The 72089-nt window shown below is 46.5% G+C and overlaps 1 protein-coding gene across 2 annotated transcripts; it reads right to left on the bottom strand.

The window, feature by feature from the left end:
- Positions 1-15026: 15026 nt before the first annotated feature.
- Positions 15027-70660, bottom strand: Prag1 (PEAK1 related, kinase-activating pseudokinase 1). Of its 2 annotated transcripts, none has more exons than XM_075986532.1 (6): positions 70333-70660; positions 65430-65847; positions 60908-62706; positions 33233-33390; positions 22352-23109; positions 15027-16311 (listed from the first exon to the last, which is right to left on the bottom strand). In XM_075986532.1, the coding sequence occupies exons 2-6, from the start codon at positions 65718-65720 to the stop codon at positions 15181-15183; spliced, it is 4137 nt and encodes a 1378-aa protein (XP_075842647.1). In that variant the 5' UTR covers positions 65721-65847; positions 70333-70660; the 3' UTR covers positions 15027-15180. The 2 variants fall into 2 exon arrangements, with proteins under 2 accessions (XP_075842647.1, XP_075842649.1); XM_075986534.1 differs by having other exon boundaries at positions 65592-65847.
- Between the last annotated feature and the right edge of the window lie 1429 nt (positions 70661-72089).

Genomic DNA, 72089 nt, shown 5'->3' with positions numbered 1-72089 from the left:
TTTGCTCTTATACATTTTCCGTGCACACAGAAGCATCTCCATATAGCATACATGAATGTTCATGTTCGTAGCTCTTCTTCATGTCACCATTTCTATTGTTATTTCCATCACCATTAAGGTTCTAACAAAGGTTTGTGATATAAAAAGCACCCTGAAGATTGCCTGGCCAGCACCTTAAGCTGACTATGAAGTCAGCATACAAATGCTTCTAAAATGTAACAGATAACTTGGCAAACTCAGTCTTATAGAGAGAGAGATGAAAAGGGTCATATGGAAACCTATTACTATAGAAGCTTCTTAAAACACATACATAGATGAAAGAAATATAAATGAAATCACCAAATAATGGGGAAGACAATGCCCCAACTGGACATCTTATGGTAATAAATGAAACTTCTGGTGCCAGGAATGGGTTACATCTAATTGAGTTGTTGGCCTAAGGAGGCCCATGGAACCCCCCCCCCCGCCCCCACACATACACACACTTCCAAACAACTCAGGCTATTGCCAAGGCTCACTGTCCTTTTTGGAGTTGTCCTCCAAAACCTGATAGTAAGGTCATAATGCTGAAGACAATACTAACATACCTCATTGAGCACAGAGAAGTCATGCTGGTGCTTGACTGGAGGCTTCACCCCTGCTGACTAACATTCATGCTCTTGAAAGGTACTCTTCATACTACCAGAAGGGAAAGGTTAACACCAAGCCATCTACAAACCTTTTGATCTACAATGTCGTTCTGTCTGTGTGATACACTGGTGCCCTAGTGGTACAAACCCTGCAGGAGTAACCAACCACTATCGGATTAGATTTAAGGCCCACTCCGTGAGATGAAACCTTTGTCTGATACTACTCAGACAGCTGGGAATCTGGATCTAATTAGGACATAAACCCAGGGGAAAATCAAATACTGTTGTTCTGCTAAAGAAATGCAAGAGCATAATGACTCCTAATGACATCCTGCTATATCCATGATTCGTGTATTGTTCAGGCATCATCAGAGAGGCTTCTGCTTGCAGTCACAAATACAACGGCCCACACTGGACAACGCACAGAGAGTAAGAGATCTTGGAACACCTAATCCTAAAGAGAATGTCCTCACCAAAATGTTCCCCTCGAAGATTAGAGAGCTATGGGAAAGAAGAGGCAGAAAGACTGAGATAAGAGACAGAGAGGATGGCAAGAAGCAGTGTCTTCCAGACATGAGCTCACAGAGGCTGTGGCAGCTTGCATAGGGCCTGCACAGGATCAAGCCAAATGAAGGGGGGGAGGTGGGAATCCAATGCTAAGAGGGAAAAATGAACATGATCTCCTACCCTTAACCAAGAAGCTATCTCTAATTGAGAAAAGCTTGGAAAGGAAAAATTATTTTTCTTTAATGACATCTCATTGGATATATAAATCACACTTAGAGACAGGTTCTCCCACGCCCAGCAGTACTTGGCCAACACACACATACACAATCACAATGGCGTTTTTCAAATTTTTGTTTCATATTGCTTTGTAAGAGCATCTTTTATCTTAGTGATCTTTTGCCTAAATATTAAGTTTTTCAATTTTGTATTTTCATGGGTTCTGTTTTTATGTGTGTTTTCTGTGCTCTTTCATTGCCTTCCTTCCTTCCTTCCTTCCTTCCTTCCTTCCTTCCTTCCTTCCTTCCTTCCTTCCTTCCATCCTTCCTTCCGTCTGTCTTTTTTTTTGGTTCATTTGTTTGTTTATTTACCTGTTTGTTTTCTAAAAAGAGAGAGAAAGAGAAGATGTGGAGTAAATGGTTGGAGAGATGGGGAGGATTTAGGAGGAGATGGGATAAGGAAACCATGATCAGACATACTGTATGGATTTTCAATAAAAATAACAATAAAACATGTCACATAAATGTGCACAGCAATTGTAATCATTTTGCCAAATCCAAATATTCATCAGCTGGTGGGTGGCCAATGCATTTTCTACTAAAAATGTTGAAGTCATACGGTATACAACTGAAAGTATCTTAGAGGTGACAAAGGGATTTGAGATAACTTACCAAAATTATTATAAAGTAACATAGCTCCAATTTCTATCCACCAAAAAAGCGGTGGCTGCTAAGACCTCAGAGAATATCAAACAATGATTTCATCACAGTGCTTGGATTGACAAAGGAAAGACATGACATACTCCTGGATTTCAATTTATGACATGTTCCACAAATGTTTGAGTGGAGACAAATTTCCTTGGGAGTCTTCTGATGCAAGAACTAGTTAAATTGTTAAGATTTACGTTTTTTATCTCTTGAGTGTCTTTTTTTCTTTTGAAATAATTTCAGGGTTCGGGAGATGGCCTATATACCAGAGTTCAGTCCTTACAACTTACCTAAAAGGTTGGCTGTAATCCCATCCCTCCTACATCCATAAGGGAGATGCAAACAAAAGACTCACCCAGAGGCTTTGAACCAGCCAGGAGTACCCTGCTGCATGGCAGACACAAGACCTTGCCTTGGAAAAGTAGGCAGGCATGGGCTCCTCACAAATTGGCCTCTGACCTCCAGCTGTGTACCCTGGAACAAATGCACCTGTGTGCACACACATTGATATGTCTATTCTAATTAAAAGATAATGTAGATCTCTATCAAGACCTCAGAGTTTGCCAAGCTTTGGGTGTTGCTAGCTACACTCCAGAGATAAGGTCTGAGGCCTTCTCACTCAGCAGGTTCTGATTGCTGGTCTCCAGTTCCTGGTGGTATATGCGTGTGTGTCTCTCTCTCTGCATGTCTCTGCGTCTCTGTCTCTCTGTCTTTGTCTCTCTCCCTCGTGTGTGTGTGTGTGTGTGTGTGTGTGTGTGTGTCTGTGTGTGTGTGTGTGTATGAGCTGGGGAAGCCTGCCTTTTATTGTCTTCAGTTCCTCTGGCCTTTCTGGATGATGGCAGCTGGGAGGAGCCAGTAGCTGCAAGCTTACTCTGCTACAGCCAGCAAGAGTCATTGCAGCCAGCTTCCACCCCCAGACCCCACCCCCAGCCCCCACTCCGGATGCAGAGAATATTGTCATTCTCAGCCAAAACAAACACTTTCCCATCTGGGAAGCCCACTGAGTGACAAGCTTTTGATGTAGACATCACTGCCCCAGAGAGCTATTTATTTGGAAGCAGGAAAAGGAGGAAGGAGCTTGTGTGCAGGGACCTGAGCTATCATATCCGCACTTCCGACAGCACGATCTTCAGGGCCCAGGACCAGAGGAGATTAATTCCCCTGGCACCTGCAAAAGTAGTTTCTGAAGCCACGTTCTTCCTGCCATAGCTCTGACATGGCTTAAGGAGGACACGTGAAATTATTTGCTTGGGGTTTAGTTTATTTTGACAGACCTTCAGACCAGAAATGGGAGCAGAATCAGGCAAAGTCTGAATCCACCAAGCGCAGTGCAAGGGTACTGGGGCAGCTTCATCAGACTCCTGAGTCCCAGGAGGCCAGGGAAATTACTTAGGAAAACCAAATTTTTGTTGTAAAAACAGAACAGTGGGAGGCAGCTCCGAATACAAGCACCACGAGCCACTGCCAAGAAATAGAAGTGTATCTTTTAATGCAAATCCACATTTGGGGAAATTCATCAATGAATTTTTTTTTCTTTTCTGGAGTGGGGACAGTATTCCTTTATAATGACAATATTTAAAGGTTTTATCTCTGTGACTCTAAGCATAGAGTTGTGTATTCTGAGCCAGCTTAAGGCTTAGTGGCACCGGAATAGTTTTATTTAGGAGTGCCTGGGACAGTCTTAGTTAACATAAAATGATCACTTAACATGTTGGCCTTGTAATAACACAAAGATTTCTAAACAGATCACAACAACACAAAGGTTTCTAGAGCACAAAGGAAGCAGCTAAGGAAACCCAGAGACTCTTGCTCCCTCTCTGTCCAGGTAGCCCATTTGGTAGGCAGGAAAGCTGGGGATTTTATACATGCCTGGCAAAGACACCACAGGGTCTCTCATCAAGTTGGAGTTGAACACTGAGAAATCTAATGGGCAGATACCTCGGGAACTTGACAATAACATCCCAGTAGTTCGAATGCAGGTTTGCTGCCAGGGGTGTGAGAAATATAGAAGCCAGGTGCAGCAGGTTGGTATGGGCTGAACTAGGTAGGTACCTCACCCATCTCACAAGGACATACAAGGTCTCAGGACAAGAAGCTGGCATTTGGAGCAGAGCATGGGCTTAGATGGAGGAGTTGATCCAAGAGAGAATTGCCATCCTTCAAGATACGAGAGGGAACATCACCAATGCAATTAGGATCATTCAACGGAAACTGGTTCTAATAATAGTAGCGTGTGGACTGGACATGGTAGAACATTTCTGTGTTCTCATTGTGTAGAAGCCGAGGCAGGAGATGATGGGTCCCAGGCTAGCCTGGGCTATATAGCAAGACTTTGTCCTTCAAAAAGAAGCTTTTTCTGATATGTTATCTCTCTCTTCGTCTCGTTGCTACCCGCTCTAGAAGGCAGACAGTATTGCATGGCATGCCTAACGAAGCACAAAATGCTCCTTGAGCTTAATAGTTTGTTGTCGCTTTGAGATAGGGCCTTCTTTTATTGTCTAGACTGGCTTTGAACTCATGGTAACCCTCCTGCCTCAACTCTCCAAATGCTAGATTACAGGTGTGTGCCATCACACCTGGCCGACTTTAATGCTAATGGAGTACTATGCTGTCACCCTTGTGGTGGAAGCTGCCTAAGACAAGAAAAAAGAATTATCAGCTTTAGCATGAAGGGCAGAGGTCTGTGGGGTTTGGGGCAGTGGCCTGCCTGCCTTTTCCAGAAACAAAGATGACACTCTACTGTGAGGATAAGAACACTGGCTCTGACTATAGAAGACCTCCACCTGGCTGCGCCCTGCCTCTTCTGAGGCATAGGACCCTCCGGCAACTCAATCTCTCTCAGGCTCATAGGGATGCTGTGTGACCCTAGAGAGCTGTAGGGAGAAAGAGCAGGTGAAAGCATTCTCCCTACTACGAACCTGGCGCAGCTTGTGGAGAATCATTGGTTTGTCAATCATCACCTGTAGCCAAGCAACTATCAGAGATGTCATTGAAAGACCCTACAGACCCCCTCCTCAAAACCCGCGGCTAGCATGCTCCCGGGGGAACGTCCTGTTTATTTTAAACAAATCTCCGGATCAGCAGCCAGCCTGCTCCCGTTAGAACATCCCAGGTGCCTGAGAGAACAGGAGGTAGAGATAGGAAGACTGCAAGGCAAGATGTCAATAAGATAGGATGTCAACAAAGCAGGTTAGCTATAAGATAGGAACAGGATGATTGTGCCAGGCATCCATGCTGAGAGAGGAAACCATTCATGCCCCCGCCTCATTCCGGTCAACCGATAACCACGCTTTTGCTTCTGTAAGCTTGCTTTTTGCTCTTCCCTATAAAAAGCCCGCCCTCCAGTTGGCAGGTGCGCAAGTCCTCCGAAAGACTTGCTGCCCGCAGGTACCTGTGTTTACTCAATAAACCTCTTGCTAATTGCATCCTGTGGCCTGGTCTCAGAGTGTCCTGGTTCTGGGGTCTTCATCAGAGAGGAAAGGTCCTCTCTGAGGGTCTTTCAGTCATAACGCATTTGTTACGGTTTGAATCTGAATCTCCTTCTCGGGCTGAAGTTTTGAGTTCTTGGTCCTCAACTGTTGTTACACATTTACAGACTGTGGGGTTTTAGAAGGTACAACCAGGCTGGTGGAAGTGAGTCACTAGGGAACCTGACGTTGTTTCTGGGGCTGGTGGATTCTGCAGCTACGGCAGGAGCGGCTGCAGCCCCCATGCCTCTCTTTCATGACACGCTGAAACTTCTAGGAAACAGAAATCTTTTCCCCCCTCTAAATCGTTTCTGTCACAGTAGTGAAAAAAGTGACATTGGCTTAATACTTACTGTATACAATACCAGAGACTGGGGAGATGAGGAGGTGTCTGGGACATTGTCAGCGCTGTCAAATGGCTTACGAGGTCTACTTAATGAAAAAGAATGTGCTTATGATGAAACAAAAGGATAGATCTCCCAGATCAAGGATGATCTGGAAGTGAAATGGGTTCAGAGAGAAAAAGAAGCATTACTGTGTTGAGCCAGGATGACTTGAACTGAATGTTGAAGGAATGCCAAAATGCTGAAGACTCTCTCTCTCTCTCTGAATTAGACATTTAATAACCCATAAGGTACATAGGTGCTTAGCTTAGCAGAGAGAGCAAGGCACCTTGGTCAGACTCTAGTCATAGATACACCCTTCTTTCATGTATATAAACATTAAGCTTCTGTTAAACTCTGGCTCACCTGTCCAGATCTCCCCATAAAGCCGAGAAATATTGTAAGGAGGTAGACTAATATTTCAAATATTAAGACTCGCTTAAGTCTTCTCGAATAATGAAGGCAGGTATACAAAGAGACCATTATTGCACCATTCATAATTTTCCAGTATTTACAACAGACACCACACTAAACCCTCTTCTCATGCAACCATAATACATTACCGGTATTAATGTATAACTGTCTTGCCCCACAGACCACAGGGGTACTTGAGTGAAAGCTAGACAGAAGACTTGAATGTCCGGCCAGTTTCTTGTCACCAAAGGGACGCAGAGACACCACACAGAGCCCAGTAGTAGCATTCTTTCCCAGGGCTCCCTGCATGCTCTCAGCAACATCACTCTTTTGGAATATTAAGTGTCTTTCTCTACCTCCTTTTTTTCCCTCTTCAGAGAATTGTCCACAAAAGAGAAATTCCAGACCTCACAGGGCCTGTCCCCTGGAATGTGATAATACCCCCCCCCCAGTGGAGCAACACCCACCCCCAGGCCTGAGTCCCAGTATAAAGCTTCTTTGTAGGGACACTTATGAGCTGGGTGTTGCTTAGAAATGGTTATCCTACCAAAAGGACACAAATGGCCTCCGTCTCCACGGAACAATGCCCTTGGTTTTTGTCATTCCAATGCTGTCCCCAGTGGGCTATTATTGCCTTTTCAGGATTGAAACAAAAGGGACTGGGGGGTGATAAGCCAGAACCCAGCAGCTGGCCCGGGTCTTGGCTGCTATCAAATGTGTGATTCATAGCTGGGAGGAGCCTGCCAAGCCCAGCTGCAGGGGCTCAGAGAATGCCACTGCCGCCGCTCTGTGCCCTTTGCTGTGGGTGCCCTCACGTCCCTCTGAAGCTTGTCCCCACAGGGAACGGTTCCCATTGGTTCACACCCAGCCAGCTTCCTTCTGCCCATGTTCCATCAGGTGCTCGAAACAGTCAGTGACTCACAGATGGAGTCAGCCAAAACTAATGACACCAGACCTTTTTTTTTTGGTCCAAATTCCATAAATGATTCTGATGAGTGGGGCCCTTCTTGCTGCATACATTGACGCGCTCTAAAGTCATGGAAAGAGATGACCACAGTGGAGTCACCAAAAAGCCAGGGCACAGGGTCACACAGCCTCATTCTTCCTTAGACACCCGTCTGGAATTTTAGGCTCAAGTGCTTTCCCCTGGGTTTTTCCTGGGTTTGCTGCGAAAGATCAAAGCCATGTTTTTGAAGTCGAGGTTCAAATGCAAACACTAGCAGTGTTGCTCTGGGCACTAACATGGACGTCCGGTTGAATTTTATCATTGAATTTAGGAGTCCGCTGCCAATGCCAACTGTGGGTTAGGGTACACCGGAAGATTTCCGTATGGGAAGAAATCAATCTTTAATTTCCCAAGGGAACTGAACCCAAGAGGCAAGACCAGATGACATACTTAAATTTGCTGAGTTGGGACTGTCCAAGCCTACAAAGGATGGTGGCAGACGGGACTTATTCTGACAGAATGGCGAGATGGCGAGGCTTGCTTTTTCAGGACTATTCCTATTGAGGCACTGTGATAGGAGGAAAGTCAAATGCGTCCACCTGCCTACTGTGTTAATTCAGCCTAAGAAAGAAGCATACGATTATCCCTCCATGGTCCTGAGGACCCCCCCACCCCACCCCGGCCTATGAACACCCAGCACTTTGGATACTCAAGCCCTTTATATAATAAAGCAGAATCATATTTGCATATAGCTTATGCAATCCTCCTTTATACTTTAAATAGTATTAGACTGCCTATGATGCCTAATACAATGTTGTTACACAGTACTGCTTAGGGAATAATGAGAAGAAAAAAATGTCTTTGGTTGTTCAGCACAGGTGCAAGTTTTTTCATGAATATTCATAATCTCTGGTTGGGTGCTTCTCCATGCACAGAAGCCATTGGTGTCTGGCTTGGCTGTGCAAATGAAACACAGGGAGGCTAAGGCAGGGACTGGGGCAGTTTGGCTACTCTAAAAAGTGGCTAAGGAGCGGAAGGAAGAAGGGAGGAATAAGAACAGGCTGGAAACATGGGGGAAAGTTATTTCTCTGGGTTTACTGTTTGGAAAATCTTTAACTTTTTATTGCTCTCTATTATTTAGTTAACAAACAAACAAAAACCCAATGAGGTGAGGGGAGAGAACCCCATTGCTCATTTAGGAGAGCAGTCTTGTTTCCGTCATCACGGTGACAGGAAGTGTCAGCTGTGGACACAACACAAGTGACACCACCTGTAGGCCGAGGGGTAGCGCAGGGCTAGCTGAGCATGCCCAATCCTGAATTTTAGTTTCTGTGCCACAGAGGGGCAGACTCTTAGTCTTTTAATCTTTAAGGAATCTAGGACTGCCAGTTTGGAAACTGAACTCCCCACAATCTAGAAAAGGGAAATCAGGCACAGCTTCCTCCTTCCTGCAGATGTGTAAGAAGAACACAGACAAACAAGTGTCTTTATGATCCCAGTAAATGGCAGGCAGACACAAATGGCCTTCTAGGGTTGCTGGGACAGTCACAGGGTTGGAGGTAAGCATGTGGCCTGTCTTGTCATCTTGGGCTCTCATTTTATTCTTTCTCCTCCACGTTCAACTTTCCCACCTATCTCTATCCCAGGTTATCATTGAGAAGGCAGAACAATGTCTAGGAAGGGCCTTTTAAGAAATGACCATAGGGTTGGCAGTGGTGGTGCACACCTTTAATCCTAGCACTTGGGAGGCAGAGGCAGGCAGATCTCTGTGAGTTCAAGGTCAGCCTCGTCTACGGAGCAAGTTCCAGGATAGCCAGGGCTTTACAGAGTAATCCTGGTGATATGGATGTCCTTCTGTATATGTGTTGCTCTTATTGGTTAATGAATAAAGCTTCTTTGGCCTATGGCAAGGCAGAATATAACCAAGCTAGAAGAGATATGGTGAGAGAGTAGGCAGAGTCGGGAGATGTCATGTAGTTACAGAAGGAAACAGACACCCAGAACCTTACCCGGTAAGCCATAGCCTCATGGCAATACACAAATTAACAGAAATGGGTTAAGATATAAGAGCTAGCTAGAAATATGCTTGAGCCATTGACCAAACAGTGTTTGTAACATTAGGGCCTGCTTTGTTGAGGGTTTCTGTCCTCCCACCAGGTCCCACAGCTGACAAACCCCAAAGAAATCACACAGAGAATCTGCCTTAGATATAAACTGATTGGCCCATTAGTTCAGGTTTCTTGTTAGCTCTTGTAGCTTATATTAACCCATTATTCTTATCTATGTTAGTCACATGGCTCAGTACCTCTTTCAGCGAGGCAGGTCACGTCCTGTCCTGCTTCTGCGGTGATCTGGGCAGGAGTTGGGGGAATGAGCTTCCTCCTTCCTAGAATTCTCCTGTTCTCATAGCTCCACCTCTACTTCCTGTTTGGTTGACCCGCCTATACTTCCTGCCTGGCCAATCAGCGTTTATTTAAAACATGATTGACAGAATACAGACAATTCTCCCGCACCAGGTGTTGTAATTGATATAGTTTTTGTGTGATTTGTTGGGTCAAGGTGACTGGGAAATGAACCAGCAGTCTCCACTACATAATGGGGGCAACTATAACCACATAAAACCTAAGAGAGCTTGGGAAGGAATTTTAGACACAAAAGAGCAAAGTTAAGTACAGCTTCTTGGTAGCAGCATTTCCTTGGGTAGGCTCTGTTTGTTAGAGGCAAGCAGAGGTACAATTCCTTTAAGAGAAGGCTTCCTGACTCAGCTTTAGCAGCAAAAACTGTGCGGCTCCTTTAAGATCCAGCTTCCTGGTTTGTATTGATCCTGTTCCCAAGCCCTTAAATGAGGTCTGTGAGCAGCATTTTACAAATTGCTTAATGGCAACATAGACCCTGCTGCATCCCTGGAGCCAGGGCGGCGAGCATGTCTTTCAGAGTCAGTGAATATGTCTCTACCATGTTGGACAAAGCGGAGCCAACAGACACGGCTGCAGAGTTGGCCCTAGCCATGGCTGCTTAACATTTTAAAAGAAAAAAAAAAGGTGTTTTTAGTCAGAAATGATTATAGATATTCAATAAAGACAGATTCAGACAAAAAAAAAAACCTCTGAATGGGTCATAGTGTGTTTTAAAAATGTACATAGGCTTAGGTGAGAGAAGAAAAAGAGTTTAGACAGTTATAAAAAGAGATAGTTTTAAAAAAATAAAACAAAGTCTTTATAAAAGACAGAAAGAGTAATATAAAAGAGTACAAAGAGTCATAGATGAAAGGAAAATAAAGAAAAATAAGCCATATAACGATGAAATATACACAGGGAGTCTGGATTATGTATATTATTGTGTTTTCTTTGATTTTTTTTTTTTTTGGCTGCAAAGAGACATTTGATTCTGAGGGGTGCTAAGTTAAAGCAACATAAAGATATCTTGACTTCAAAATTTGGGTCTAAGTTACACCCTGGTTCCAAAAGAAAAACTAATAAACAAAGAAACCCGACAAGAAATGACCATAATTATTTTCCGGGGTAAAGAGCTGGTGACTTCATGACTTCACACCAGCATTAAGATATGCAACCAGTGTGTATGCTCAAGTTCTCATTGTGATAAAATGGAACAAACCGAAGTTGATTTGACTTTGGTCCCCTGAATCCTTCAAGTTGGGATAAATAAGGTCCTGGGAGTTGGGGACAGAGAAGGCTGAATCCCCCAGATCTGGTAAGGATTCATTGACTAATGGCCCAATCTCATCTTTACCTGAATTGATGAGATTATTTATAATTTAATGTGGACATGTTTTCCCGGGACCATGAAACCCAGCAAGCTACCTCCCCTTTTTCTGGGCTATAAGTTCTGTTTCTAGGACAATCATTTGTTACACACTAGCTGCCCCTTTCCTATATTAATTTGTATTGGAACAAAGGAGAGAAGCTTGGCTTGGCATTCATCCTCAGCACCTGAAATAAATATTTTATTTTTGTAAAGCAATAACATAAACTAGGTTGCAATTTAAGTTTTTATGAGTGTGTGCATGTGCATGTGAGCATGTGAGTGTGAGTATGTGTACCTGTTAGAGTAAGTAGAAGCCAGGGGTCAACTTAAGTCATCATTCCTCTATGCTACCCACCTTGTAAACTTGAGACACAGCTTCTCGTTAACCTGTAATTTATCAAGTTGTGCAGAAAGCTTCAAGGATCTGCATGTCTTCATAGCTCTTGCACTGAGAATATATAGTGTGTCATCATGTCTGACTTTTAGTTTTTTTGCAATAATATTAATTGAGAATCTCCTGCAATGTATTTTATCAGATTTATTCTCCTCCCCTAACTCCTTGGGATTGGCTTATTTCGCCCCACCAAACACTGGGGTTAGCAATGTGTACTGGCCTGGCTGGCTTTTACTCTGTTGGTAGAGACCCAAATTCAGGTTTTAATGTTCTCATAGTGAGCACTTCATCCACTGAGCCACCTCCCCCGCCCCATTGGCAAAGCTGATACAGCACAGATTTCAGAGAAGTCATTGGAGTAACATGTATGTGCGCTCTTCCAAATGTTCACAATATTTTGTGTGCATGTGTACATCACACGGGTTTTCTCCAACCCTTGGCTCTTGGAAACCAGTAAGTGTTATAGAAAGTGGTGACTGGAGCTCTCTACAGAGCTGGGCTTTTTAGAGCTGAGCCATGTGTTATGATAAACAAACAACCCCCCAAGTGCCTGTCTTGCTTTTGGCAGGGGTGTTTGGGATTCAGCTGTGAGGCGGCAGAACTCCTACAGAAAGAATTTGGGTAAAGAGAAAACGATTCCACGCCTTAGCACAAAACTAGGAAAGGCCCACAAACAACAAAAATTGCATATGTGCAAAGGATATGGGGGCGACCTGACTCAGAACTCGAGAAGAAAAATACCAGTAGTTAAGTTCTCAAGCCAAGAGGAACGAGGGAGGTGAGCTCACAGTAGAAGTGGTTTTTAAAATCTTTGGTTCACTGTATTGAAAAAAAAATTTTTTTTTCATGATGGTGAGTGAACCAAGGGCCCCATAATACTTAAGCTTGTCCTCTTGCACCAAGAACCAAGCTCCACCCTCAGCCCCAGAGGAAGTGTTAACCAGCCAGGTGCTGTACCAAGTCCTCATACCCTGGGTATTTCTGTTCTATAGCCCTACGACAAAAAACTGTTGCTTCTGGTTGGGTTTAGAGCGGGAGCTTCAGGCAGGACGAAGCAGCACACCCAGGTGAATTCAGAATGAACAAGACCGTTTTTTATTTTTATTTATCGACCCTCTGAATGTAGCATGCCTGAAGCTATTTGCCAAACCGCTCTTTGTAGCTGGATGTCATAGTGACTCCAGGGACTTGCCTTGATGGGAAGAGGCTTGAACCCCACACACTTAGACTTTGGCCATGGTGGTTATAAGAAATTGCCCTGTTTTAGAAAAATGCCTTTTCTTTCTTTCTTTCCCTTTCAAAACAGCTACTAGGATATTAATTATTCCATGTCTTCAAATGAAGGATCCTAGACAAATTCCCTCTAGAACTAAGGACTGGGCAAAGGTTCACTCCCCCTGGTGAATAGTTCCTTAAAATTACACGAGACAGAATTCTGCCAGAGGGGTTTTTTTCTAGGCGAGGCTGGTGAGCGATCCAAAAGTAAGTTTAACTGGTCTCATTCCTCTCAACTAGAATTTGTTGCCACTGTTTCTTCTTTCACACCCTCCCCTTCCCTCTTTATTTGGTTACTAAAATCATTTTCACAAATTCAGCTCTTTTCTTTGCCTAAGGTGGGTGGCACATTAAAAAGGTCCAATTAACTCAGAGATTTGAAACATGCCTCCAAAACGTTTGTGCTTCCAGCCGACCCTATAGCTCCCAGGGCAGAATGCTCCTTTCTTCCCTCTCCATTGTTTACTTATTTCAAGAGAGAAAGGACCAGAAAACAAAAGACAGCATCAAGGATTTAGGTTTTGCCTGGAAAAATTCCCAGCAACGAACCACAGCAGGCAAACAGGGCTCCATCCATTTAGACAGATCCTGCTGAGAATCACGGTTTCCGTGTCCTAACTTCCAAGACCTTCCATGGACATAGTGAGAGCTGGTTTGAGCCAGTTCTTTCCTCAATGAAAAAATATAAAGATGCCCCCGGTGCTTCTTCCATCGCTGGTGGGAGGGGAAAATGGATGTGTTTACCTGGTGTCAGAGGATGGAGCTGCCAAGGCAGCGAAGTAAAAGTGTAAAAAGGGACAGGCTGCTGGGCTGCTAATCACACCCCCAGATCTCCCAGACATCTATACTATTAAGGTCTTTATGTGTACTTAAAAACTGTCAGAGACATTAACAAGAAGCAGGAAACGAGTGGGTTTGGTAGCTGGAAGATGATCCTCAGGCAGAAACACAAGGGCCTGGGAGATACTTCTCCTGAAGTCATCAGTGTGTGCATCTGGTTTTAGGAAAGACCTAACTCTCCTAATTAGATTCTAATTCTCTTAATTAGATCTACTGCCTCTTAACTCTGTGCATTAAAAAAAAAACACATACCAATAATATTAGCTTCAGTACATAACAAGCACTGATGCATGTTAAATGAGTTTGATGAGTTTTGTTTCTGTAGACAGGCCTTCACTAGGTAGCCCAGGCTTACCTGGAATTTGCTATGTAGATCAGGCTGGCCTCCAGCTCAAGGAGATCCAACTACCTCTGCCTTTCAAGTTCTGGGATTACTGTGGTCAACTGTTCAATGATTTTTTTTTCTTCTAAAGCAAAATATTCACAAGTGGGTTTAGAATGGAGATCTCCCGCTGGCAGCTAGACCCCAGATTACATCCTTGCACTGGCCTTGTCTGGCAGGGAAGTATGCTGCTTGCCACTTGGCACCCTTTTCCTTCTTCCTGCCTGGGCAGACGGGCGCTGTTAGTGGCATCATCCAAGCTCCCTGGCGGTCAGATGAGCCTGGGGATGGCAGGAAGGAAAAAGATGCACCAGGAAATTCTACCCTTCCATCTCAGCTTGCAGAAGCCCCACAGCAAACACCTCCAGTGCACGTCCTGTGTCCTGTGCTTGCTTTTGTTTGTTCTTTTCTAAGAAAGAACACTTTCTAAGACTGTAAGGGTCTTTCCTTTGAACTTGCCTGGTGGATTTTGTTTGCAGCCAGGTCTCTCAGAGATACAATGTTGACGGATTTGGCAAACCGCAGATGGGTTTGGAGCAGCAGTAGGGTTAAATTTCAAACACCTGGGATCCCACCCAAGTTTTCTTCCTCACAGCCTGCTGGGTGGGAAGAGAAACGAGGAACACTGACCCACACCAGCACACCCAGATTTCTATGGATTGCTGAATGCTATACCTGGTGAGAGATGCAAGACAGGGGCGGTGCCAGCCAGTTCACTCCTCTGCCGCCTCTGAGTGAATAAGAGATTCTACTCATCAACGAGTATAATGCACTCAGCCATTCGGAGGTAAAAGGGCTTTGCTTGTGACTCAATCTAAAATACAACTACTACTATTACTACTAATAATAATTCTGTAAGACTTTTTCTTTCTTTCTTTTTTATTGTGGAGGTTGTTTTTTAAATAACAATTTGCAAAAGAGAGAGGAGACTCTGTAATGGGGTATTGAGGCAGGAATCTAAGCTTCATTCTGTCAGTGGAACAGTCCTCAAGACCTTGCACAAAGCTAGAACTGTACATAATTACAGAGGTGGTGGTGGAGGAGGGATGGAGGTTCTGTGAGGAGAGGGGGCTGGCGTTAAGTGAAATGACATCCTCGATCTTTCATATTTATATTATATATGTATATGTATATAAAAATATTACATCCAAGGGCGACAGTCATTTGTACCATTTCCCAGGGTAACCCGGACGCAGGCAAGGAAAGGGCATGGGGCGGCCGTGGAAGGTGGCAGTGGAAGCCCCTGACTGGAAGCTCAGAGAAGCTGCAGGAGCTTCAGGGACTGTAGGAGGGCCCCCGGCTCTGCCGAGGCCAGGTACTGGCAGCAGAGCCAGTCCTCCAGCTCCACACCCCGCCTCCGGTCCACCGCCTTCTCTGCAAACTTCATCATCATCAGGGCTCGCTTCATGTCGATCCAGTTGTGCAGAGTGCTACACAACACCTCCTCCGAGGTGCACGGCTGCTCCACCAGCTCCCGCCGGGGCCCCCACAGCAGACATTGCAGCACCCGTTTAGCCTCACCTATGCGGATGCGCTTGATGGGGTCGGCCTCTAGCAGCAGGTGAGCCAGCTGCTGCAGGCCGGGAGAGTAGAGGGACAGTGTGGGTAGGGGGGGTAGGTCCTCCCGCCGGTAATCGCGCTCCCGCAGCTGGGCCCGCACCTCGAATGGGTTGGGCTGGTGGAGCAGCTCATAGATGAGGATGCCTGTCTGGAACTCATCAAACTTGCGGTACTGGGAGGCAGACACGATCTCGGGGGCCAGGCGGGCCTGGCTCTTCTTCTGTTGCAGGTTGGTGGTGCCGCCTGGCTTCTGCTTGGCCTTCAGGAAGTTGCTGATGATGAGTCGGGGCAGGTGCTTCTCACCAGGTCCTCCCTGGCATGCAGTGGTGGCTGTTGGCGTGGCCGAGGAGCACCGGGATGTGGTGGTGGTGGTGGCGGTGGGCGCCGTGGGAGTGGCAGAGGGTCCCGGGGAACCCTGCGGGCTGCAGTGTGCCAGCAGCAGGTTCTCCAAACACAGATCCCGGTGGATGATCCCGTGCTCCTTCAGATGCTCCAGCCCATTGCAGAGCTGCAGAAGCAGGAAGCACACCCGCCGCTCGTAAACCTCAGGCTCTGCCCGATGGCTGGCCGTAGAGTCCCGCACAAAGTCGGAGGCCGTCTGGTGCGGCACCTCCCGGGTGATGACAACCACGCAGTCCTGTTCCTGGGCAGGGGAATGCGAGGGTGCAGCAGGCACAGCAGGGTCCTTGATGGATGTGTCAGGGGAAGCCAGCATGCTGGAGGGCACAGAGGCCACAAAGTGGCCGCAGTCTTGTTGGATGTTGAAGTGCACGGGCACAGACGGGCTACAGTATGATGCTGATTTGGGTTCTGGGGTTTTGCAGATCTGTGGAGAGATGGAAAAGATGAGGTGAGGAATGGGATCCATGGTTCTCTGAAACAAATGCCAGGCTATTCAGTATCGTACCAAGAGGCGGACAACTCCTTACCTCATATCATACATTAAAAAAATCACTCAAAGGGCTCACCGAGACTTAAGAGTTAGTTCGAAAGCATTCAAATTTTAGAAAAATATGGAAGAAATATATGACAGCATTTCTGAGACTTCAATTTAAGCAGCATTTTCTTTCCTTCTCTCTCTCTCTCTCTTTCTCCCCTCCTTTTCTCCCTCCCCCCTTCCTCTTTCTTCTATTTCTTTCTGCCACACTGGAAGTGTGGTCTAGAGAAGAAAATAATCCAACCCCGTGTTGCTTCAGCAGCACTGTGGAACAAGCGAAAGATGGCTCTCGTCCACGGAGATGGAGCCTCAACAAAGCAGAGCAGTTTCCACAGAACTCAGGCTGATTCCCCATCCTTTCCTGTGAAAGCAGGGTGGGGCTATGAGGGGATTTCAGCAACCAGGGTATTCCCGCACCTTTAGGACTTGGCCTTGTTCTCCAAGTCGCCTTGCTTCCTAGATCTAGGTAGATACGCAAAGCCTGCTCTCTGAAAGGACTCAAGGGCTGACTGGGTTGCTGCTGTGCAAGAAGCTGGACTCTGCCCCAAGCCATAGCCAGCAGGTGAGGGCTGATCACAATGGTGTTTATGAACTGACACAGGACTTCCTGAAGTTCTGCTGCACAGACCTCTCATGCCATTTATTTCTATTGCAGCCACATAAACCATACAGCATGGAACTCTGAATCAAAGAGTTCATTCAGTCTCTGAATAAAGTTTTTTTTTTTCTTTTACAAAGCTACCCAGGGAGTGGGTACCACATTAATGCACGAATCTCTTCATTGTGGAGGAAGACTTGCAATAAAAGGGAAGTATGTCTACCCAGACATTGTTCCCTATTATACTAATAAAACCGATTTGGAATCCACATAAAGGAGTTTGCCTCGGGATCTTATTGCAACATACCCAGCCATACCGCTTTTAAATGACATTCCCCTGGAATCCTTTTATTTATTAAGTGCAACGCTATTTATCATTTTTATTATGAAGATGATATGTGTGTGCAAGGAGAGGGGGACGATGTATGTGATTGTTAGCCGTGGAGTGTGGGAGAGGTGGAGGGTATCAAGGGACAACGTCCCCTGATTGGTTCCCTCCTACCACAGTGGGTTCTGGGGCTCAGACTCACGTTGAGGCTTGCACGGCAAATGGTTCCACTGGCTGAGTCAGCTCTTTGGCCTTGGAATGCTTTTAAATGAACAGAAATTGGTGGGGACAGGTCCCTGAGAAAGCCTTGCCTATAACACTCAGTGACTGCCCAGCCACAGTCTGTCAAGCTCTCGGAGGACAGGTAGAGGATGTCACTCTGCGTCCACAGCAGATACACACTGGACCCTTGCATGTGCTGGGCACGGCGTCACCCATGCGGCTCTCAAGAGATGTCTCCTTAAATCCCGCAAAGCTCATAGCAGTAGGTGCTCCAACAGAGGGGAAACCGCGGCTTTGGGAGTTGAAACTACTTGACCAGGCCCCTGGGAAGCGTTCTCTAAGTCAAATGCCCAAGCTTTGGGAAGAAGGAGAGGTGGGTTTAAATGTCAACTCGGCAACCTTCGACAAGTCACAGGCGATTCTTTTCTGAAGCGGTTGTGGTCAATTGAGAAGCTTCAAATACGGAATCGAAAAATATGGAACAACGCAGGCTCTAATAAATACAGGGCAAGGTTTCAGTGATTCTTGTCACTGATGGCTATGTGATTGTCTTGTGCACATTTCTGTTTAAGAGTGGCCCTATTTAATCTATATTGTCAACAGTGAATGAGCAGCTAACACACTACGTAACTCCTATCTTCTCAGTAAGTCCCATCATGGGCTCCCTGTGTAGGAACACTAACAATCCCTTAGCATTACACTCGAGGGGGAGGGGGTTAAATATCAAACTCATGAACAACACCAGCAATGCAAAGTATAAAAATAGTGAAAAGGGAGGCGCGGAGTATACTCAAAAAAGAACACATGCTTTTGGTTGGAGCAGCGAGCAGATGCTGAGTGTGTTCTAAAGCCCCATCAGCTGGAAACACGCACACTGGGCCATCCCCCATTTTCTTCTGCCCTGCACATGTCCCCAAGGGATGGGAAAATGCTTTGAGTATTGATCTGTGGGTTACAAAATGAATTTCAATGGGCAGATTATGCTACATATATGGAAGCAACAATGCTGAGAATCGGCGACATTTATCTCTCATTCTGTTTTCTTTGTGCTTTTAACTGGGACAGTGGAGGCTCCTGAGGATTAGCTTAAATGATACAGGTATGGCTTTGGGCACCAAGTCTGGCCCATGGTGAGCCTGAAATGAAAGGGTTGCTATGGTGACCGCTCCTGCCATTATGTCTGTAGCCATGTGGTGGAGCAGAGCTATCCAGAGCTGGTTTGCAAGTTCTCTACAACCCTTAACTGAGCAGCTGCCAGGGCCTGGGACAGGCTTCCAAAGCCCTCTTTCCTTCAGGGTATAAAAGGCTCCAGCCCAGCACATGCAGGGGCCTGGAGCCCCAGCTGAGCCACTGATATTTTGCACAGAGATGTAAATGAAGGAGCAGGGTAAATAGTAACTGGCTGGATGCCTTACAAAATCAGCGAGCAGGGCCTCAAGAAAAGCCCACACCACAACCCCCCCTCCATTGGAGTGAGTTGCTCTAGGAAGAGCTAAACAGGGTGCCCTCCCAGCCCTGGGTGGGGCATCCTACAGCGTGAGATGAAGACTGAGAAATGGAGAAGTAATGGCGATCTTCATCCCTTCCTCCTCTGCCACCCGACTCATCCAGGGGACCCTGTCCTTGGCTTTAGCTCTGGAACTTTCCAAAGACCTTGGGATCGGCTCAGGTTGCAAACTTTGTTGTGCCTTAAGCTTTGGGCCTCATTGATGGGTGAAAATCCGGACTAGTTCAGGTCTGTTAAACACTATATAAATAAATAAAAAGAAATAAAAGAAAAAAAGATCCAAAGCCTCATTGGTCCCTACTGTTGAACTGTATCTCTACATGGCTGAGAAACAGCTTCAACCCCCAACTCCAAAGAACTTGTGATTTTTTTTCTTCTCTCTGCCACATATTCAGGGAGTCAGGCTCAAAGAGCCGGTTTATGTCTTGATGTTGCAGGTCAATGAGCCTGTGATTGGAGGTTCCAGAGTCAGGTGCAAGCAGCAGGTGCCTGTGTGCCATTGTTCACCAGGATTCAGGAGCGATGCTGCATTTGATTTCGGTGTCAGCTCCCTGCTTGACATGCATAGATGAACTGAGCTCAGGGACGCGCGCACGCACGCACACACAGGCGGCGGCTGGGAAGGAGCCCAGCTCCCCCTCCCCTGGGCTCTCAGATGACTGTATTCCGTCTAGACTGCAGAGCTAATGAAGTGGAACAGCTGCACGTGCCAAATGATGCTTGCAGCTCCCTGCCCCCCACCGCCACACCAGGCACACTTACAAAGTCATAATGCCTTTCCCAATTACAGGATCCCAAATACAGGATGCGTATGTGATACTGTTCTCTGAACTTTGTTTTACAGGTGGTTCAATGAACAACCACTTCTCCAGGACAGTCAAAATAGGAACCCTCTGGGACCCTATCCCCATTGGAGATGAAGGCTAATCTTCAAGATTCCTCCAGGTTTAAACTCCTAATACAATAGGGGTAACACTTGCTTCTGCCATCCTCTGGGGAGGCTGAACTTTTTGCTATGTATTGGGGAACATTGGCTGTAGATTTCAATATACTTGGCACAATCACTCATAGGTAGGGAAAGAGTCTCTGCCCAAGGTTTGAACTTGGTGCTAGCCCCTCCCTTGGTTCTTGCCCGTGTAATCCCATCACTTTCTTTGAATTAAAAACTTTCTTCAAGACTGCATGAGACTGATGTGGGATGCCCTTTTGTATGCTATGAATATGTTTTATTACCATTGGTTAATAAAGAATCTGCTTTGGCCTATGACAGGGCAGAATATAGCTAGGCAGAAAACTAAACTGAATGCAGGGAGAAAGAAGGCAGAGTCAGGCAGATGCCATGTAGCTGCCAAAGGAGAAGGACACCAGAACCTTACTGGTAAGCCACCGCCTCCTGGCGATTCACAGATGAATAGAAATGGGTTAATTTAAGAAGCAAGAGCTAGCTAGGAATATGCCTGAGCCACTGGCCAAACAGTGTTGTAATTAATATCGTTTCTATGTGATTATTCAGGTCTAGGCGGCCAGGAAACCAATGCACAGTCTCCGTTTACATGACACATCCAGGTTCAGCACGAGGAAGCAAGGTAACAGTAACCAAAGCTCATGAGCACAAGACAGAGTCACGGTCTGGAGGACAAGTCACATACCAAGTTCTCATATTCATGGACCTTTAAACGTCTGTCCAACCTCTCCACTCAGGGAGCCCTCATGGCAACATAGGGGCATTCAGTTCATCTTGCTCAGATCCCTTCCCAGTCACCCTCTGCCCTTCATATGCTCCCCAATTGCAAACGGTTACAAATATGACTGTCTGCTCTACTTTGCGATAGTCAGAAAGACAAATTCAGTAGCAATTGTACTTCGCAGTCATGAATTGTGCTTTCCCTCGGCTGGCAAGATGCGGGGAGACTCTTCCTTGGGCTGGGGCAGGGGCAGTAAGGAACATTTCTCGTCACAGTGGGAAACAATGGTGACGCCATGCTGGCTGAGCTGCTGAGCCATCCGGACATCAGATTGCATTTTCAACTTCCTGCATCTTGCAACTTATAATGAGTACTTGGGGACAAAGCTTCAGCATAAGTCAAGAAGTAAATTTACTGGATACAGCTATCCTAACAGAAAAAGAAACTATGGGCCCTTTTCTTTTAACTTCAGTTTTGGCGTGGGGGTGGGACATGAAGTTTAATTTACCAAGAAGGCAGCTTCTAGGTTCAGACATGAAGTGCCAATGAAGTCCAAGAACTAATACCATAAAAGCTCGCTTGGGATAGTCACCCTCTACCTCCCCTTCCCTCCCTCTTCTCTCTTCATTTCCTGTGGACTCGGTGATTAAAGCAGTGTCCTCACATACACGAAGCAAGCACTTTACTACTGAGTTACACCCTCAAACTCCTTTTTTTATTGTAAGACAGTCTGGTTGACTTATGCAGATTGGCCTTGAGCCCAGGCTGTGGGCTCTGTGTAGCCCAGGCAGGCTGTGAACTTTAAATCCTCCTACTTCAGCCTCCTGAGTAGATAGGATCACCAGGCCTGGCAGTATTTTCTCGCTACCAGTGCCTACTCTCTTAGCCATGATCTAATCCATGTCTTCTGTGACCCTGGTATCTATATAACTACGCGGAGCTTCCTAGTAACTGTCCCTGTACCCTCTTTATAGAAGGGTGGCTTCTAAGTGTGCAGAACTCCCTTGAACTCACTCGCCCAGGGCTCTCGATCTGTCTTTTCTGGTGGTATCACAAGTTTCTCCAAAGAAAAAGACTTAAGATTAACTCCAGCGGCATTGGTAACTAATCTACCAGCCAGGAATCTAACTGTAACAGTAAATACTGAACGAATGTTACCATCACTTACACGGTTCAGGACAATGTCTAAGTCTAATGCTCCTGCCTCCAACACTTGAGAGCAGGCACCTTAATGATCCATTTCTTTTACCGGATTATAAACTCCACAAGGAATCTCACGTCCACACCTCTCAGATCTTTGGGAAATATCCAGCAGAGAATAAAAACCCGCAGAATATTTGACTGAACTCTGCTGCACTAAAAGCTCTTTTCCCATTGCGACTGGACCACAACCCTAAGAGCATTGTCCACATCTTATACTCATGCTAAGAATCTAACGGCGCTGTTTCCCAGGGCCAGGCAGACAGCAAGAGCACCAAGTACAAAAGGCAGCTTGCTTATCTATACTTCCAGAACCTTGGAGAGGTGGAATGATGGGCCAGGATCGGCTAGTCAGAGCACAGAATGGGAGGGGCGGGGGTGGTACTTACTTTCACAGCATAGGTGCTGCCAGGGTCCTCGGAGCAGGTGGCGCAGTAGTAAATGGCATCCCCCGAGTCGCAACAAGGCTTGTTGCACGTCAGCTTGAAGAGCGACCAGTTATTCTCATTGAAGCGCAGTTCTTTCTTCTGGCCACCCATGAAGAGGTCTTCACACTTGGTCACTAAGCGGGCCAGCGACTGTGTGTAGAGGCCACCCAGCTTGGCGTAGGTGCCCTCCTTGCTGCTGATGCTACTCAGAAGGCTGTGCAGCTGGAGCTGGGTGCTGCCCGAGGAGGCCTGGCTGGACACGCTGAGCTGGGAAGATGAAGTGGAGGTGGCCGCTCGGCACTGGAGACTGGGGCTCCCACAGCTCCCTTTGCTGCCTGCCAGCCCCAGAGCTGGACCCCAGGGGGCACTGCCTTTGAAAGCTTTCTCCAGAGGCTCAGAAGAGGAGAAGACAGGGTGGGGATGGTCTCCAGAGTTTAAGGAATAGCTAAAAGGAGGTTCATCGTGGACACAAACATTGGTATCCGAGTGGCTTAGGTTCAGCTTAGGGCTTGCTGTTCGTGGCTTAGGGGAGCCTTGGGTCCAGAAGAAGCCATCAGGGGATGAGGCTGCACGGCTCACTATCTTTTTCTGGGGCAGAGGAGGAGGCTGTGCAGGACCGCTGGGGGACACATCCTCGGTGGAGCCTGACGGAAAAGGGACAGGAGCAAAGAGTTTTTTCCCACTAATGGTGGGTGAGTGGGCAGGCTCATATGATGGACCTAAAAAAAAAAAAAAGAAGAAGAAGAAGAATCATTAGGTTAGAGACCAATGCCACGGACCCAGGTGTTGTAGGATTTTTTTCTTAATTGGTCAAAGCAATCATTTTATTATATTCCTTTTCTATTTCTTCGAATGGTGGATGCACACTGGACAAAATGCAAACTACACAAATGCTACAGACTGACAGTTAAGTCTCCCTCGTGCTTTTTCCCTTAGCACTGAGTGCCTCTGATCAGAGGCCTTCTCTGTCAGCAATTTCTCACACATTGTTCTAATAACCCAAATAAATCTGCATGCGTGGGCGCAAACAGCATCCATTCTTTGGAATACTGCTTTTCTTTCATGCCTTGGGTAGAGTTCATCTACTTCATTCTTCTGAATAGTGGTGTCATAATACATTATTGGCAGTAAGTATCACGATCTAAATAGCAGTCTCTTGACAGACACTCAGGTGATTGTAAAGCTTTGCCCACCACGCTGCTACAGCAACAGTAAACTTGAATGCACATGACAAGTCAGGTTTAAGGAAGTGTTATCTACTAGAGTGAATGTGGTTCTCTTCCCCATCTTTGATGTATGTGTTTCTGTGATGTGCGCATGTGTGTTTATACATGTATGCACAAATACACGTGTGTGTATGAATGTGGAACCCAGAGGTCAACCTTGGATGTCATTTCTCAGGTGCCATCCAACCTGTTTTTTGAGAAAGGGTCTCTGATTGGCAGGAGGCTTACCCATGAGGCCAGCAAGCTGTGCAACAAGCCCCAGGTATGAAACTATATCTCTTTCCCCCAGTACTAGAATCATAGATGATGTTGTCACACCTGATACACACACACACACACACACACAGTCTCCAGGCTTGCACAGCATAGCAAACACTTAATGACGGTGCCATCTCTATAGCACAGATCTCTGTGTTTACTGTGTAGTTCTTTGGGATTTCACAAATACCTTTCTGGTATCAGAGAATGGCAAGTCTGAAGAAAGTTTAGAAATCAGAAAGGTTAGAAATTCAAAATCATCTTTAATTGTGTATTGAGTTCAATCAAGGCTATCCAGGGCTACACAAGACCCTATCTCAAGACAAAAAAAGAAAGCCAAAGTAAGACATGGGGGTGGCACACGGGCCTCCTTGCCCTCTTCCAGCCTGAAGTGGCATTTGCTCTTGGTTCCTGGTTGATCATACACACACAGCTTATCAGGGTCACAGCAGCTGTCCTTCCCACCTGGCCCTGCTCAGTTAATGACGGGCAGGTTCAGTTAGGGAGGGAGCGTTGGGTGTTCCTGCCAGCAAGGCTAAGTGAATGATTTATGTTTCTTCCAGGAGTCTCAGGTTAATAACAAGTGAGAGAGGCACAGTGCGGGCCAGCAGGCCTTCCGTGTCTGGGAATTCTCCCTTTGTAGCTCAGCAGACAGTGATCCAGAAACAGCCAGCGTGCGGCAGGGAGACCACACTGGACTCTGCAAACCTGAAGTCCTCGGGTCTCCAGTCCCAGGCTCCCCAGGAAAGTGCCTCTGCTCCCATGGACTGGGTCAGGAATGGGGACAAAGTTTACAAATGATTCATTTCCTCTCAGCGCTAGCAGGAGAAGTGGAGGGGGGAGGAGGGTTGTTTCCTCATCCCCTGGATTAAAAAAAGCCAGGGACATGATACCTGCCTATGAGGCTCCCTGAGCCCAGAAAGCCTCTGCTAGTGAGTGGATCCTTGGGCTCAGGAGCAAGAAGGCAAGTGTTTTTAGATACATCTATGTCCTCATCTATTTGCCTTCTGGGTACCCAAAAACAGCCAGTGTATTACCACCGGGGCAAGGGCTGGAAGTGAAGGTTGGGAGTGGAGTGAAATTTGAACATTCGGTTAGAGCTCGCATCAGTGCCTCCAGGATCAGAGGCCCAGAGACAGGGTTCCTTTCCCATCCCAAGTTCAAGATGCCAGCGGGGCTGCCACCAAGTCATTGTCTACAGCCGTCTGCTCCTTAAGCTCTGTTCTAATTTCCTAAGCTTGACTGCTTTTGTCCTCATCTTTAACCTCAACTGTCTGGATGTCACCAACACGTCCCTTTACTTTGCTTCTACTTGGGATTGAGGGCAAATGACAGGAATAAACTAGTCATATCCAGCTGAGTCACTCCCAGTTAAAAAGAAGGAGGAGGAGGAAGAGAAGGAGAAGAAGGATGAAGAAGGAAGAGAGAGAGAGAGAGAGAGAGAGAGAGAGAGAGAGAGAGAGAGAGAGGATTGTGCCATTTGGAATTCTACCAGTAATGATCTGTAATTTCAACCTTCCTGAGCATGCATTTTGTCTGAAAGTCACCCCAGAAACCCCCAAACAATCTCTAGGCAGATGGCGTTCATGCTTCTGTCTTCTGTCATTCCCCTCTCCATCTCTAGTCCCTACACTGGAGGCTGGTCACCTTTCCAATGAGGAACAAAGGGGGCACTCTAGTCCATCCCACATGCCTTTCCTAGATGGCCAAGGAGAATCAAAATGTCAAATACAGGCCCCATGCACCACGTTGAGGCCACTGAGAGGAAGAATGCCCGACCCTCTTCTGTGTTCCCATGGCAATCCTGTAGGAACTGCGTTGGTGGGAAGTTTTGATCGGATCCAAAGTCTATAGTTGCTTGGGGAACCCTGGTAAGGAGTTTAGGTATTCAGAAGCAGGTGCAGCTCCAAGGATTAGCATATAGACTGGTCAAATACCTTTAATTTCTTAGATGCTGTGAATGTTTGCCATGATGTTCCAGCTAATGGAGGGAGGCAATGCAGAAATGCTCCTGCATCAGACACCTGCCCAGCAGAGGGAAAAGCATGAAGAGGGAAAGATAACCACACAACGTTTATCAGTGATGGTTGACTCACTTGAAGTGTAGACTTCATGTATCCAACTGGGGCATCATATACTCAGGTAAAGATTTTCATTTTTTTTTAAATACAAATGCATCTGGAGAGACAGTGTAGGTGGTAAAGCTGCCTTTGAGCTCCCGAACCCGTGTATAAAAAAAAAAAGGCACGGCTGTACAAGTTTGAAATTCCACCACTAGTCTTGAGGAGGAGACAGGCAGACTCCCCAGGGCTTGTCCATCTAGACTACTTAGTCAGTTTCAGGTCAATGAGACTATGCCTAAAACCTTAAAACACCAACAACAACGAAATGTGGATGACACCTGAGTCTGTCCTCTGATCTTTACACATATGCGCACACATATGCACATGTCTGTACAGGTGCAACTAGGCATACAAACCACAGGCCAGTGAGAAGGCAGCTGTAGACACCCCAAGCTCCTATCGTATCTCCAGTGTGGATAGACTTGAGCTACCTGGAAACGGGTGCCAAACTGTGACCTTCTACGCAGAAGACCTTCTATGACTTTTCCAGCATATGACGGAGCTGTCACTCCGGGGTGACTCTGACATTTTCCTGATTCTTTCTTAGAGAACCATTCTTCAGCATTGCTCTGGAGCAAACAGCCTTCGAATGCTGTGTTGGAATAAGTTTCTATTTACAGCAGCCACTACAGGCTGCACTTAGCAAAGCCCGAAGACATGCCTTTCCTGACATCCAAAATGCTTTCATAATTCACAGGTAAGCCATTGGTCCAGGCCTAAAAAGACAACCTGAGTGACTTTGGCCAATGGCCAGAAAGACTCAAATTCAATGGCAAACGAAACTTAATCCTACTACAGCCTGGTTATATGCTAGCATTGGACAGCTGTCTCCAAATTCTGACTACAGTGAACAGCAGGAAAGGCTAAGAAAGATTTCTGGGAACTAGGCAAACGCTCTAATGTTGAGCTAAATTCCCAGCTGAGTAACTTTGCATATGAACTAAGACTAAGGGTTCCGAACACCATTTCCCAAGTTTTCCTTCCGGTCTCCAGTGCCACACACAGCATACCCAGATAGAGAGGAACACCCAGCACCCCTTTAGTGCGCATGCTTCTGACGAGAGAAGGCTCCAGCATCACCTGTGGCACGCTGGGTGGGTCTCCCAAAGGCGGAGGGAGGATGTATACGGGTTTGATGTCTTGATATTTAGAAGCAAAGGAGTCAGGATTTCAACGGTTGGGAAAAACAGGTTAGTCCCCACTCAGAAGGCAGGGCAAAAGTTCAAATGTGGCAGCGTGAGGGCTACCTTATGATAGTCTTCTCTTCTTGCTGGGTTTAATAGGTACTTCCACTGTCTCTACAGCCAAAACAGAGCTGGGCTTACGGAGGAAGTGGTCAGCCCTGTTTGAAGCCACAAGTGAGCATCATTCAGCTCTTCTCTGCTCCATTCTCTGCCTACAGCCAGGCTGGAGCAAGCATTGAGGCAGAAGGCACAGTCCCTCCCAAGATCTCCAAGCTCTGCACATGTATGTTAGTCTCTACCCTAAACATGGGTGAAAAAAAAACCAACTGAATGTGTGTGTGTGGGGGGGGGGGTGCGTGGGCGCGCATGCGCATGCTTGCGTGCAAAACTTGGAATATTCTACCGAATGACACTTGACAAGCAAGTATAGCCAGGCAAACAGCCGTAGAAATGTCTCACTCATCAGTTAATGTGTTGGGAGCAGTGAGACCCCAGATCCTGAATTTCTTGTAATCCCCTGATCTGAGTGCCTACAGCTGCTCTGAGCACGAGACCTTCAGGAGTTCCTGATGGCAGGAGACTGGTTTCTGGTGGGTTTGGCTAGGGCGTGGCTATCTCTATATAATCTGCCCCTGAACACAATAAAGGGGGCATTCTTGGGGAATTCAAGGATGACCTGTGTCGCTGTCTCTCTGTCTGTGTGTGTTTGTGTATTTTAACCTCCAGTCCCCTTGCCCGAAGCTCGCGAACTGGGTGCCAGCGCACAGAGTGGAGACGCGGGGGGGGGGGGGGGGGGGGGGGGGGGGGGGGGGGGCGGTGCGCGGCAAATGTTTCTTAAGCATCTACTAAAATGTGAGACATTAAAAACGAATTCAAGTGGGAAAAACTCTGCCCAGACCCTGGGGCAGTTTGATCCCTCGTTAGAGATGAGGAAGGTACAGCCAAACCACCTGTGTTGGCACCTTGGCAGGCACGAAGAAGCAGCCAGGGAGGTTTCTGCCAACCAATGGGTAAGGTAGGGGCTCAGGGGTTCTCAAGCCTCGCAATTTTCCAAAGGGAAGTTGTGCAACTTCTCATTTGGTTCCAGAATCTGAAGAGGCTCCTCATCATCACATGTCCAAAGGGACAAAGCAGAGCCGTCCTTTCAGAGGAACGCCTGGCTTTTCCAGGAAGATAAACGTGGCTAGAGTTGGAAGCACGTTATTAGCATTTTGCAGCTGGATGGAAAATGTGGCATTTGGGAGGAATCTCTCCGGACCGTCCCTGCAAGCAACAATATGATTTGCAGGGGGCTAAAGGTCTCAGTTTGGAAGACAGTTCCCAAGTCTCCCGTGCCAGTCAGCGCCCCGCTGGGGCTCTGGAGTCGGGGCCTTTTACCTCTTGCCGAGACACAGCCAATGAGGCTTTCTCCTTGGGTAGTTAAACTGAAATTTCATTCAAATCACTTTTCATTGTTGGGAGAAAGGTAAGCTGACATTTTCAGGGGATGACGACTTGAAGGACAGCCACATGTTAACACACCAACTCCATTTCTTCTAAGAATCTCAGACATGCTAACCAAATCTCCCCACGATCCCAATTTAGTTTTCCAACAGAACAGCTTGAACAAGTATTGGTAAGTGAGGGGTTTAAATGAAGGTCACAACGAAAAAAATATATATATGCAGCGACTTTAAAAACTGAGTTACACCAAAGGTTCTGACTGAAAGACTTCAAGTACAAAAGCGTATACAAGTGAATTTTAGGGCACCCGAGAGATTCATAATGAAGTCGAGAACAAGACGGGGTGTCGGGAGAGAGACCTTTCACCGCTTATCTCTCTGCCCTGGTTGATATTTAATCATAGACACATACGAGCTTATTGAAGTAATAGTTTAAGACTCAATTTAAAGAAAACCATTTAAGATAAAGTCTCTTTGCTGACAGGGTAGCTCAGGATACTGAAAGAGAGTATTTAAACAGAATATATTTTCCTCTGCGACAAACCCCTGTCCTTCAGTAACATCTCCGAGGGCAGAATGCCCGATTCAGTTCCTGATGGGCTGGGGGTATATACGGTGTTAGGACAGTTACTTATATAATATATTGGACTGAATCTATGGATTTAAGATCAAGCGATCTAATAAGCCCATCTAATCTAATAGAGCATACCATCCATTCATTTAGGTAGACAGTTGCCGGAGGATCTTTTTGAAAAAAAAAAAAAAACGTGACCTCTTCTGCAGAGCTGGAGGAGACTGTCCGGGAGGGGGACAAGGGCCTGCTGAAGGTCACGCTGTCACTCAGTCTAACTACAGTCTAATCTTTGTGGACTTCCAGTCTCTCGCCTTGACAGGCATTCCTACCCCTCCCCGCCCCCTTCCTGGCTTGTTCTCTCTCCATGCATGTGTGGAACTAGCCACGTGCCCTCTGAAGGAAGGGGCTGGCAGTCATTTCTGGGTCTTCGGCATCTGGAGTCATACCCAGCCCATAGCTGGTGACAAACAGCTGCCAAACGAACGACGGAGCGTGTACACAAACACCCCCACCCCCACCCTACACATATGTATGCATCATTTTAAAACCTATCGGCATAGCTGAGGAGGAAAACAAGTGGATTGATGCCACAGTGTTTAGTTACGTTGCTCTAGCCCTGGCTTGCTAGCTAGCTATAAAATAGGAATCAGTAGGGCATCTGGATCTTGTATCGGGTGAGGTTCTACCGTCCCCTGCAGGGGTAGAGCCCTCTGCCCTGTTCCATTGCTGGCTGCCTTTTTTTCAACAGCAAATTCTAACCTCCGTCTGTTGAATCACTCAGTTAAAAGAGGGAAGTGATCGTAATATGACAGTAAGTCTGTGTTTATCTGGGGTTTTGTCGTTTTGAGTCAGCCTCTCTTTACAGGAGGCTGGCCTGGATTCCGATCACATTGCTGAGGATGACCTGGCACGCCCAGTGTTCTTGCCTCCCCCAAGCCACGTACTAGGACCGCAGGTCCGAACCACCACCCTCGACTTTAGGTTTGGACAGCTCAAGGTGGCCACTTCGAGCATATGCTGGCCATTTAGCTGATGATGTCCCCCTCACAGTCACCCATCGGCTCTCCACAATAGACCCTACTACAACCGCATTTGTCCTTCCAGCTGCTGAGACCACTCTGTCCTACTCAGGCGACTGTCTGCTTAGCACAATGCCCACACAGACGTGTCCTAACTAGGAGGGAGACAAGATCTGATAAAGGTAGAAAGTGGAAAATTTTACAATGATATAAAAATATCATTTTGTTACTTTAGAATTTAGACAATCTCCTACTTAAAATATTTATCGGGTTTAAAATATATATATGGGGAGAGGTTGTTTTTTTTCTAGACAGGGTTTCTCTGCGTGTCCCTGACTGCTTGGAACTCACTCTGTAGACCAGGCTGGCCTTCAACTCAAAGATCCACCTGCCTCTGCCTTCAAACGCTGAGATTAGAGGTGTGTGCCACCACCAGGCACATTTACATTCTTATAAAATTTAAATTAAAATATTTCTTTTGCTATGAAACCTGGACAGAAGATCTCTAATTTTGGTCACCAACCGTGATAAATTCCTAACAACTATCCATAAGCTACTGCTGTGATGGAATAGTCTGGAATGACTTTTTCTTTAATACAGGCCACATCATGGATGCAAAAGCCCAGCGAGATGCATTGCTTCGCCAGCGAGTTCTTGCTGCAGAGAAAAGCAGAACCCAATGATTTCTTTTGACTGTCGTCAAGACTCCAGAGGGGCTGACACTAATTCTCATTTCACACAACTTCAGCTTGAACAGATGCCACGTCCCTTCTGATTCGCTGCCTCGCTGTCTGTCCTAAATGTCAAAAAGTTACAGCGCACTAGTGTTCCTGTTGTAAGATAAAGGCAGATAAGAACCTGAGGGCAAGCTGGCAGTGTTGGCCTAGTCCTTCAATCCCAGCAGTGGGGAGGTAGAGGCAGGTGGATCTCTGGGTATGAGGCCAATCTGATCTACAGGAAAGCCAGGAAAGCCACAGCTACAGAAAGAAATCTTATCTCAAAAACAGAACGAACAACCAAAACAAAAGGATCTGAAAGCGAGTGGACCTGAGCTGAGGTGAGAGGCAGAACGAAGGGTTTCTCTTGTCAGCTTGAAAACTCAGCCCTGCTCCAGACCCATATGAAAGAGCAGAAGCCGGTGTGCGAAGGGTCAGCATGCCTGGCTGGGGAGGAACCTACGTTTGAAGGGTCTTGTACACTGAATATCTCACTTGTGCTAAAGCAATGGCTATGGGAATACATTCATGTTGACTCCTGCTATTCAGAAATTAACGTGAGAAAAATGCCTTTACTGGGTGCCACCCCTGTCCTCACAAGATGCAGGTGGCTCTCTGGGCCCTACTCTCCACAGCTTCTGAATGCGCTGCACCCAGCTCCCAGCAGCACAGCTCCCCTTACCTGCACCCAGAATAGCACATCAAGCTGTTCTGCTTTCCCAGCATGCTCAGAATAGCACATCAAGTTGCTCTCCTTTTCCCAGGATGCAACACTCCCCTGCACCTTTGGCTCCTCTTGACCGGTTTAGCACCCTGGAAAATCCTTGTTCCTCCTCTCCTACATCCTCTTGTCTAACCATACCCGTCTTGTCAACAAAAGGGGCTTTCTAGAACCCTCCCTCCGTTTTCATTCTAGAAGCTCTAGTGTTCAGGAGCAAGCTGATTTCCCGTCTAAGCCCATCCACCCATGTGTCATGCATGTTTCCATCTTATCTTTCCCAGCGCTGAGAACAGACATCAGGGGTTAGGATGAAGCACCTCAGTCCAGTCCTCATGGACCAGTCTTGTGGTGGCTGACGGCGGGGTGCATTGTGGATAACCCTGTTAGAACTCATCAGGGTTCTCAAGAGAGTGAAGGGGAACTGGCTGGCATGGGAGCAGGGCTCAGACACCCAGGCCTTTAGGAGATAATCTGCCTCATTGAAATTTTGCACAGTGGGATGGGAAAAGGAAGGAGATATGAGTCCCGAACAGCTACAGAAAAAAAAAAAAGACAATCTTGCTTCTGCTACATTTCCCCCAAATCCAGACGAATACATTTCCTATTTGTGAGTGAGAGCTAGCAGAACTTTCTCATTAGAAAAGTTAAAATACACAGTTGCTGACAGAAATGTGCCTTGGGGTTCTCTACCCCAAGAAGAGGTACTTCCATAGAATGAGGACTTCACACCAGCTGAGGTGTAACCCTAACATGCTAAGGCAGCCTAGGAGAAGAGCAGGAGAGGATGCACACAGGGCATGCCCAAGGGGTGAAAGGTCATAAACACCACCATGACATCCACAAGGGAAGAAAACCTCAAGCTCCTTTTCGGGAACATGCCTAACAGGACACATCCACATATTATACTTCAACGGTTAATACGGAATAGGGGCGGGCAATCCTTCATGTTTTAATTAGTAAACATTTGCGCAAACATCTACTGTGTACGTGTATGCATACATGTGTAGGCATGTAAATGAGACACCAAGATATCTGATGTTCCAGGGTCCTCAGTGGACAGGAAGGATATAAATATCTAACTTGTGACTCATTACTCAGAGAATCAGAAGCCTTCCAACATACTTTGTGTGTGTGTGTGTTTTGTGTGTTTGTGTGTCTGTCTGTGTTCACACACATGTGTTAGCTGCATCAGCTGCACCAGCTAGCTAGTAAGCCTCAGAGATCCTCTGATCTTTGCCTCCTTAGTGACCAGAATTGAAACCCAAGCCTTTATGTTTGTCCTGCAAGTACTACATGAGAGAGCCATCTGGTCAACCCTCAACATATGTTTGAATGTAGCCTCCTTCTACCCTGTCACCAAGCCGGTGCACTTCTAACTGCGGAGGGTGACACAAGGAGGTAGCTTGTCATGTTCATAAAGGACAAACTTGCCCAGCCCCTGGGAAGGGTCTACTTCTAACACAAAGCAGCACCAGGACTAAAGGCCTTGCTTGAGCCTTTCAAATCCTGGCAACTGACTCGGGTCTGCTTTGCAGACTCTGCAGATCGGAAGCCCGTCTGTTGAGGACTGCTTTGTTACCTCCATCGCTGCAGGTCCTGGAGTCAGAGGCGAGGCTGTCCGTGGAGCCCGTGGTGAAGCTGACGTGGGCCCCCCTGAAGGATGGGCTGAGGCTTTCTGCAGAACTCTGGCTCACTTTTTCCAAGTCAGAGCTGCTCTTGTTCATTTTTAACAGGTGCCTAGAGAGGGAACAAACAATGGGCGTGAGGACGTGAGGTTCAGCTGGTTTCCAATGAGAGACCTGCGGATGGGTCACAGGTCTCCCATGCTCTCAAAAACTGCCCAGCACCAGGAAGTTATACACAAAATAATCCAGGGGGAGCAGGAACAGGGGTTCTTATGAAATATTATGCACAGGAATACTGTTTGCTGAGACCGTCTGGGAGAAGAGTAAATGAATTCGGACAAGCTCCAATGCCCCATCTTGGGAGGAGATGGCTTTCCATCTGATCCCGTCTGCCATCAATGCCATCTAATATATCTGGGAAATGTGGCTTTAAAGAGAAAAACTGGGAACAGCGGCACCCAGTCCACTTCAGAGTGATGCACGGAGAGTGTATAGAGAGTTACAGAAACTGGATGCTTTTGCAAGCCCTGGACTGAATTGCCAACTAGGCCTAAAACCGTGGGCAGCCTTTGTGCTCTTCTGCCGCAGCTTCGGTGGTCTGCTCCTTGGACCCAAGGAAAAGCTTCTTTAAATTTTAACCAGACTTCCCATGAAATGCTTAAGCGGAATCAAACTACCCCTTGAGCCCAAACTGCCCTTTGGCTTCCTGTGAGACGGTTTGTTCTATGACTTAGATAACATTACCAAAATATAAGAAACGGAAATTCCAACTGTAGGAACAAAGCCCTTGCCTCAAAACAAGCAGCACCAGGTCGAGTGTTCAGGTCACTGAGCCCTCCTTCCTTCCCTAAGAGCCACATGACAAGTTACTTGTCACCTGACAGTTGCACTGTGAAGTGAGACAGGACCCACCATCTGTCCAGTTCTTCCCCATGTGCCTGAATGGAGGATACGCCTTGACAGCCTCTCTGTCTTACTATGGTGGACCACACTGCAGTATCTGCTGCAGGAAACATTCAGTGCGGTATTGATTAGGCAGCAGCACTAACTGCCTTACTTAATATCCATGACCTTATAGTCAGGCATTGAGAGATTTTTTTTCCTTTTCTTTTTTTGTGGCGGGATTGTCTTGCTTTTATTCGAAAAGTTTAGAGAAAGCTTGTGCGCGATCATAGCAAATGCTCACTGGAAATCATGTAGCTCCCAATCTCGAGACCTGTATTAACATTTATTTTAAAGCCTTCAAATATTGTTACCATGATGGTAATGGGAAGAGTAGATCTTAACATTTTAGAACCATGTCAAGATCTGGAAAACAAGACAAGACTAACCAAGAAATAAAAGAAAACAAAAACAGCAAAATAACAATGACGTCTTCGTGCTGTGGGAGTAATGGTCTTTATTTAAGCTTCAGCAACATTAATAATATATTTTCCTCATCAGATATTTCAGCAGCAACATCATGGTTTATAGAGCATAAGCAGCCGCTAAAGCTTGTCTGTTTGAAGTCTTTGGCCCTTTGTGTAGCAGAGTGTGAAAGTGGAGACTTTGGGAGGTGACTGTTGGCTTTGGATCTCTGACATCATGGATGGATTTAATATAAATTCAGATCCTAATGGGGTTCGGCAAGGCAATGGAGTACTTGGGAGATGAAGCCTGGCTGAAGGAAGCAGGCCATAGGGGACACGTCCTTGAAAGGTATGCTTTATACCTTTCTCCTTCTAGCTTTCTGTTCCCAGGCTGCCATGAAGTGAAGAGTCACTCTGCCTCCCCTCCTGGTACCAATCAAAACATACTGCCTTGCCCCGGACCCGGAAACAATGGATCCAAGTCACTTTCCTCCTTCAAGTTAATTTCCTCAAGTATTTAGTCACTGTGATGGGATGAGAACAGAAATGGTTTTCTCAGAAGTCACAAGATGAAGCTTTGACAAGGACAGCTCCATGAAGGAGAGAGGCTGACTCCAAAGTGTTCTCTAGATTTGCCCAGTCCCCAGACCTAGACAATCAGGGACGAGGGAGATGGCTCAGTGGATAAGAGTAATTGATCTGCAAGGATGAGGACTTGAGTTTGAATTCTTATCACCTCCATACAAGGCAGGTGTCGCTGTGGAAGGCAGAGAAGGGGGATCCTGCAAGCTTGCTGGTTATATAGCCCAGTGAAAGTGGGAGCTTCTGTTTTAGTGAGAGACTCTGTTGGTGTAGGAAGTCCTTCTGTTTGTGTGTTGCTTTCATTGGTTAATGAATAAAGAAACTGCCTTGGCCTAGTAGATAGGGCGGAACTTAGGTAGGTTAGGAGAAAACAGAACTGAATGCTGGGAGGAAGAAGGGGCAGAGTCAGAGAAACCATGGATCCTCTGCCAGAGATGGATGCTGGTTAGGTAAGCATCTCCAGTAAGCCACTGTTACGTGGTGATACACAGATTAATGAAGATGGGTTAAACTAACAATTAGCCAATAAGAAGTTAGAGCTAATGGCCAAGCAGTGTTTTAATTAATACAGTTTCTGTGTGGTTATTTTGGGTGTAAGCTAGCCAGGCAGACAGGACCAACAAGCGTTCCTTCCCCTTACAACACTCTGTCTTGGGGAGTAAGGCAGAAAACAATAGAAGAAGAAACCTGGCTTCCTCAGGCCTCTGCATGACTAAGTGGGCACTTGTACCTACACACACACACACACACACACACACACGCACACACACGCACACACACGCACAGATATTAACAAACAGTGAGAGAGCAGGGCGGTGGTGGTGCACATCTTTAATCCCAGCACTCGAGAGACAGAGGCAGGTGAATCTCTGTGACCTTAAGGCCAGCCTGGTCCACAAAGCAAGTTCCAGGACAGCCAGGACTACACAGAGAGATCCTGTCTCGCAAAAGCAAAAGAGAGAGGTGGGGGAGAGAGAGAAGGAGAAAGGGAGAGAGAGAATCACTAAGGCAGAAACTAGAGCACCCTGATTCCTGAGCTGGCACTGTGCCTACTCCACACACCAAGGAAACACTTGAAGACTTGTGTATAAATAAACAAATTTAAGAGACTCACAAATTCACCTATGAGTGAACACACACACATGCAGGTGTGCCAAATTTGAAAGAAAAGGGAGCACTTAAGTACTGGATGCCAATCTTCTTACGAAAGCAGGACCAAGAATGATGCTTCTACAAAAAGCAGGACAAAGGATGCTTCCATACAAAGCAGGACTAATGATGCTTATTAGAAATCGGGACCAAGAATGCTTCAATACGAAACATGAGCTTGTTGTGGGCTCTGGCAGACACGTTTCATTTACAATTTATCACCCATTGCTGAATTTTATTGACATGTAATTTAGGGGTTTCATATTTATATTCATTTAGAGGCCAGCCCACAATTTCTCTTTTTTCTTGTCTTTTTTGTAAAGGTTAAATCAGAAGTACAGAATGAACCGAATCATTTTTCTTCTTTTTCAATTATCTGGTGTCATTTTTATAAGGCTTAAGCGATTCTTGAAAGGTCACTGGAACTTCCTATCCAGTCACCGAGGCCTTGCAGTGTAAATGACATCTGTAAAGAGTTCGCTCTGGTGATCACGGGACCAAGATATGACGTGAGTCTCACAGGTGTCAGAACTCGCCGTGTGTGACACACCGCCCTGGAGAGACGGGAGGAGGGCAAGCCAGTCTGAAACGTCGAACAACCGTGACGGGCACAGACGGTAAAGCGGTATCTCACACTGTGCTTAAGCGTGATTTTTTGGGTGGTTAAAGATAAAACGGGGTCTCTTTAAATCTATAAGCGGAAGCTATCAAGGAAAACGTTTCTGACCTTAGGTAAGAAAGTATGATTTAAATAGGAAAAGAAAGAAAAAGAAATGTAGATGAATGGCTAGATCATTTCCAGGGCTTTGAAATTTCAAACTTCTGGGTGATGGAAGGCGCTGTACAGAAAGTGAAAAGCCGAGCCTTGGGGTGAACAAGCTACAAATCTGCCCTCCCCCCATACGCCGTAAGTTGATTCCGGAATATCCAAAGAAGGCCTAAAGAAAATGGCCAATGACTCCCTTGTAGCAGAGGGCAGCAGGATGGCTCAGAGGGTAGGGGTGAGGGCAACCAAGCTTTCCTGGAACTCACAAGGGAGAAGCAGAAAACTGGCTCCCCAAAGCTGTCCTGTGACTTCCACATGCACGCTACGGCAGGCACAGGCCCATACACATGTACTCAGTAAGTTTTAATTTTTTTTTTGAGACAATAGAAATGAACAAATAATTCATCAAACAAGACCCAAGAAGTCAGCCAATGCACAGAAAGATGGTCAGCCTCACTAAGTAAAAAGTTTGTAAGCCAAAGAAACTCTCACTTCATTCAGTAAGATTAGCAATCAACAAGCATTGTTTGACGATGTAGGAGACAGTGGGACCATAGATATACAGACATACACACACACATATATACATATGTACATATATACAGACATACACCACCACCGTCACGGCCACTGCCACCACCAGTTTAATGAATCCTGAAAATTAATCCAATGTAATCCTGTCCACTTTGAGGTCTACATAAGAATAACCTTTAGTGAAGTTATTAAAATCGCTAGCAGAGAATCGGTGACTAAATCATTCTAGTGGTCACAATAATTATTACTAATAGTTCATTTCAACTAAGCAGAAATAACCAGAAAATATCTACAGGGAACTTTTGTGAAAATCTGTTTTGTAAAACTTTTGTTTCAGGTGCATGTTTATGTGTGTTGGATAAAATACTAAATGGTCCCTATGCGGTCCTTATCTTTTACAAAAGCTACTCTAGAATTCAGATCAACAGTTTTCCTTGGACAGCCATGCAGTGAGTGCTAGAGGCTCGAGGACCATAGGGACGGGAACTGCTCAACTCTGCTGGCATCTGACATGGCAGGAAAACGGCCTCAGCCACTGAAGACGAGTGGGGATGCTTTCTAATAAAACTTTCTTTCCAGGAGGCTGTAGATATGCAAGTCACCAACTCCTGTTCTAGAGGAGCCTTCTCCAGAAGAAATACAATGCGAATTATACATGTGACTTAAAATTTTCAAGTAGTCACATTTAAAAATATGAAAGATCAGTGTGACTGATTTCAGGACTGTCATTTCAACAGGTAATCAATTTTTTTTTTCTTTTTCTTTTGACAAGGTTCCTATATAATAGCTTGGGCTGCCCTGGCACTTGCTATACGGCCCACACTGGCATCAAACTCTTGGCAATCCTCCTACCTCAGCCTCCCAAGTGTTGAAATTACAAGTATGCAACCACCATACCCAGCAAATACAAAAAGAGAAAGTTAATGAGTCACTTTAAGTTCTTTTTCCATTCTAAGTATTCAAAATCCTCCATGTATTTATAACCCAGTGAAAGCGCTAACTACGCTTTAAGCTAGGAGCTACCGTGCTACTGAGTGAACACTTAGAGACACTCTCATTTATGTACAAGAATGTTGAGGACAGACAGAACTCTCCATCAGGAAAGGAACAGAAAACTGTGGTCCAGTCTTCTAGTGGAATAAAATACGGCTGTCAAAAACAAGTGAACAGGATTATGTGCAAACATATACAATTCTCACAATGCTAAGAGATGGAGAGCAGTTTGGACAAAGGCGCAAGTGCAGTGTGATACCATCAGCAGACTTTCAAAACATTTAACGATGGGCTTATTCTTTAAACCATCTAATAAAATGGAAATGATGTTTGTCGGCTTTAAGGCAGTAACTGTGCTCGGTGGGAAGAGTTGAAGTGGGAACTGGATGGGGAGGACTCTTCCATGGTAGAGTTTAGTCAAGTTTTACTAAAATAAACCTAGGATGGAGGGAGCAGGTCAGTGGTGTAGTGTGTGCTTCATGCACTCCCAACACCACACAAGTAAACAAAACAAACGAAAAACAGTTACTATTTGAAAAATCCTAGGGGAAGAACCTGACTATCAGTTAAATTGCTACTTGAATTTCACTGCATGCTTCCTTTGGGTGTGTATGGGGGACAGGACCCACTGGAGTCTGAATGGAAGGCAAGGACCTGGTATGACCTGGAGAAGCATCATCCATCCAACTCACTGAGGAAACCGCAGGCTCAGAGATTGTTGGTTCCCCTCAAGGGAGTCTGTGGATGGAAAGTGGTGTTCCTCAGATTTTAGTCCTTGTGAATCTGTGCCATATGATGGGGAAGCCATCTCTGTAGAGTCTCACCCAGTGGACACAGAGCACATCTTTTCTTGTCTGTGGTTTTGGGATAAACTCTCAGTGTATGTGTGTCTGCACACTTCGGAAAGGACAGAGGTACCCAACCGGAGACTGGGTAGTATTCACATCTGAGGTACAAACAGAATTCGTGACTTCTGAAGATCAGAATATTGCTTCCTACTGGTAAATCTCATCTCATGCAGTTAGATTCCCATAAATAATTCAGGAAGCCTTGGGAGTGCTTGGATATACATAAGGACATACTTTCTGATATACACTGGGGTGGGGTGGGGATCCATTAAAAAAAAAACAGTAAAATGTTAGGCTGGCCTCGAACTCGTGATCCTCCTGCCTCTGCCTCCTTCAGCAAATCCTACTGGCGTGCGCCACCACAACCGGCCAGTAAGATGTTAGGAAGGGTCAGGAATGCACAGGTAAAGCACTTGCCTATGTGCACGAGGCTCTGAGCTTCATCCTCACTGCTGCCAATCATAAAACCAGCAGCCGAATCCCAAAGCGAAGACTCTCACGGAACAGCATCCACAACTTCCACCGTGGAAACCTGGGCCATCTGCCCTCTTTGAGGATTGCCACTTTAATCAGGGAACAAGCCAAAACCACATCAAATTTTAAAATGAAAGGCAAGCTTGCCATCAAAGCCCAGACTTATAATCAAGGTGGTTTTGATTCTCCAGTCTGTGTGTGCAACAGACTTCTTAAGACTCTCTGAGAAGGGCTTAGAGTCCCAAAGGCGGCCTCTGAGCCTCAGTGGAGTGCTCTGTCAGATGTAAGGCCAAGTGACAACAGGAGAAATCTAACGATGTATCACAAGGCTATACTTATAACAACAAGTCAATTTGTTTTGTTTTTCACGGAGCCGGTGCAAACCTTCTATAAAATGAAATCTGACATCTTATGCCTTAAGGAAGTAATTTCAATGGACAAAACCCCCATACATTTGGCATTTTCTCTTCGGTGGGTAAACAGATCCCATGATGTCTGCTCCGTCCTGTGACATACGACCTATTCTTGCTTAGACTTCCTTTCCTGTCGCCCACTGTTGATTGTGTGCAGGGTCACAGGAGATCTGTGTGCAACACACAACTCGGTGACACAGCGTCTTTCCACACCTCGCTCGGCAGCTGCTACCAGGTGCTTTTAGAATGGCTTTTCCCTCCATTGTCCTGAGAGAGTGAAGTTTCGCAAGAGTGGTCTCTATGCTACACTGGAAGAAGGCTAGGGGGTGGGGTGGAGGGGAGGATCAGAGGAAGTGCCATCTGCCAGACTTCCTCATTCATAGGAAGAAGCCTCATCTAAAAATACCCCCCCAGAACCTCCAGAATGAGAGCTTTCCAAATGGCTGCATGCTTCATGGAGGCCATGTGCCCGTGTGCAGCTTGAGGCCACGTCTCCCGTTATACACAGCTGCGGGAACCGGCTGGTGACGGCGCTGTTAACAGTGTGACGGAAGCACACTGTCATTCTCTCGGCTGGATTTAGTTCAGCTCCGAGACACTTACAGAAGAGCTTCCTGCCTCTGCAGCTAAAGATCCGAAAATACAAAAACACCTGCATCGGAGTTTGAAGCGAACTCTTTCAATTTTGATAAACACACCACCAAGTGTCGGAACCCATCACATCTAATAATAAGTTTAGTGGTAACGTGGAGACGACCGAACGTAAAAACTTCAGAACTAACATTCACGCTCCAGAAGTGGAAACCCACTGAACACTTCTACACACCTTTCGAGATCACTAAGCTGAGGTCAAGCACTGCTTTCAGATTCAAACAATCAGCCCCTAGGAACAACAAACAGCTCTTACCATCCTAGCCTCCTGCTCGAGGGGCCGTCCTCATCACGGTGGCCTCTTGAGCCCCTTGACTGGCCAGCCAGTGATTTCGGGGCTGCATGGAGCAAACCGAGGTGAAGGGCCAGCTCCAGAGGCGGTCCAGCGTGCTTCCTTACACAGCAGTGGGTCCCCAGCTCCGGGCTCTGTGCCTCCCTCAGTTCCTCTCTGCCTTTTCTATAAAATGCACTTCCTGCAGGAGCACAGGAAAGCAGGGACGGCAATGCCTCTGACTCGCGCCTTTAATCACCAATTGTCTCATTCGGGCCGGCTCTAAAAATACATTACTTTTCTCTCCTTACTTTCTAGTACCGAGCCTCTCTCTGAAAGTTCATTAAGAGATTCATATTGGCTTGATGACTAGGGCAAACACCCCTCTTTGAATTTTCCCCCCACACGTCCGTATTCCTTGCAACCTGTCCTCCTTGCTGTCTAGCTGCAGTAGCTGTCCTAGGATCCCCGACACTACATACACATTGTCTGCTCTGTGCTGAACATTGTGTTAGGGGCTAGAGGATGTAATGGTGAGAGGAACTGACACAATCCCTGGGCTTCAAACCTGCAAATGGGTAGGGAAATACTTAAGCTCTTTTAGGGAGAATGCAAGCCACGTCTTCAGAAAGTCTTGCAATCCTGGCTCAAACTCCTTTTTATGGATCGATGCTATCTTCGCGACAGCTGAACGTAGGATCCGACACAGAGTGCCTACAGGGCTCCTTTATCTTCTTTGCCACATTTTTGTCACTTGTTTGTGACAGAAAAACAAATCACACACTTTCTTTGATAATCTCATTTTGAAATATTCTCCACTAGTATCTACATACACATTAAAAAACCCACTAGGAGCGAAGAACTGGGTAGGCTGGAACATATCTGCAACCACGGTGCTGGGCAGTGGGTGGAAAGTGGATCCCAGAGCTGAAGGCATCTAGACCAGTGGTCCTCAACCTTCCTAACACTGTGACCCTTTAATATATAGCTCCTCACATTGTGGTCACCCTCAACCATAAACTTGTCTTACTGTTACTTCATAACTGTAATTTTGCTACTGTTATGAACTGTAATGTAAATATCTGATATGGGACTCAGTTGAGAACCGGTGATCTAGCTGAAGGGATAAAGTGGTTTGAACTCAAAATGTCCCCTGACCTGCTCATCCTTTTAAACACTTGATCCTCGGGCGGCAAAGATGTTGGGGAAGGTTTAGAAGGTGTGGGCTGGTTTGAAGAAGTACGTCACCGGAAGCAGGCTTTGAGAGTTTAAAGACTCAAACTCTTTCCAGTTAGCTTTCTCCGCTACATGCTTGTGGTTCACAATGAGAGCCCCTGACAGCCTGCTCCTGCCACCAAGCCTGCTGCCCCTGCTTCCACCCCTGCTGTGATAGACTCTAACCCTCTGGAAACATAAGCTAAAAGAAACTTTTCTTTTTTAACTCTTTTTTGTTTTCCTATAAGTTGCCTTGGTCATGGTGTTTTAACATGGCAGCAGAAAAGTACCAAATATAGTAAGTTCAAGGTTCAGGGATAAACTGTCTCAAAATATAATAACAACAACAACAACAACAACAATAATAATCAAGTGGAGAGTGGAAGAAGACTCCTAGTATTAACCCCTGGCTTCCTGCACACATACACATATACACATTCTTCCTACATACATACATACACACACACAATACAAACACTCCTACACACACATACACACACACTTTCCCCCCCTCCCCAACACATATACAAATGTTGTGGAATATTTGTAACTCCTAACTAGCTATTGGTCATTCAGCTTTTTATTACACTAAGGCGGGAGGGATGGGTAGGATTTCCAGGGAGAAAAAGGAAGAGGAGGAGGAATCTAGGTGTGTCAGGGAAGCTAGGAGACCTGGAGAGGACATAGGAGGTACAAGATGGAAGAGACATAAAGGAATAGAACATAGATGAATAGAAACGGGTTGATTTAAGTTATCAAAACTGCTTAAGAACAAGCCTAAGCTATAGGCTGAATTTTCATAATTAATAGGTCTCCATGTCATTACTTGTGAGCTGGTGGCACAAAGAAATAGCCAACTACATTTGACACTCTTACACGTGGCACAGCCACAAGGACAGAGAAGAGGTGCCAGCAGGCTCCACACACAGCAGTTACACTCACAAGAGTTGGCTGCTGTTCATGGGGACTCTGCAAACCAGACTCAGCAACTTCCCAGGACTGGGGTAGTAAACATGGTTCCCACTCATACCCACCAGAATAAAATAATAGAGTGAAGTCTTAAAAGACAGAGTAAAACAATTTTTTTTTAAAAGCCACATAAACACGGGAAATGCACAGAGAGTCTGGATCATGTAGGCTGATTTGTTGACTTTGAACTTTTTGAGTGCTGGTAAGTGACCAACAGCTGCTGAGAGACACTGGATTAGGGAAGGGACTGCTGAATTAAACCAGCCTAGATACTTTAGAGATGTCTTGGCTTCAAAATGGAAGTCGAAGCATGTGTTGCCCTGGAGGAGAGATTATGCCTTGACTTCCCTAGGAAACAAACAATTTTAGATTCCTTCAAAGTTAATAGAGATCAGATTTGACCAGTAGAGACTATCTGAGAATCTTGGCAGCAGACATGAGAGAGGAAGTTAGAAAAAACTACCAAACAGGAGATGTGTATGCTGATCCTTCTGCATGGGAACAGCTCTGAAACTAGACTTGACAGAGTCCTCATGACTTACTATTACCTACCATCTTTTCATGACATGGATGGAAATTTATGATTTGGTTATACAATCCAAAATGATTTATAAAATTAACAGATGCCCTTTATCTGCTCAAACTCACAACAACAACAACAACAAAAATCTTTAGCCGACTTGTGTACACTGTATATTCCATACTTATGTTAATGCAGATAAATGCTACCTTTAAAAGTTTATGCATTTTCAGAACAAAAGAACCAGACACCAATGAAGACAAGTAGCCTCTCAGAATGCCTCTGTTGCAGTTTCCTCAAAGTTCTGCATCTAGAACAACTTCAAAGCTGCTAGCTGAGATGGTCCTGCCCCACAGACTATCTAGCCCATGCTTCAGATAAGCCCTATACTTTCCTATTACATAGAGACTAAACAACCGTTGTGGAGGGAGCGGGCCCTTTGGTCGTCGGAGCTAGTTTAATCCCAGAAATAACCACACAGAAATTGTATTAATTAAATTACTGCTTGGCCCATAACTTCTAGCCTCTTATTGGCTAACTCTCACATCTTGATTCAACCCATTTCTAATAATCTGTATGTCACCACAAGGTTGTGGCTTACCAGGAAAGATTCAGCATGTCTGACTTGGCAGCTTCATGGGGGCCTGGCTCGATCTGCTGCTTTCTTCCTTCCAGAATACAGTTCTGTCTTCTCCGCCTGTCTAAGTTCTGCCCTATCAGGCCAAGCAGTTTCTTTATTGATGAACCAATGAAAGCAACACAAATACTGAAAGACCTCCTACACCAAACAACAACAACAACAAAAATAATACAACCAGCTCTTCTAGTATTTGGCCATTATCCCAATTTTCTCAGGATTACCTAAAGATGCCATCACCCCCAGGAAACAGGAAGCAGTCTAGAGAACACAATGTCCACACTGGATGTTTTGGGGTGGATGTGTTTTAGTTGTTCAATGTATTTTGGATGTTTACCACTGTTTAGGAGTTGGTTGCAAGTTGTTGTTCATGGTCAGGGAAAATAACTAAACGAAGAAGATTAGATTTAGGGATCTCTTTCTGAAGTGAAAAGGGGGGATATATTATTAAATATGATAGGATAAAAGGGTAGATTATTGAATCTACTTTTAGACTAAAAAGGAATCAAAAAGTCTCAAATATTTAATACAGGCATGGTTGCAGAGCTGTGCCGTTGGCAGGGCACGCTGGAACAGAGTGATTAGGAAGCACTTCTTGACTCAGTTTTTCTGCCTCTGTTTTAATATCTCCCCAACATCCGGGAGAAGCATGCTTTCCTTAAGAAAGAATTACCCTTGCTTAGCAAAACATGAACGGGGCAGGAATGCTGAGCAACTTTTGTTTGAATGAAACTGTTATCTACAAAATACAATGGTCTCAAAATAACTTACATTTCAATACATTGTATAGTCTTTTTGGAGAATATGGGATTAGGCTGGTAACAAACCTAACAAGAATTTATTATTATTATTATTACTGTCTTTGTTGATTGTTTAAAAATTTTTTCTTGTTTGTTTGCTTTGTTTTTTTGAGACAGGGTTTCTCTGTGTAGCCTTGGCTGTCTTAAAACAGGTCTCTGTAGACCAGGCTGGCCTAGAACTCAGAGATCCACCTTCTTCTCCATTTGCTTCTGGGATGAAAGGCACGAGGCATTCATCCCAGGCTTCTTTATTTATTTATTGTTTAAAGACAGGGTCTGGTGTGTTCCTAGCTGACTTTCAGGTTGTGATGAGCCTAAACTTGCCCTATTGGCGTTGTTTGGTGAAGATGTTCTAAGAGCTATTTTGCAAGGTCCCCAGTGCCAGCTGAACAGACTAAAAGGAACAGACTGCTCTGTGGTACTTTCCCCACTCGTTTGTTTGCACGAATAAGTATAGAAAAACCAGTTTCCTCTGTGGTCAGATGACCTCTCTGGTTCCCACCATGCTCGCTTATTCATTTGCATGTACAACCAATGCCTCTCCACTCTGATCAGATTTTACAGCCTTAAAAGGCCCTTTGGGCTCAATATTGCATTTAGTGCAAACCATTTAAAAGTAAGAATACATCTTTTAAATAAAATAAAAATTGAAACAAAGCCATAATTAATTCAAAAGAAACTGTGGTAATGTTAAATGTCTATTTAATCTTTGCCCTAGTTTCTTTGACACACAACTCCTGATGTTCTTAGACTCTCTAAAACTCTAAGGATCTTTTTATATATCAATAAGTTTTTTAATAGCTGATAGTATCTAGAGGAGTCCTAGGGCGGAAGATGGTCACACAGGAAGGAAGACCACGGCAGGATCAGAGGGTTGGGACTTTTAGCCCCATTTCCCAAGCTCTTAGGAATGGAGAGGGCTGAAGGTTAAATTGATCAGTAGTAGGGAATGCTTTAATCAATCATGGCTGCGTCATAAATCCAAGGGCTGGGGGCTTAAGGAGCTTCCGGGGAACTGAACACATCTGTTTCCTGAGAGTGGTGACCAGAAAGGACACGGAAGCTCCACACCCTGGCCAAGCACCTTGACTTATTATCATTCCACCTGGTATTCATCAGAAGCCTTTGGGAGATCTTTACAATAAACCTGCAAATGGAACTATTTCCTGAGTTGTTCTAGCAAATCAATCAAGCCTAGGGAAGGAATTATGGGAGCCCGATGCACAGCTCAGTCAGAAGCACAGGCCAAAAACAACCCCGGGGCTTGTCATCAGGATCTGAAAGAGGGCAGACACAACCAGGGACTAAAACCTTAAAACCACAGAAGCTGATACTGTCTCCAGGCAAGAAAGTGACAGGACAGGGCTGAATCAGAAGATGCCTTGCTCCAATTCTCTGCATAACTAACTGCTTGGTGTGTGCAAAAAGAAGCCTGTGTGCAACGCTGACTGAGTGTATCAGACCAAGCGAGACTGGTTTTTCCTGCTGCTCTACTTTGCATCTGGAATCTCACCCACAGACTCAATGTCCCCTGTAAACTCATATGCTGAGTCTCCAGCACAACCATGCCCAGAGATGGCACCTAAAAGAAGAGACTGGCTTGTATTGCTAACCCACTCGTGTGGGGGAGGGGTGGGGGGGCTTCACCTGAGTTATTACTGTAAGACAATGGAAAGTTTAGCAGTTGTAGCAAAAGGGTATGGTTGTTCACAACCCCTCCCTTACTATCACCCTTCTTCCTGGCTGACGGGGGGGGGGGGGGTGAGCAGGCTACTCTGCCAGGACATTCTGAATTACCTCAGGCCCAAAGCAAAGAAGCTAGCTGACCATCTTCGAAATCTTCTGATGCATGAGCCAAAATGAATCCTCCTACCCTCCCTCTACTGAGTTATTTCCTGAGGTATTTTGTCATTGACTAGCATACTGATAGTCTCTGAGGAACACACACACACACACACACACACACACACACACACACACACAGTGTTCTGGTTACTAGTTGCGTTCAGCCAATGATCAAAATGCTGAAATTGGTCAACAGAAATTCGCAGGTATTTACCCTGACTCTACATTCCGCTGCTAAAAGACACAACATTAGTTAAAGATGGATCATTAGGGTTTCTAAGAGGCAGTCTTGTGTTTAGGCCACAAGTGTGTGCTTTCTCATAGATGTGTTGGGCTGCCAGGTACCTGGAGCCTCCTGGGATGAGATTTCAGGGAAGACAGAAGATGGAGACGAGGAGTTGAGGTCCAAGCGGTGAGTGCTGAGAATTCAACTCCACTAAGAACACGTGTTCCAGCCTACAGTCTGGAAAGTTTGTAAGAAACAAGGAGGCTTCACCCTTCTGTTCACACAAGAGGGGTGGTTGGGGAGAGGAGATGAAGGCTGTTAAAAACAAGCAACTGCCAGTCACAGAGGGTACTCCCATGGCTGCCCTGTACATAGGCTGGGCTTTTGGGAGCCTGTGGAGAACAGCAGCCATGCAAGCAATTGATTAACCTCCTGAATGAGTTTCCGGGTCACCTCAGAGGCCACCCGTGTGGTAGCTTAGCCAGAACATGGGGATTTCCCAACATTACTAGCTATGGTTTCGGGAAAAAAAATGTACTTAGTTTTTTTGCTTTATCTTCCCATTTATAATGTAAAAAATGAACATTTTTCTTTAAGGATGCTGGGAAGGTCCTAGGGTTAGTATTTACAAAGTTCTACGAATAATCCGTGCATACAGAAAGTGCTAGTTGGACGGATGGACAGACAGAGGAATAGAAGACAGGATGGACAAATGGAGAGATAACCAAGCGATGACACCAGCTACCTCCAGTAAATCAAGCCGTGTCTTTGCCACTATAAAATCAGAAGGGTGAGCGGCTTCACTCCACCTTCCTGCTTTTTTTCTCCCTTATGGCATTTCAGGGAGTCTAGAGAGGAAAGGATAACCAAGTCGACACATTTAAATTTTAAATAAACCACAAAGAGCTAATTTGTTCAGACCTCGTTTTGAATCTATGTGTTAAACATTTGGATCATTTAGAGCATAGCTCCAGATGGAGACATCAAGATAGCTCCCAGCCAATCAAGTTACTCAACTCATTGTCCCCAGCCAATCAAGTTACTCAAATCATTGTGTTCCCCCCCCACCAGTCAAACTACTCAACTCATTGCCCTCAGCCAACCAGATTACTTAACTCATTGTCCCCAGCCAATCAGGTTACTCGACTCACTGCCTGGCTTTCAGCATAGGAATCTGTAGGAAAAGAGCAGCCCTTATTGTATTATCCTATTGTTTGCAGACGAGAAGCTCCTTAGAATACCTCAGGCTTCCTAGGACAAAAATTATCCTCTGCACATCCCGTCCTCATGAGCCAGCAAATCCTTCTAGTGGCTGACTCAACCTCCTGTCACCATGTGAGTCACTTTGGTTGGCGCATTAATCATCTACCCACCTGCGAAGATTCCCAAAGCCTTGTGGTAATATTTTTCGTCCTAAGCTATTGGCTTTGGTGAGTCTGGTTCCCGAACTCTCACACTCTTGTCTTTGGATGACAAATAGTTCACGGCCACTCTCCTGATGATGCACCTGTACCCAAGTATGGGTCTTAAGAAACCAGTGTCTCTTTATAGCAGACCCCGTTTCTACCACCCTCGCTTGGAAGGCTGCTTGGAGCAATGCTGATAGGATGAACTCTTCCCCTTCTTCATACTGCTCCAGGCTGCTATCCAAGAAGGGCCATAACTACTCTTTTGACACCCCCTGGTCAGTTCCTCAATAGCTCCATTTCCCTACCATCAGCCTTGGCTACAACCGCTATCAGTCTGGATTACTCCAAACACCTGCCATCTTTGCTCCTGCCAAGTACTTTTCTAGAAAAATGCAGCAATTATCTAGGGCCACAATTGATTCAGGATAGGTCCCCCCAGGAACTGAGATTTCACCCTAAGGTTGATATGAATTCTTGAGCCACAACAAATAGATGAAATAGTGTTGTCAAGGTTGAAAATCTCAGGTTTTTTAATTAAAAAAGTTATTAGAAAACGGTGGTGATTGAGACTATGGAACTTATTTGAACACATATGTTCAGACAATATTCACCAAGGCGGCAAGACCATTTGATGGAAAAGGACATTCCAGTAAGTGTGTTAGATTAGAATATTGAATAGATTTGGATTCTAATCAATGAAAACTAACCCAATATGGATCAATGACCCAAATATAAAACCCAAAGCCATCACATTGCTAGAAGGAAATGGGACCAAAGCTTCATGACATTGCATTTGGCACTGACTTCTGGGAATTGAACCGAGAGATGCACAGGGGAAACAGTAAGTTTGACTGCACCAAAATGAAAAGCTTTCATACATCGGCGGGCACACTCAACATAGGGAGAGTGCAAACACTATGTCTAATAAGGATTCAACACACAGTGCACATGGGCTTCCACAACTCAGTAATTGTGACAATAGTAATAACAACGGAAGTTTAAGATGGGGAAAGACCTCAAACAGACGTTCCTCCAAAGTTTAGAATAGCCAGAAAACACATGGAAAGATTTTTAAAAAAAAAAAAAAAACATCAGTAATCATGAATCATGAAAGAAATGGCAATCAAAATCACGATGAAGGGCTACTTCATGCTCATAAGAAGAGCTACTATATATATATACTATATATATATATATACTATATATATATATATATATATATATATATATATATCAAACAATCCCCAGGAAGTAACACGTTTTAGAGAGAATATGGGGAAACCCGAGCCCTTGTTTACCACCGGTGAAAATAATGACGGCACAACAGTTGTAAGACAACACTGGGTGGCAGCTACTCCAAAAAGATTTTTTTAATCAGATATAAAATGATTCAGCTATTCTAACTCCTGGCTATATACTCTCTCCCACCCAACCCCCGAAATCAAAGGCAGGGCACAGGAGGCTATGAACGAAGGAACATTATTCACAACCGCTATAAAAGTGGAAGCCGTCCAAGCGTCCATTAACAGATGAATGGACAAGGTACAGGACACAGCAGAATATTAAGCCTTAAGAGGAAATTCTGTCCAAGCATGACATAGTCAAAACTTGAAGACGTTGTGCCAAGGGCAACAGCCCGTCACAAAAAGACATCTAGCACGTGACCCCACTTACATGAAATATCTAACACAAAATCAGAAGCAGGAAATTGAATGGTTGCTGTCAGGGCCAGGGGTAAGGGAAAGTGGTGGGTTATTGTTTGATGTGCAGTTTCGGCTTTGCAAGATGAAAAGAATTCTGGAGATCAACTGTACAGCTATGTGAATGGGTAGTCAACTCTCAACCCACGGGTTCCGTTTCTGCAGGCCTAGCCAGCCATGGGGAGACAGTATTTAAGAAACCATGGTTTCTGTTGAGAATATTCACAACTTTGTTTCCTACCATTGTTTTCCACACACTCCAGTACAACAACTACTGACAAACCATTTACACTGTGTGGGTTGTTCAGATAACTCTACTGATGATTTAGGGTAACTGGGGGTGAGGGTGAGATAGGTCATATGTAAATGCTAAGGTGTATGAAAAGAGGCCTGAGCATCCAGGGAGGTTGGGATCTTTGGGTAGAATCCATTTCCTACAGATATGGAGACGTATTGACTACTCACCTTTACATGTAAAATTGGTTTAGGACTGCAAACTCTGAGTTAAGTGTAATTCACCCCAGCTTAAAAAAAATCACCTAAAAAGGTAAGAAAATTTTGGGAAGGGAAGCTGGGCCTGGAGGTGCAGACCTGTAATCCCAGCAAGCTTTCAGATAGGCCTGGGCATGTGGTTCAGTGGTAGAGCACTGGCTTAGTAGGTGCCAGGCTCTGGGTTCCCTTGCTGGAAACCTTCCCACAGCCCAGAGAGATACGGCCCATTACACTGCTACTTTGTGCCTACATTAATGCATATTAACTGCATTCTGCAATGTGTCCTCGGTCCTTTGATAGGTCCATCTAAGAGTCTGGACACATTTTTTCCTTCACTGTTTTGGGCTTTCATTAAGCAGTTCTATGTTATACTCCATGACATTTCACTTACCTGTTTCTCGAGAGATGACTATCTGAGATTGTTCAAACTTCCTGCTATATAAACAATACTGCAACGGTTTTCCTTGTATATGTCCCTTTACTGACCCCTGTGTGTACTTCTCAGGAATGAAGATTGGGTGGATATGGTATACTCTAAGAGTTAATTTTATGAGATAACATCATACTACATTTTATGAAAACATTTTACGAAAATAAAAGTCACTTCAGTCTCAACTTTTACCACCAGGACGCAGACAGCTTTATTCCCCTTTACTAAAATTTGGTAATACCGGATGTATAAATCTGGTGTGTGGCAAGCTTGTTGTTTCTTAATTTCGCTTCTCTTTATTGCTATTGCCATACTTTTCCATCTTTGTGTGTACGTGTGTGTGTGTCTGCGTGCATGCACACGTGTGCACCTGTGCAACAGGTATGCTGTGATGTGCAAGTTGAGGTTTGGGAACAACCTCAGGTCTCAGTCCTGGCCTTCTATTTTCACCGAGACAGAGTCTTCTGTCCATGGCACACAGCAGGCTAGCCATCCCCCAAGCTTCTAGGGATTTTCCTATGTCTGCCTCTTATCTCACCATAGGAATGCTGGAATTACATACGCATACTATAGCGTATAGAACTTTCCGTGGTTCTAAGGATCTGAGCTCAAGGCCTCATACCTGTGCAGCAAACGCTTTACCCACTGAGCCATCTCCCCACCGTCCTTTGAGTATCAGTAAGATGAAAGAACTCCCCCGCCCCCGTACAGTTTGTTTCCCCCCCATGGTCTACCCACATCTCTTGGCCCCTTAGCTGCCGATTTCCTCATTTGTCCCAGGTGCACTGTGACCATCTGACACCCTCTGTTTCTGTCTTTTGTCACCTTTCCATCTCCTACTCAGTAGCTCCCTACGTGTGGTACCCTCATTCAATAGAAACCTCCCAATTGTGCTACAGCTTGTATGTTAGGGCGAAGATTTTCCAGTCCTCCTTTTGGTTTTCTCTCTCACACCGTCATTATCCCCGTGAAATCCATCTTTATATACGATGATATAAAGCAGGCTTTCAGTATGGGTTTAGTTTCATTCTTTTTCCTTATGATAAACTAGTTTGCTAAAATCATCTAAGAAACGATCCATACTTTCCCCCACTAGTAAATGGTCCAGGCTCTACTCAGACCTGGTCTTCACTATATAGGGATGAAATAAACATCGACATAAAAGAAGCCACCGACCCTGAACGACAAGGGCCTGGTCTACTACACACAGAAAACACACAAGAACTTTCTTTACACCTTTGGAGGAAACGAGGAACAAGCTTTGAGAGCAGTATTAGCAGAGGATGGAGGGTGTATGTCTAGAATTTACATAAAATTTCTCTATTGTAAAATTTGGGGGTAATGTACATAGAAAAGGGACATTTTTAAACAGTAATAACTGAGGCCGAGGGAATAGCTCAGTTAGTGCTTCTGTGCAAACATGGAGGCCTGGGCTTGATCCCTAACGTCCATACCAAAAGTTAGGACTAAAGGCAATTAATAACCCCAGAACTGGGGAGATGGGGGCAAGGGGCTTAGTGGTCAGCTAGCCTGGACCAATTGGCAAGCCATAGGTACTGGAGGGAGATTCTGTCTCTGTGGCAGCAAAAGCATGAGGCAGCTGGTTACATCCATGGTCTGCCAGGAGCAGAGGAGACAGGAAATTGAATGGGTCTATAAATCTCAAGGCTCAGTCCCTAGTTGCTATGAGATAATGCTCTTGTTCATTGTAAAGATTTGTTACTGGTATTGGTTAAATAAAACTCTGATTGGTCAGTGGACAGGCAGGAAGTATAGGCGGGGCAACCAGACTAGGAGATTTCTGGGAAGAGGAAAGGCAGAGAGACAGTCACAAGTCAGACACAGAGGAAGCAAGATAAGGATGCCTTACCTTACTGAGAAAAGGTACCAAGCCATGTGGCTAAACATGAATGAGAATTATGTGTTAATTTAAGTTGTAAGAGCTAGTTAATAATAAGCTTGACATAATAGGCCAAACAGTTCATAATTAATATGAACCTCTGTGTATTTATTTGGAAGTGAATAGCTGTGGGATCAGATGGGACAGAAACTTTTGCCTACACTTAGTGATCCACTTCTTTCAGCTAGACATCTCCCTCCTCCTAAATGTTGCCCCTACAGAAATGACTGGGGACAAAGTATTCAAATACCTGGGGACATTCTAGACCCAAGCCGTAACACCAAGTAAACGTAACACATGGGCACATCGACTCTCAGAGATGGGCCCTGTCCCCAGAAACCATCTTTATAAAAAAGATGATCTTTTATCAGCATGTGTTAGGAAATCAGTTTTGTTCTGTTTGTCTAATTCAAATTCAGAACATTTCATTTCCACATCCAGATTCACCGTACTCAGGATTCTGACACATTTCCCATATCCGCCCAAGGGACAAGCCAAAAAGGAAAGGGTTGAACACACTCTGTTTCACAGGTTTAAAGACTGAAAAAATTAGTGTAAGGTTAATAAAAATAAGTACCCCCTTAAGGGACAGGTAGTCACTTAATGATGATTCATGGATCATCTGAATCACTCATTGAAACGGAACAAGACTTTTTGGCTTGCCAGCTAGAAATCAAAGGTTACACTTTCTACTAATACTCAATTTAGGAACTCTAGACTAGACAGAATAAAGATCCCCATCCCCAAAATAAAGGCACTACTGAATTACTAAGTTACTATAGAGAATGGCTATGGAGCACCAGCCTTTTTTTTGCATCTTAGATGGCAAATTTTAGGTTTTTACGCTGATTTTACAAATAGCTACCACACATGTCAGGACTTCCATCTCTGCACACCCTGCAGACAGCACTAATCACTTGCGGCAAACTTTCTCACAAGCTAGGTTCTCACGTAAAGCTCCAGGGAAGTATTCTAATGGATCTGAGCTGGCAGAGATAGATGATTCAAGGACACTGGGCTACAAAGGCTTACTTGTGCTCTGATCTACACATTTGAGGAAGAATTATAGTAAATGATGACTTATTTTAAAATTTCAGACTCTGCTCTCTGACCTGTCTTCAAGTTTAAGTTACTTACTGCTATGTCCACTGATCTCAATGATTCTTGGATTTATGCAGCATGTTTTTATTCCCGTTCATCTTGACTACTGACATGGAACTCCCAAAGCGCAGCAGCCCTCCTGATGAGGTTCCAACAGTTTGAGAGCATACTGTGACACCGATGGCCTAGCTTGGTTCTAGACTTTTGGAGAGGTTTTGAAAACACGTCGGTGAACGAGTATGAGATGGCTGTGAGCCAAACTCCAGGTAAGTCGGGGTCATCTGATAGTGTCAGAAACAACACCTGAGTAACAAGAAAGCCCACTGGACTGAGGCAATGGCTCGCCGGGTAACGTTTGTGGACCAAGAATGAAGTCCTGGGTTGGGATCCCTAGCACCCACCTAAAACACTAGACAATGGTGACACAGGGCTGTGACTCTAATGCTGGGGGAAGGACGGTGTATGTGGGGGCAGAGGAGCTTGCTGGCCAATCTAGTAGAAATGGTGGGCTTCAGGTTCAGTGAGAGAGTTTGTCTCCAAAACCGAGGTGCACCCTCACAGAGCTACATACCTGCATACATGTGGATGCATTTCTCTCTCTCTCTCTCTCTCTCTCTCTCTCTCTCTCTCTCTCTCTCTCTCTCTCTCTCTCACACACACACACACACACACACACACACACACACACACAGAGAGAGAGAGAGAGAGAGAGAGAGAGAGAGAGAGAGAGAGAGAGAAAATAATCTAGGACACTGGGCATAAGCTAGCTGAAGCAGGGAATTTGACATTTCCTGGGATCGGCCCGCAGCCCTTAGAACGATTCCAAACACAGAGACGGATGATGTTTAACATCAGAAACGCGCTTGCTACCTGCACAAAGGGCAGCCAGGCCTTTCTGCGGTGCATCTACCAATCACGAAAGAAGGACTTAGCGCTCATCAAATCCACTATCCCTATGTAACTAAAAAGCTTTGGGGCACCAATGAGAAAACTATCTACCAGTTGGTTACTTCCATGTCTCCCAAGCCGTCAGGTCACCCCAGCAATCAAGTCCCTTTGGTTACTAGACGTAGACAGAGAGGTCCCTGTCACACAGAAATCTTAATCTGTGTTTCCTAACCAACCTCACTCAGAAAGAACGGCAAAGTCATGCTCAGAGAAGCAAAGTCACCCTAGAATTCTTAAAATTCGCTGCTGGGGAAAGAAGATTCTAGGTGATTACTACTTGAAAGGAACATTCTCGTGGCAAGAGGGGACTGGCTCCACACACCTGTTTGGCTTAAAAAAAAAATACAAAAAATCCCAGCAACAACAAAAAAAACAAAGCTAAGTAGCAGAGGCCACTTGCAAGATTAAAATGGACAATCGCTGGAGAGTGATTAATCCTTGAAAGAATGCTTTGTCCCCCACCGTGTTTGCCCACCTTGAAGCATGGACAATGATTAACCCCGGCTTATTTAACCCGAGGTGGCAACATTCTACTGAGCAGAGACAGCCATGGAATTGCAATGGGCTTCCGTTGAAAAGTCAAATGAAATGTTGTTGAATCCACAGTGTGCTATGGCCTCCTTAAAAATTAAAAGTTCTGGGCGGGCGAGATGCCTCAGTAGGTAAGGGCATCTGAGCAGGCCTGGTGCCCTGAGTTCGAGCCCCAGAACCCTCACAAAGGTGCAGCAGGCTCCACAACGTTGTTCGCTGACCTTTATACACATCGCATGGCACCCATGCCCCCACACATCACACACAACAATAACTGTTTAATGCCTACTTATGTAATCTTATGTGTATCTATGTGCACCTGCATGTATTATATACAGTATGTGTATGGAGGTCAGAGGAGGCGTTGGATCAAAGCAGGGTGGGCCTTCGGTGGTCAGACTGCAGGCTTGCTCATTTAATGCTCACCGATGAATCCTCAGACCCTACGAGAAGAATATCCCTATAGCTCTTCACACTGATGGAATCCTGAGAACCTAAGAGGAAAAGCCCTTATGACTGGACTCTAAGGGTCTTGCACACAGTCCAATAAAAAAGCAGGTCATTAGTAGATGTCCAATGATTTAAAGATTATCTAACTTCTAGGCAGTCAAGGACATGCTCAAAATTGCATAGAAGTTCCTTAAAGATTATATATATACATACATATATATCTCCAATGATGGATGGATATATATATATATCCACCAAGTCAAAAATTGTTTAAAAAATTACAGAACAAGAGAACAAGAAGACAGAAATTAACTTTAATACTTCCTGCTTATGATGTATGAGATGCCCTGTTTCCAGATTCTGCCTACAAGCTCATGGGAAGGGGCCAACTGCTGGCTTGCCTGTGGCATAGCGGGGTATAAACTTCATGGTTGACACACGTACCTTGCTCCATTTGCTAAACTGTGTGCGGAGGGCATGGAGTTTCTCCCACAGACTGTGCCCAGTATGCATTCTCCCTCACCCCATTCCACCTCTTTCTTAAACATGATCAGAAATGCTACACACAGTCAGAAAAGGTTCTCTATACACAGTGCTCCCTAATAAAAACTGGTTTTTCAAATCGCCACCCAGGTGAGCCCATGAAGTCTCGAGACTTCCTAGGCATTGGAGTCTCCCCTCTAATTCACTACAGTACGAAATGGGGCTGAAATCAAGCGTTAGAACCTTTAATCAGATTGGGTATGGAGGCGGAGGACAAATGGCCATTTTACTCACGCCGCCCTTCCTGTCCTTGGGGCCATACTGTGTGACCACGTTTCGGGGGAGACCACACAATGAAGATGTGTCACTTCCTCCTGCTAGCAAAGACGCTGTCCCTCTGACACAGGAGGGAACTGAACAAGGAAGAGCGTTGCCTCCCAGTATCCTCCAAACAGAAAGAAGAACACAGCATGGAATGGATTAAATAGAAAACTGGTAACACTGAAACAAACAAACAAAAAAATCTCCCCCTTCCATGGGAAACTTTTCTCTGAATTAGCCTGACCTGGACCCACCCGGACTGTAGAGAAACACGAACACCCCACCTGTGTTCTTGTTCCACTATCAAGGCCACCTCTGAGCCCAGACCTACCCTTCTAACTTGGGTCCCTCTGTGAACTGCTCGCCTGCCGGTCCTAATCAGAAGAATCGCCTCCCGCTGACCTTGTCTCCCAAAAGCCGTAAGTCAAGTCACACTAGATTTGCGTCTGCCCAGAAACAAAAGGCAGAAAGAAACTTCTTGTGCATCTTAATTGTTTTCCCAGGTGCTGCTGCTCTCCTTGAAATGCCTCGAGACTTGAAGGGGAAGCGTGCATGCACAGCCCACACTTCTTGCCTGCAGTTTTCTGTTTCCTAGCCAACAACCAACCGTACTTGTCAATCCTTATCTCCTGCCCTGAACTGGGACAAGGTGACCCAGAAACCTGGTAAGGTCCGTCATCCTAAGCCATAGCCGTGTGAGTTTGTAGGCAGTTGTGAGGATGTAGGCAGTTGCCTTGGCAGCGGTCAGTAAGAAAGAGTCCAGACTCAGCCAAGAGAGGCACATTAAATAGGCTCGCAGAGCTGTCTTGCAAAACATTACAGCAAGAGGTTAAGTATCTCAAAGACAGATAAGCAACTCCACATTCACCGAAAGGACCAGAGAAAGCCAAGCCACTCCCTTCAAGATAGGGGTCAGAAAGCAGGTGAATCTGTTTCTGTTTCTCCACACTATGTAAGTAGAACATAACTCAGCCCTTGCAAGAAGCAACCTTTGTCCGGGCCCATATACATAACACACCTAACGAAGCTGATCGTTAGAAACAAAGCCTAGCCCTCTGCATGGAAATCAGATTAATCGTCCACGTTGCCTGAAGACGCTCCACAATTTCCATCGTGGAAAACTGATATCATCTTCCCTAATTACCGACGTGCCCCGTGACTGGTATTGGCTGTGTCGCTCCTAATGGTCTCATTTGCCTACACCTTGATTTTTGAGATCAGAATACTTTGGAATACTTTGCTGTCTTTCTGAAAAGAATTCAATGCATACTGAGTACCAGATTTCAAAGACAGTTTATAGTCCTAAACCTGCTGTCCACCTGCTTACAGGAGAGAGGCAAAGACTCCAAAGGCGATGCCGGCAGCACAGGAAAATGAGAATGCTTTGCAGACGAGCTAGTTTGACTTACTCTAAACAAAATGCCATGGTTTTGAGGTTTTTGTTTCTTTGTTCTTGAAAAAATGGAACCTCTTAGGTTCCTACCTTATTTGAGCTACATATAATCCAAAGGTTTCATCATAGCATATTGGACCTAGAGTTGCTCAACTCACCCTAGATGCTAATTAAAACCCTTCCTGAGTCATGTTGCTATGGTGACCAGGACTTCTTCAAGTCCTGTGACTCTTAAGCGAGAAGTCTGAGTTACTTTTCTAAGACTTGGCTGCTATTTCCAAGACTGGATCGGTCTGATTCCTACAAGATAGGAATGCCACTGCCACATCTGAAATCCTGTGGCACCTTTTACCTGAGTAATAACTACCGTTCTCAGTGAACTCTGTCCATTTCATTTCAAAAACGGGGTAAGAGTCTGAGCTGGTTCAGCTGGTAACGGAGTTCAGTGCAGAGCCCGACCCCACAGGAAGGGATACGGTAGAAGAAGAGAACTGACGTATGCAAAATGTCCTCTGGCCACCACACATGTCACGTGGGCATGGGCACATACACAGAAATCAGTGTAGAAAACGATTGAGAGAAAGTGTGTCAGACAAGTACAGCATCCCATTTTGGAGACTCTGGGAGACAGCGTGTGGTTGGCATTGTGATGTTGAATCTGGTCTTTCTCCGGCCCCCAGGACTGTTCTGCTCCCACACCCTGCTCTGGTCCTATATGCTTGGATGTGTACTGTAAGGTTAGGAGCTGAGCTACAAGTTGTGGTGAAGCTGCCAGGGACTGATTTCTTCAGCTCTCAATCCATTTTGTGATCTGTAGAGTGTGACTGGTAATTCATGTCTTAGGGGTCTAATCCAAGAATTAAATGAGTTATTATGTCTCGCATCTGAAAAACAAAATCCATGCTACCCCCACAGTAAGTGGCCTATAATGCGAACTCAGCTACTGAACCATTCATTCCTTGAGGGAGTTAAAAGTGTAGCTGAGGGACCCGACTGAGTCTACAATCACCTAAGACTCTAGAGGGTGTCAATACAGTGTGGTGAGTAGCCAATGGAATACCGGCACAGAGCAGCGGCCATGAGGGCAAGCCCATGTTAGAACACATCACAGGCTAAAACGCCTTGATGTTCAAAGCCAAATGTCACAGCGGCTTCTGTCTGTGCTCAAACCTAGAGGTCGCTGTTCAAACGGAACCCCGGCAGCCACAGATCTTGAGGGACCGTTTGGAAAGCCTGGCTTTTGTAACAGCAGGTTGTTCCTTCCACCATCAAAATCAGTCTTGCTTGCTTTCACTAAAAGGGGAGGAAAATTCCCCAGAATTTAAATTCCATTCACAGTTCAATAGCTTTGAGAAGACATTTATCTCCCCGGAGCTTTTGAAAGGCGCGTTAAACTAGCAGAGGAAGAGCAAGGAGATGGAGAGAGCTGTGGGTTGCAGCACGCCGACCCCAAACTGTACTTTTTTTCCCCTTTGAAAAACACACATCAGGGGTGTTTAACCATGTGCAAAGCTTCCTTTTAAAAAAAAGTTCCCCGAGGCTCAATATAGCTATAATGGTTTACTGACCACATTCTTGACTTTACCTACCTAATTCCTATAGTGTGAGCCCTGTATTAGCTGGCTTTTCTATGTTGCAACCGATGAAGCTTCTGAGCTTTTCAAGAAAACACTATGGAAGATACTTAGATTGGAGGAGGGGGTCGGCTTTTTAAAAAGTAGCAAAAGGAGCAACAACTTAGTAGCGTTATTTTGTTTGGTTTTGTGATGTTGGTGAGCCAACCCTAGGCCTCACTGGGCTGAGCATGGGCTCTGTCATTGAGCTTGCCCACACTGCAGCCCCAAGCATTTTTTTACAGTGCTAAAGATTAAACGCGCACAGTCTCGCATCTGCTACAAGTGCTCTGCCACGGAACTATATCCCCAGCCCCCTGGTGCTTCTTTGCTCTGTAAGATTCTTTATAAATAGCCAGTCCACAGACGGCTTCTTGGCTTGTTTGCCGAGCACACACACCAAGCAAGAGTTCCTGCTTTCTCGAGGCTGAGCTGGGGCTCTAGGAAATTTACATAATGTACAATGGCCTTTGGGCAGACACTGGCGCTGGCAGGCAGCACTCCAGAATGGACCCTAGGCTTTCCAGACAAGCGGCAAAAGCAAAGCCTTCTGGGAAAGGCCCTACAGACCTATGCTTTTTCTTAGGACTGTTACTCCACAGGCAGTGGTACTCACCTTGACTTTGGAGGCGGGGGAGGTGGCGAGAAGGCCTCCATCCTGCTTCTGTCCTTGGGGAACTCAAAGGCAAAGGAAGCCGATTTGCTCATCCCAGTGCTAGCTTTGTTGTAATGGCCAGAGGAGCCGTCCGTGGGATGGAGCCGGTGCCAGGTGGAGGAGTTTGAATGGTCCGTGGTACCATTTCCCACTTCTTTCCCCCAACTTTGACTCAACAGTTCCTGCCCGACCTCCTTCTCTTCCTCTATCCGACACTGGCGGCTCCAAGCACCAGTCTGGTACCTTGGCCGTCTCTGGTCCAAGGCTGACGAGGAGGTGGTTGGTGGGGGACACTTGGCCGGGTCCCCAGTGGCAACGCCATTGGTCTGGCAGGAAGAAGTTCGGTTAGTAGGAACTCTAGACAAAAGCTGCGGTCCAACGCTATTGCAACCAGTGTTCCCCTCACTGTGGTCAGTCAGAGGGGAGGCTGCCGGTGACGCGGGGGACCCGCCCGGGCTGCTTTTGGACAGCTTGGGAGGAATGGCGGGTTTCTCTTTGGGCATGTTCTCAGTCACATTATGTGGATGGCTCTCCCTTGAGCTTAGCCCCTGCACAACCGAGGGTTCCTCTTCGCCAGCCTGTATGTCCTGGGTCAAAGACCCATGTGACCACTGCACCCCCACGGCAGAATCAGGACTGCTCAGGTAGATCGTCCTGTGGTCCTCTTCTGAGTGAGCAGCAATGACAGTGATGGTGGTTGCTACCTGAGGAGCCATGCTTGCCCCTTCCTTGTCCTGGCTCCAGCCAGAGGATGTCTTCTGAGCCCAGGTGTCGCCTGTCCATACTTGGCCCTGGCTGTGGTCAGCGGCGACCTGCTCCGCCTTGGTCTCGGACCTCGAGGGCACCGGCACTGCCTTCTTCCTCTTCGTACTTTCCGCATAGATGGGTTCAGGTTGCACAGCCTCCCGAGGCAGGGCTGGTGGCTGGAGCTCTCCAGCTTGTCCCACACATCTGCCAGAGGTGATAACATGGCAGCCAGAGTCCTGCTGCTTCCCCGGGCCTGGTTCCTTCACAAGGGAGCAGTAGTCATTCTCAGGGTGGGGAGCAAAGGGGCTACTGGCCCCACTGCTGCGGCTGCCACAGGACAGGCCGTCTGAAGAGCTGGCAGCCTCCGAGTTAAGGGATGGCTTCTTGGGGCCCAGACGGGGTGGGTTCGCCGTGGATCCCTGGCCACAACACTCTCTGGGTGAGTTCAGAACCCGCTTTTCCTCTTCTGTCCCTCTTGTACATGTCCTCTGCTCCCAGCACACGGGTGAGCGGTCCCCTCCCCGTCTGCCAGGGCTCTCAGTGCTATGCACAGCATTCTTGGCTTCTGGACAACAGTCCAGGATGGAGCAGTACTCTCCACCTTCACTGTCTCCAGAGGGAGAGCACCTCTGGTCGCTGTCATCCTCTGAGGGCAGGGATTCCCGCAGGGGCTGTGGAGAAGGGCAGGGCCTGGGGCCCTTGGGGCAGCTGGATGTCAGCCCTGCAAAGGCAGCTAGCTTCTGGCGGAAGCTCTCCTGAGCCGAGGGCAGCTCTTCCCTCCCAGCCTGCTCTTCCTGGAAGTTTACTGGTTGGAAAGCCGTGTTCTTCTCCACTCGGGCCTCTAGGCTGTGCAGGCCAACCATGGCATAGGCCGGGGGACAACAAGAGTTGCCATCTGTGCAGGCCAGGCCGCCTGCAGTCTTCTGCATTCCTCGGAAGCTGCCTAGGTAAACTATTGGCCCATCTTCCTGTTTCTGGAGTGGGAGCTTTCCTGGGGACCTTCTCCAGTTGACCTGCACAGCCCCCGGGGTTAAAAAAGAAAAAAAAAGAAACTCGTTACCCTTTATCAGAGAAGAGAAAAAGTTAAAAGCAAGTAATATCGTTGTCACCTGCCCATGTTTGACCTTTGACCTCCCCAGTGGGATGATCATGATTAGGGTACCCAGTGAGCCATCTGTCTTTCTAGATACTGAGCTATGCGTCCCACCCAGGAATTATAATGTTTTCGCCTCATGTCTGCTAGGTAAGAAAGATCAAAACCCGGAAACCGAAAAACAGGGAAAATTCACAATGACTAGGGGAAAGAATTCCACCGGATTGGAAATGGTTTGAAATTTCGTTTAGTATTTCCTTCTGCTGACTGGTCACTGGATAAGCCCGGCTATGGAACATTCCTGAAGAAAGAAGCCATAGTGATTGTTTTCCTTTCTCTTCTTTTTAAAAAAAAATGATTCTATTATTCTGGGTGTATGGGTGTTTTGACTGCATGTATGTCTGAGCACCACATGTGAGTGCCCGGTGCCCAAGGAGGACAGAAGAGGGCACTGGATTTCCTGGAATTGAAGTCAAAGACTATGGTAAGTACACATGTGAGCGTTTGGAATTAAGCCTGGGTCCTCCGGAAGAGCAGTCATCTCTCCAGGTTCCCGTATGATTTTTGTTTGTTTGTTTTGTTTTTTAAGACAAGGGATTCTCTGTGTAATAGCTCTGGCTACCTGGAACTCACTTTGTAGACCAGGCTGGCCTTGAACTCAGAGATCTGCCTATGTCTGCTTCCCAAGTACTGGGATTAAGCGCGTAGCACCACTGTCTGGCTCCTGAATGATTTTTAAACACACCGCATATGAGAAGGAGGTGCAGACTAGGAGGCAAAGAGATGGCTTCTGAGCTGGGTCCAGGCTTCCCTTTGGGCCATGCCACACGGCTGCCCTTTCTCCCAGCGTATAGCCATGTAAGCTCCACTCCCACCGGCTTAAGCGGCTGGACGAGTTGGACAACAAGACAGAGAGATGTGTGTGACCTGGTCATGCCCATCAATGTCCCTTTTCCTTCCCTTCTTCACCACTCCCATTTGTACAGATAGCCTCAAAGCAGAGCTTGTCTGGGGCTCCTCACGCACGGCATTCGGACTCCAGACTCACCGGCTTATGTAGGTGAAAGTTGAAGGTGTCAAGACTGGCTGGGTGAATGGGTAGAGCCAGCTCCCGGAAAACGGAACAGCTCTAAAAGGGACATGGGGCTGGCTGCCACCACAGGAAATGCCTCTCTTCACAGAAACCACTCTAGATCTAAAACTGACCTTTGCTTTCACAGACACTCACACACCCTTCCTGATCTGTGCACCGCACGGGCTGAAGGAACCCGGACACTAGAAGAGGTCACCGTGGAACAGGAGTTCTTAGACCGTCTTAAGCATACCGTCTCAGAGACACGTCCACAGACAGCAGCCTCCAGAGCCCTGGCTCACACACCCTTTCCATAATTATACCTTTCGAAAGGTTCCTTTCAGGAGACGAAGAAAGATCTAACCTCTAGTGATATAAATGTTTAGTGGTCCTAAATAGAGCTGACTAAACCTATACTTCCAAACTGGAAGTATGAAGGTCAGGGAGAAGGCTCGATGGGTAAAGAAAGCACTTGCTATGCAAAGATGCATCCCTGATACAGATGCCCAGAACTCTCCTAAGTTATAAACCGCTAACACCAGGGCTGGGGGAGTGGACAGAGACAGGCAGATGCTGGGGGTGGGGGGGACTTAGTGGCCAGTCAATTCAGCCGAGAAATGTAGAGGGGCAGGAGGGACAGCCCAGAGGTTAAGAGTACTCGCTGCTCTTCCAGAGGACCTAGGTTTTGATGGTTCCCAGCACCCACAGAGCAGCTAACAGTCGTCTGCAATTCCAGTTTCAGGAGATCTGAAAGCTTTTTTTGGCCTCTGCAGGTACCAGGCATGTACATGGTGTAATACATATGCAAGCAAAATATTCATACACATAAGACAAACAAACACACAAATAAAATCTTTAAAACTAAACAAACAAATAAGAAGGGAAAGAGAAACCGAGGAAGAAACCTTAGTGGACCTCTGGCACACACACAGGGACATACATACGCACACCCCACATACATGTGCCTACACGTACACATACAATTTCAATAGAAAAAATATAAGCATGAACGAACAATGGCTGAATAGCAAATGATTCTAAGGAATTAATTTGCTATTTTCGAGGTGATTGTGTACATTGTGGTTGTATCTTTGAAGGCTTTATTTTTTAAATATATGTAGCGATGATTCCTCTGCAATGCACGGGAAGGGAAGCGGGTGGAGACAGTGCTGACAACGACACTGGTCATGGGCAGAGCTCACTGGGGAAGGGCGCTGGGTGTATGGCAGGCACTGAGCAATGGCTGCAGCAGCTTCTGTAATACCTAAAGTTACACCCAGTAATGTCAGGCTTTTGCTTTTCTTTGTTTTGTTTTTTGTTTATAAGTCTCCAAATCGACAGATAATCCTACAGTACTGGACTAACAGATATTAGCCTAAAGGAAGAACTAGAAAGGCAGATGGGAATAGCCAAAGAGCAGCTGTAGGGAGGCGGTAACCTCAGGGCAAGCTAGTAGGCAACTATCCTGCAGAATTCTTGCTCCAACAGCCCTCCCTGGCTAGCAGCCAGCCACCATGTGTTAGACGAGGAACAGCCCCTGTAAAAATACCAGCGGGGTTAGTCAGCCTCACCTTGGGGACTTCAGCGCTTAGGCTGGCCTCAGTCCACAAGTCGGAGGTCTCAGAACTCATCATGGTGGGTTTGACAGCAATGGTGGGCTTTGAGTAGGCCAAGCCATTCACACCTTCATCTTCCAGGCGGCAGTTCTCAGGCCTGGCGGGCAGGCGACTTACAGCGGGGAGGCTGCTTGCTCTAGCCTTGGGAAGGCCAGTTGCTAGCTGGTGGTCACTCCGCAGGCAGAAGCAGTTCTTGCAAGATCCAGGTTTCCAGATGTGCTCCACAAAGTCGCTGCACGCAGACATCTTTGGGCTCTCGGGGGTTCAGTCGAATGGTCTGGAGCACTGTGAGCCGAGAGGATGCGGGTTCATCTTGGGCCCGGCTCTCTGATGTAGTCTTGTTGGAGGCAGAGATGGGCTCCAGATCAGCTCCCTGGAAGGCAGATCATTGCCTGATTAGGAGTCTACCCCACCAGAAGACGCGTGGAGTAGTAAGAGACTACTATGAAACTGGAGATGAGGAAGGAGAAAGTAAGGAGTAATGACGACCAAAGGGGAATCGACCTGGTTTTCTGGGGCCTGGACTCAGCTGTCACAAGCTCTTAGTCAGGCGGATTTATCTGAAACTATACAAATTATCATTGCCCCTTTTCTCAAAAAGACAACGCAGAAGACATTCCAGGCTCTGTGACGAGGGCTCAGTAGGTAAAAAATGCTTGCTGGGCAAGCGTGAGGATCTGGGTTCAGATTCCCGGCACCCACTGAAAAGCTGGGCATGACAGCACACTGCACATGTGTAATTCCAGAACTGGGCAGTAGCAACAGGAAGACCCCAGGCTCTTGATGGCCAAGCCGTCTAGGCAATCAGCGAGCTCCAGGTTTAATGAGTAATCCTGTCTCAAAATAAAAAGTGTACAACCATAGATAGATGAAGACACCAAATGTCAATGTCTGGCCTCCACATACGGATGTGTGGGTATACGTGCATGCGCGCATATACACGTATACACACATGCATGCAGACATGCACACAGTGTAACAATTCATTTCCTCAAACACTGGGTATTTTAGGGTTTGATATAAGAAGCCTGTACCTAGTCCCTATATTTTTTTTTCCAGAAATTGAGGTGTCCAAAGTCTGAGGCACAGCCCAAGAACAAAACCACAAAGTAGTACCACATATAAAATCTAGGGTTTATAGGGTAATAATGAAGGTTTTGAACAAGAGCTAAACGGGAACAGAACAGACGCAGGCAGGGACTCTGAAATGGAAGCGGTGTTATCCACACTTCTGACAAGTTGTAAAAAGGGAGAGCCACGGTGTGGTGCTAGCCTGTCCCTAGGGGCACCTCCTCAGGATGTTTGGCATCACGGGAGTTCTGCCTCCCCCCCCCCCCGCCCCGCCTTGCTTACTCTACATCACTGTATTCTGTGCTGAGGAAAACAAAACAGGGTGCTACATGCCAAGTTGGAAAGAGAAGACAGAAATGCCTAACTCTGTAGTCCTGGCCTAACAGAGACTGGACAGAGAATATGGGAGGAGTTATTATTCAATAGGTTTTCACTATCGTATCCATGGGGAGAGGTGGTCACCTTGTCAGAACAGTTTGTTGGTTCTGAAAATAAATATAACAGCTCAATATGCTCCCATAGTCCTCAGGAAATTCACTCCTCAAGAAGAGCTCAAAGGGCTGTGGCCTTTTGGATGATGATCTAAAACCATCACCCAGATGATCCAAATAGCATCCTATAAGGTAGCTGTGAATCCTATTCTACAGGTGCAGATCTTACAGCAACGACAAAGCCTGGAACCTGGCCATCGGCGCTAAGTGTGCTGGCCTAGGAAGATAAAGCAACTGCCTGGACCGCCCCACCTCACCTTCACCTGGTTCAGGATGCCAAGTAGCTTGCCAACAGCCCATGGCTCATTTTCTTTACTAAGGATAAACTGGCATCCTTGAGGGAACTGCTCCTGACGGAAGATCTTGTGGCCATTCCCGAGATAAACAGATTCTCCTTAAACAGGGAAAGCACTGCCCTTGGGGGTTAGACTCCACTTCAGCTGGTGAGAATTTGCCTGAGGTTAATTCTCTCTAAACAATCAACAGTCAGACTAGCCAGATAGAATCACCCGGGAGCTCCAAAGATCATTCCAGATTCCTTGTGGGAAGAACTCCTTCTCTCCTCTCCCACACTCATGGACAAGGTGCTTATCCAAGGAGTATAGGAGCCAGATGTACCCCGATTCCAGCCAATTAATGAGGAAACAGCTTCATCATTGAGCTAAATGGACACTCTGAAATTTGAATGCTTCTGCTGTCACTGTAGGGGCTTTAACGAAGCAGGCGAGGCTCTTCTCCTCCCAATACACCCAAAACAGCAGGTTCTTTTCTTATCAAATCTCCCAGAAGAGGTCACAGGTTTTCAGTAAAGCAGAGGAATCATGACCACATTGTGTCTCTCCCCTACAGTCACTAGCCCCAGAGAGCTGCAGGCTTGCTGCTAAATTTTCTAAGGGGTGGAGGAGGAAATTTTTTGGTCTTCAGAGAAGCTGAGTTTGATATTCTAGGGACTCTGATGCCGACCAGACCTGCCAAGTCACAGGAAAGCCATGTCGAGGCCCGTGTCCACTGTAGACAAGATTCTAGTGCCCCTCAGAGGACTTTGGGAAGAGAGCATGAACCTTAACTCCACGGGGCTCCTCTGCTTCCTGATCAGGCTGGGGGAGCCGAGGAGGTTGGCATCCAACCACTTCCTCAGAGGCTGCTACACATTCAGACAGAAGCAGTTTGGGTGACCACGGCTCATTTCCTCTTCAACAGTCAATCCAGAACACCGACACCCCACTTTCTTGGTCCCCCCTCCTTTTCTTGGTAGCCATTAGCCTCTGATAGCCCTGAGAGTTCAGTGGGCTCCTGATTACCATAATCTTGCCAGAAGCTACCTTGAGACCCTTCACTAAATTCTGAGTACTCCTTTGCTGTCTTCCGCAACTCTGACTTTTTCTGCAGGCTGATCACAGCATGGACCATACAACCGCCCAGAAACACAGAGGATTTTAAAGGGACATCACGGAATAAAATAAACAAAGGAAACTCTGGGCTCCCCACCATCACTGACTCACTATGAGTCTCTGGACACAGAAATTCCCACCTTGTCTATGGAGCTAGCTAGAAGAGCCTCTTCCAGCTGCACTTCTGCGCCTGGAACTGCCTCCAGTAAAATGATGGTGAAACATGCAAGCGACACTCACAGAGCAGGGGCAGAGCGCCCTGGGTAGTGCCAGTTCTCCAAAGCCTGGGAATGGTACCTTTCTGGCTCACATTCCTACCTCAGAGGGTAGGCGGGGCCCCCAGAATTATGCAAATTCTCCCATTTCTCAGTGGGAGGCTGCCGGTGTAAGATTAGAAAAAGGTCTCAGCATTCTTTGTGATCCAAGTCATGATAAAATTGCTCTGCCTCTGCAAACTTCTGCACTAGCTTTGCGGCTACAGTTTACAAGGCTGAGCTGTCAGATACACTCCCACTCCATCTCTAAAAGAATCTGAAGAATCAGGGTGGCCAAACCCCATTAAACTAAGTATTTTGGTTCCAAATACCCCTCATATTTGCATCCAAATTTGCTTATGTCTTACACTGATAGAAATCCAGAAAATTCTCACCTTAATAATTCTATTTTTGCAAAGAAATGAACATTAATTAATGTAAAATCTAAGAATTAAATGAATGCAACACCCAAAAAGGTATGCATGAAAAATATATAGATTGGATTATGTTCCATTGGCCAGAGTGGTTCAGGCAGAAAGCAGAAGGTGACCACCCTAACACCCCACCCCCAGGCACTGAGGGTAAGTTATGATATTTACATAACTTTATTTTTTTTGCTTTCTCCACTGCTAAGCAATCTAACTCAGCAGGAGGAATATGGACTTGCAGCCTCTACAGTCTGAACCAATAAGGGAAGCAAAATTCTGAAGGACCCCACGAAAGCCAATTTGCTTTCCTCGGGTCTTCCTGTCAAATGTTTTCAGAAAGAGCTATAAGAGATAGTTGAGAGCTGCAGATCGGTTAAACCTTCGCAGCCTGACTCTGGACTGAAGCCATGGCAAAACTCCTCACCCTTAGACCTTTAGGCTCTGCAATCGGGCTTTTCAAACCATTGTAGAGCTTCACCTGGGAGAACTGACACAGTGAAAGAGCGCTGTGGACTGGGAATGCTCAACCTCCTCCATTCCCGTCCCCAGGACTCACAAGTGGAGATTCTCTTTTCCAAGTGCAAGCGTGCATGCGTGTGCATGTGGGTTCATGTGGGTGTGTGCGCCCGGCTGGAGAGGGGGCAGTACAAGCAAAGGTTGCGAGCCAGTTCCAGGTATGGAATGCTCACCGAGGTTCGGCAAAAGGGCATCATCACCTTCCTTTGGAGATCCGCTGCTGCCTAGAGGTGAGAGGTGGTTTCTCTGAACCCCTAAATCGTCACCTGGGTCTGGTTGGAGCAGCCCGGATGGCCTCTGTCCCTCTGCTCCTTTGACAATACTCACGGCGAAAAGCAGCCCCAAAGAAACAAAACAGCGTGGCCAGACCAGCAAGACCAGTAAAACCATCACAGCAGTCGATTCCCACCCCCCCTGCCCGAACTCCAAGGAAAAGTTTCCCGGCTTCAAAAGCGAGCGTTTCTCGAATGAATTGAAAACACCCCCTCCGACTCCCCAGCCTTCCCGGCTCGGCGCCTGCACCGAAGGCACAACCCAGCGCACGCGGTCCGGACTCTCCACGAGCTCAGATCCGTCGCCTGTCACCCCGGGGGACGCCAGCAGGGGCTGGCCCGCCTGGCCACCGCAGCGACCCCGCGAAAGCCCCTGGGCCGCCACGTTCGCCAGACAAAAAGCAAGGGGATCTGGAGAGAGCGTGGAGGGCTCACCTCGGGGCTGCACTCCCGAAGCCTTGCCGTTGGTGGCCCAGTCGTCCGCTGCCCCTCCAGGCGCCTCTGAGCATTGTCTGTAGCGTGTCTGGGCGCAGAGCTTGCCCGGCCGCGGGCGGCTGTCTTCTGCCTGGGCCCGGCGGCCGGGTGGCAGCTGCGTTCGCGGCTCCGCCCCCTCCGCCTCGGGTGACGCCGCCCGCCCGGCTCCCGCCGCACCCCCAGAGTCCTCGGCCGTGCCCGGCGTTCCCACCGGGCCTGCGCGTCCCGCCACTCCACTCGTTCCCAGACCGGCCAGGAGGGCGGCCGTCCCTGCCCGGGTCCCTTGGAACTCCGCACCGCGCCCCGCCCTCTCGCTCGCCACCCCGAGGCTCCGCCCCCAGCCCGAGCCCTGGCGCCCCTCGACCCGGTGCTGAGCCCCCGAGAGCGTCCCCAGCTCAATTCCTGCTCAGCGCAGTTCGGCTTGAATGAGCTCTCGTGCTCCCAGCCGTCCTTAACCCAAGTGCACACCATTGGTGTGTCGGGGTAAATGCATTCCACATCTCTCCAACCAGCCGACCCTGGAAGACCCTGGCTGGGAGCGAGAAAACGCGGAAGCGAGGGGTCGGAGTGCCTTGCGAGATCAAGGGCGGTGGGTTGTGAAAGGGGCGTGAGCATCGTCACCGCCACTTACTGTTATCCTGGAGAACCTTAAGTTGACTGGTGCAGGGCTAGCAATACTGATCTTCCAAGTCCCGCTTAGCCCCTCGTGTTCAGGCCTTCAGCAAATGGCTCAGCACACCTCTTTGAACTTTAGCGTTTAGCAGTGGAATGCAAGAGCTGGCCTAGGGGACTGGCCTTCAGTCATGCTGGGGCACCCGTCCTCCACCTGTGTTTACACCGTTTTCAGTTGCGTGAGTCACTCGCCGAGATACAACGAGTTCGAGATATTGTTCCTCAGGCGAAAAATCTCTTAACTTCCAGGAGAAGGACAGCCTATGAACCAGCCAGTCCCCTCCCTTCCTCCAGCTGCCTGAGTAGGACAGACTTGCACCTTGACCTGGGTGTTCCCTAAGCACCCAGACACAGAAGTTGCGTCAAGTGCCAGGCTCTAGTGTAAGCGGAAAGGCCCCCACAAACACACCTGGGTGCCTTCCTCTGCCCCTTTGCTTCACCAAGAGGCAGCTTGGTGTAACTCCTGCTTGGGTCCTTAATCAGGGTGACTCGGCTGAGAGAAGGAAGGTACCACCCCAGAACTCCATGTCCTCGTCCTCTTTATCTGGTATTAACACAGCAGGACTATATAAAAGATGAAAGAGGGAGCTATGGGCAGCGTCTGTGTGGAAAGGGACCATAAGGAACATTTTTACTCATCACTCAATGCCCCTCCTCACATTAGTCCTAAGAATACCGGTAGAGTGGAAGGAAGGTATAGACGGATGGGAGTAGTCCTAGCATTCAGAAAGAACCTACTTCGTGCTAGGCAACTTCACAGGACCTGGTTAGCCCATTTTCCACAGCATGGGACGGGCCTGGGAGGTCATATAATTTGCCGGGTTCCTTGGGTGGAAAGTGGCAGGATTGAGATTGGAACCAAGAACCTCTTGACTCCGCTCATCATCTGCCATGTTAGCCTACCAGACACAGGCAGTTCTGCCCCTATTACTCTTAACGGGAGGGGAAATCATTTCCACAAACACATAGGAAAACCAGCAGCATTCGGTTCTAATGGAGGATCCTGCCCACTTACAAAGACGCCAGAGAGAAAGGTGCCAGCAACA

This window comes from Microtus pennsylvanicus, chromosome 9 (genome assembly GCF_037038515.1).
Source record: "Microtus pennsylvanicus isolate mMicPen1 chromosome 9, mMicPen1.hap1, whole genome shotgun sequence".
In the NCBI taxonomy this organism is placed as follows: domain Eukaryota; kingdom Metazoa; phylum Chordata; class Mammalia; order Rodentia; family Cricetidae; genus Microtus; species Microtus pennsylvanicus.
Note: the sequence above shows the minus strand (reverse complement) of the source record. Positions and strands in the feature narration are given on the sequence as shown.

Excerpts from the sequence above, each read along its gene's own strand:
- Prag1 (XM_075986532.1), bottom strand. The coding sequence starts at position 65,720 with ATGTCTGCGTGCAGCGACTTTGTGGAGCACATCTGGAAACCTGGATCT. Across the intron at positions 62,707-65,429 it reads TAAGCGCTGAAGTCCCCAAG|GTCAACTGGAGAAGGTCCCC; the intron begins GTGAGGCTGACT and ends GGGGCTGTGCAG. Across the intron at positions 23,110-33,232 it reads CAGGACCTGCAGCGATGGAG|GTCCATCATATGAGCCTGCC; the intron begins GTAACAAAGCAG and ends TTTTTTTTTTAG.